Source organism: Bubalus kerabau, chromosome 2 (assembly GCF_029407905.1).
Source record: "Bubalus kerabau isolate K-KA32 ecotype Philippines breed swamp buffalo chromosome 2, PCC_UOA_SB_1v2, whole genome shotgun sequence".
NCBI lineage: Eukaryota > Metazoa > Chordata > Mammalia > Artiodactyla > Bovidae > Bubalus > Bubalus kerabau.
In genome coordinates this window covers 4546270-4618358 of record NC_073625.1, presented here as the reverse complement: position 1 = coordinate 4618358, position 72089 = coordinate 4546270, and the positions used below count along the sequence as shown (strand labels likewise).

Below are 72089 nucleotides of genomic sequence, written 5' to 3'. Positions count from 1 at the left end.
CTTCCATTTTTTTTCTTTTCTCTTTTTTATAATTTTAATTTTTTAAACCTATTATATTTTCTACATTTATTCCTTTGTTTGCCTTCCCTACTGTTCTTTTCCCCTTGCAGTTAATCTTTAATGTACATAAATCTTCATCTACCTCTATTTAACTTTGCATATCTATTCTTTCTTTCTTTCCTTTCTTCTCAACATATCTGTTAATTTTGTTTTCATTGCTTTATTCCCCACTTGGCACCTTGCTCTAGTTTTGTTTTCCAGTTTGTGCTTGAGTTAATTTTGTTTTCAACTGGTAAATATAATTTTTTTATTTCCTTTGTTTCCTGGGTCAATCTACTGTATTTTTGTTGGACTGTTTTGACTTTGTTCATGAGTGTGTGTGTGTGTGTGTGTGTGTGTGTGTAGATTCCATTATTTTACTCATTATTTGCCTGATTTTGTAACTGCCATTTGTCTGGGGTTCATCTTTGGCTTCTCATTTCTGAATATTTGTTTTAATCCCACTTAATGCCATAACAAGCCACTTGTGGAATCCTCATTCCTGACCAGAGATCAAGCCCTGAGCCTTTGGAGTGGGAGCACTGACTCCAAGACCCTAGACTACCATAGAACTAACCCTAGGGAGTATCAAATAGTGAGAACTCACACAAAGGAAACCACTGGAATACAAACACTGAATACCCAGCATCACCCAACCACAGTAGCACTCTGCAGGATGTCTCATCTAAACAGTAAACAAAACAAAAATACAAACCCAGTCATCAGCAGACAGGATTACCACCTCACTCAGCCTTGCCCAGCAGAGAAAAAACAAACAAACAAACAAAAACTCAGCACAAATCTCACCTTATATGAAGCTTACACAAACCAGTGGACCAACCTTAGGAGGGCAGCAACCAAAAGGAAGAAAGAATTCAACCTTGAAGCCTGGGAAAAGAAGACCTCAAACACAATAAGTTAAAAAAAAATAATAATGAGAAGGCAGAGAAATACTACACAAATGAAGGAACAAACTAGAAACACAGAAGTCCAAATAAATGAAGAGGAAATAGGCAAGCTACCTGAGGAAGAATTCAGAATAATGTAGTGAAGATAATCAGAAACCTTGAAAACAAAATGGAGAAAATGCAACAATTGATTAACAAAGACCTAGAAAAATTAGAGAATAAACGTACGGAGACAAACTAGAAGGAATCAATAGCAAACTATCTGAAGCAGAAGAACGAATCAGTGAGCTGGAAGATAAAGTGGTGGAAATAATTTCTGAAGAGCAGGATAAAGTAAAAAGAATGGAAAAAACTGGGGATAGTCTCAGAGACTTCTGGGGCAATATCAAATGGACCAACATTCAAATTATAGGGGTCCCAGAAGAAGAAGAGAAAAAGAAATAGTATGAGAAAATTTTGGAAGAGATTATAGTTGAAAATTTCCAATTTCCCTGATATGGAAAGGAAATAGTCAATGAAGTCCAAGAGGCACAAAGAGTCCCATACAGGATAAACCCAAGGAGAAACACATCAAGACATACTATTCAAATTAACAAAGACTAAACACAAAGAAAGAATATTAAAAACAGCAAGGGAGAAGCAACAAGAAACATACTAGGGAAACCCCATCTGCTTAACTGCTGATCTTTCAGCAGAAACTCCGCAGGCCAGAAGGGAACGGCAGGATATTTTTAAAGTACTGAAAGGGAAAAATCTACAACCAAGATTACTGTACCTGGCAAGGATCTCATTCAAAATTGATGGAGAAATAAACTTTTCAGAGAGGCAGAAGTTAAGAGAATTCATTACCACCAAACCAGCTTTACAACAAATGTTAAAGGGACTTATATAGTCAAGAAATACAAGAGAAGAAAAAAGATCTACAAAATCAACCCCAAACAAGAAAATGGCAACCAAAAGGAATATATATATATATATATATATATATATATATATATAAAATTACTTTAAATATAAATGGATTAAATGCTCCAACCAAAAGACACCGACTGGCTGAATGGATACAAAAACAAGACCCATATATACGCTGTCTATAAGAAACCCACTTCAGACCTAAAGACACATATAGACTGAAAGTGAGAGGATGGAAAAATATATTCCATGCAAATGGGAAGCAAAAGAAAGCTGGAGTAGCAATCCTCATATCAGACAAAATACATGTTAAGGCCTATAAATAGACTTTAATATAAATAAAGAAGATTACAAGAGATAATGAAGGACACTACATAATGATCAAGGGATCAATCCAAGAAGAAGACATAACAATTGTAAATATCTATGCACCCAACATAGGAGCATCTCAATACATAAGACAAACACTAACAGACGTAAAAGGAGAAATTGACAGTAACACAATAATAGTAGGAGACTTTAACACCCCATTCACATCAATGGACAGATCATCAATACAGAAAATTAATAAGGAAACACAAGTCTTAAATGATACATTACATGAGAAGGATCTCATTGCTCCTTCAGGACATTCCATCCAAATGCAGAATACACCTTCTTCTCAAGTGCATATGGAACATTCTCCAGGACAGGAACATTCTCCACTTTCCAACATACACCAAGCTCACATCTTGGGTCACAAATCAAACCTCAGTAAATTTAAGAAAATTGAAATTATATCAAGTATCTTCTCTGATCACAATACTATGAGACTAGATATCAATTACAAGGAAAAAAACCTGTAAGACACACAAACACATGGAGATTAAACAACACGTTTCCTAATAACCAACAGGTTACTGAAGATATCAAAAGGGAAATCAAACAATGTCTAGAAACAAATGACAATGAAAACATGACAACTCAAAACCTATGGGAATGCAGCAAAAGCAGGTCTAAGAGGGAAGTTTATAACAATACAATCCTACTCAAGAAACAAGAAAAACGTTAAATAGACAACCTAACTTTACACCTAACAAAACTGGAAAAAGAAGAAGAACAGCAACAACAAAAATTAGAAGAAGGAAAGAAATCATAAAGATTCGAGCAGAAATAAATGAAAAAGAAATGAACAAAACAATAATAAAGATTAATAAAACTAAAAGCTGGTTATTTGAGAAGATAAACAAAATTGACAAACCTTTAGCCAGACTCATAAAGAAAAAAAGAGAAGAATCAAATCAACAAAATTAGAAATGAAAAAGGAGAGGTTACAACAGACAATGCAGAAATACAAAGGATTATAAGAGACTATTATGAACAATTATATGGCAATAAAATGGATAACCTGGAAGAAATGGACGGATTCTTAGAAAAGTTCAATCTTCCAAGACTGAACCAGGAAGAAGTAGAAATTATGAACAACCCAATTACAAGCACTGAAATTGAAGCTGTGATCAAAATCTCCCAGAAAAATAAAAACCCATGGCCAGATGGCATCACAGGTGAAATCTATCAAACATTTAGAGACGATCTAATGCCTACCCTTCTAAAGCTCTTTCAAAAAATTGCAGAGCAAGGAACACTTCCAAACTCATTCTATGAGGCCACTGTCACCCTGATACCAAAACCACACAAACACAACACAAAAAAGGAAAACCACAGGCCAATATCACTGATGAACATAGATGCAAAAATTCTCAACAAAATTTTAGCAAACAGAATTCAGCAACACATCAAAAAGCTCATACACCGTGATCAAATTGGGTTTATTCCAGGGATACAAGGATTCTTCAATACATGGAAATCAATCAATGTGATATACCATGTTAACAAATTGAAATATAAAAACCATATGATAATCTCAATAGATTCAGAAAAAGCCTTTGACAAAATTCAGCCCCCATTTATGATTAAAACTCTCCAAAAAATGGGCATAGAAGGAACCTACCTCAACATAGTAAAGGTCATCTATGACAAGCCTACAGAAAACATTATTCTCAGTGGTGAAAAACTGAAAGCATTTCCCCAATAGATCAGGAACAAGACAAGGGTGTCCACTTTCACCAATATTATTCAACATAGTTCTGGAATCTACAGAATCCTAGCTACAGCAATTGGAGAAGAAGAAGAAATAAAAGGAATCCAGATCGGAGAAGTAAAGCTCCCTCTGTTTGCAGATGACATGATACTGTACACAGAAAACCCTAAAGATAGTATCAAAAAATTAGTAGAGCTAATCACTGGATTTAGCAAAGATGCAGGATACAAAATCAATACCCAGAAATTACTTGCATTTCTATATACTAACAATGAAAAATCAGAAAGAGAAATTAAGGAATCAGTCCCACTCACCAACAAAAAGAATAAAATATCTAGGAATAGACTTACCTAAGGAGACAAAAGAACCATACATAGAAAATTATAAGACACTGATGAAAGAAATCAAAGACAACATAAACAGATGGAGAGATATTACACTTCCTGGGTAGGAAGAATCAATATTGTGAAAGTGACTATACTACCAAATGCAGTCTACAGATTCAATGCGATCCCTATCAAACTACCAGCGGCACTTTCCACAGAACCAGAACAAAAAATTTCGCAATTCATATGGAAACACAAAAGACCCCAAATAGCCAGAGCAGTCTTGAGAAAGAAGAATGGAGCTGGAGGAATCCACCTTCCTGACTTCAGATTATACTACAAAGCCACAGTCATCAAGACAGTATGGTATGGCACAAAAACAGAAATGTAGATCAATGGAACAAGACAGAAAACCCAGAAATGAACCCATGCACCTATGGGTACCTTATTTTTGACAAAGGAGGCAAGAATAGACGATATACAAGAGGCAAAGACAGCCTCTTCAATAAGTGGTGGTGGGAAAGCTGGACAGATACATGTAGAAGAATGAAACGAGAACACTTCCTAACACAATACACAAAGATAAACTCAAAATGGATTAAAGATGAAATGTAAGACCAGAAACTATAAAACTCTCAGAGGAAAACATAGGCAGAACACTCGATGACATAAATCAAGGCAAGATCCTCTATGACCCACCTCCTACAGTAATGGAAATGACAAGTAAACAAGTGGGACCTGATTAAAATTAGACCCAGTGATTGAATCCAGGTCTCCTGCACTGCAGACATTCTTTATCATCTGAGCCTCCAGGGAAGCCTTTTATAATGGCAAAGAAGCAATAAAATAAGTACTTCCATTCACCAGTGAGAGCAATGCAAATTTATCTACCTTATCTGGGAAATATTTTATCAGTGTGAAAGAAGCTCCTTTTTTGACTTAGTGATCCAGTGGTTCCATTTCTATGAAGCCATCCTAAAGGAACCGTCAATATAAACACAACTATGATTATGTGTAATCAAAATATAAACAATTTTATGCCCACAAAAAGGAATGGTTAGAATATTATGCAGACATTTTTTTTTTAAAAATCAGAATTTCAAAGAATACTCAATGATGGGTAACATTCTTGCTTAGAGAATTGCTCATTTACGTATGATTCTAATTTAGAAGAAGGAATGCATTAACAAGTATGTGTACATTTTAGAGGAGAAGGCGATGGCACCCACTCCAGAACTCTGCCTGGAAAATCCCATGGATGAAGGAGCCTGGTAGGCTGCAGTCCATGGGGTCGCTAAGAGTCAGACACGACTGGGCGAATGTTTTGTGAGTGATTTGTCTTCTCCTTTATACTTTTTCTCTATCTTTCAAATTTTTAACAGTTGGACATGTTATAATTATTTAATCAAAAAGAAATAAAGGTTAAATTCAACTCTCTAAGGATCATGAAACATGATTTTAATTGGTTTAAGTAACTTTCATATTTGTGCAAAAGCCAAGTATTCTAAACCTGAAAGTTTCTGTACTTTGTGCCCCTATTAAGATCTTTCTCCAATATATCAAAATATTGCACAGAAATGATAAAATTTGTCAGACTTATAAAATAGCCTAGGAAGCAATACTGTATAAAAAAATCTCACATATGCAAATAATTGCTAAATTTTTCACTTTTTTACATTAAATGTAAAACATTTAAAATAATATCTACGTAAGTGAAAAAGGGGCCATACCTTATTTAAGAATCATTCAGTCTCTTGAAAAAACGGAAAAATATTATAGCATGGAGTGCTGAGTTCTTGCTTCATAGAAGTGAAAAGTAGCCACAATGGAGTTAACATAGCAAGTATTTTAATAATGATTGACTTGTTAAAAGCCTTATCAGTGTTGCTTAAAAATGGATTAAATTAAGTTTAGCATCATTTGTTATAGATGCATTTCTGAAGTGACTTCTATTCTTGTTGTGTATTAAATTAATTCTTTTGATCTCAAAGACCTAGATTTTCCACATCTAGACAGTATCATCTGGCTATCTCTTAGAAGAGGCTAATACCCACATGTCACACATGCATTTTATACTATTTCAGTGAATCACCATTGAAAAGACTGAATTTTGAGTGCTAACTCATTTCAACAAAATTATTGTGATCTGATAGTTCTTACAATACAGATATCTAGCCCCATTTTCTCTACAACCATCCAGAGATAGGGGATTGCATTTTCCTCAGTAGGAATGAATCGTCTCAAACACCAATCACTTTAACAGGCACCTGCATGTAATCTCACAGTTGAGTCCTCTGATCTCAGTGGGAATCATTATTTGACACTTGACCTGGAAATCTGCCTGGTCGTAGAGCTGACTTTAATGGCACTCAATGGAAATGTCCCAAGTCTCTGCTCATTCATCTGGTTTTTTGTAGATTTTCCTTGAGAGAATTCCCAAAGTTGATTTTTCAACTTAATGAATCATTAAAGACATAAGAGGACCTGTACACTGTGAGCAGACATCTGAAAAGGACCCTGAGGTCCAGTACTGAGTTGCAGGGACACTGAGCCAGCTCCCCAGATGCTAGGAAGGGGAGCACACCCCGAATCAGCTTCCAGTGGGACCACTGGCCTCACCTCATCACAACCCCTTCCCCACACACAGAGGGATACACAGCTTCCCTGGGGCTTTATGGTTTCCAGGCATTGGGAAGCTGGCTTTCCAAGACCACTCTGAACAGCTGCTACCCCCAAGTCAGGTCTTCCTGGTCAGCTTGTGCAATGACCCCCCGACTGAGAAGTCTGCTCATCAGCTTCCCCCAGGAAAGGAAGAACAATAGGGAAGAACATTCTGCATCTGGAGCAGAACTGTGACCCACAGCACCTCGGGGTGGGTGAGGGAGGTCAGGGTCCCGTGTGCCCCTCCTCTTGTTCTCCCTTTCACCACAAGGCAACATGGGGGACACGGTGGGATTCATCTTGAAACCCGGTGCAGCACAGGAGGCAGCTCACAAGGGCCTTGCCCGGCATTGCGGTGTGTCATGAGCTGCTTTCCACATACACTCGTCAGTTTGATGGTTTACGAGGTGGCCACACTGAAATGGGTTTTAAAGGATGAACAGGAGCTGGGGATAGAGCAGATGTGAGGCATGGATTTGAAAGTAGGAAGAGTAAGTCATTCAGAGGAAAATTTCATATAAAAGCCTAATGAACAAAACAGTTTGGTGAGTGCCTGGACTTACAGGCAACTGAGTATTGATGAAAGGTGAAATACGAGAAAGTAGCAGGAGATGACAACAGGAGAGGTGGGTGGGGATCCACTGGGAAGGGCCTTGAGCATCAGCACTGAAGTAAGGTTTCATCCTGGGAGACAGTGTTCTTCAGACTGGGGGCTACTAACCACCTAAGAACCCAGAATCCTTGTGGCACTTAGAACCAATATTTTCCTTTTGATTGTATTGGTGACAAATTAAACCCTCTAGAAAAAGTTTAAGGAGGGGGAAAGAGGCCAACTTAATACTTGTATGGCCCTTTCAGGCCCCAAATCGTCATATGATGGTATAAAAATGAGTGTTTCACAGGAGTTTGAAAAAGAGACGCATGCTAGAACCTGCCTCAGGCAACAGAATCAAGCCATGCTCACAAGAACCTCGCTAGAAGGCAAACCAACACCAATTTATGGAGCAAGAGACAATTCAATATTCAGTAAAAACCATGTGTCACGGCAATTTAATGTTAACTTAGATTTTATTGGAATTACAGTTCTGCATTCACTCTGGTTTGGTTTTAGAGTTTTGCACAGGAGAATACATCTGGGCTTACAATTGTATGTATTAAGGTAATATACTATAACATCCACCAGGGCAGAAGTAGCAGGGAGAGCCTCATGTAGCATCAAATTCTAATTCTACTACCTTCCTGCCGTATGGCGCTGCCACTGAAACTCGGTCTGCTCGTCCAAGTCCTTAACATGCCAGGTCACTGTGAGGACTGAAGGAGTTTGTGCTGAAGTGCTTGGCACAAAACAGAAATAGCTCACACGGATGCTGTGTGGCTGTTGTCATTTTCCTGGGACCCATAACTTACTCAAGCTGATGAAAGGCATCTGTAGGCAGGTGAACGACCCTAAGAAGTCGTCATGTTGCAGATAGATATAGGTATTACTGAAAAATCTTCCTGTCGAAACGATTTGATGAAATCTCTTTTCATGATTTTCAATGGAGAGGAGAGATTTACTATCTACGTAAGAGACGGAAGAGGGACCGGCAGTGACTGGCACAAAGGGCACTTCCTGGATCAGCACTGCTTGTGGACTTGTCAGAAACACCAATTCTCAGGTCCCTGAATCCAAAACTCTGGATGTAGGAGCCAGCACTGCGTTTTCACGAGCCCCTCAAATAATGCTGCGGCTACTGGACAAGAGTAGGTAAACGCTGGTAAAGCGTCAGATAGAAAATATTTTAGGTTTTGCAGGCTACACGCGCGTGTGCGCGATAAGTTCTCTCTTTCAGTCTCCTGGCGTTGGCAGGCGGGGTCTTCACCACTAACGCCACCTATGAAGCCCCTTGCAGGCTGCTGCTGCTAAATCACTTCAGTCGTGTCCGACTCTGTGCGACCCCATAGACGGCAGCCCACCAGGCTCCCCCGTCCCTGGGATTCTCCAGGCAAGAACACTGGAGTGGGTTGCCATTTCCTTCTCCAATGCATGCAAGTGAAAAATGAAAGTGAAGTTGCTCAGTCTTGTCTGACTCTTTGTGACCCCATGGACTACAGCCCACCAGGCTCCTCCATCCATGGGATTCTCCAGGCAAGAGTACTGGAGTGGGGTGCCATTGCCTTCTCCCCTTGCAGGCTACATGGTGCCTTTTAAAACACATCTCAAAAGAGCATGGGGGTATTCCATTAAACCTTCATTCCTAAAACCCTGTGCCGCTGAATTTGGCCAACTGGCCTTAGTTTGTGGACCCCCTTGCAAGACACTGAGGGCAGCGGCTGAGACAGTAAATGAGAAGGAACACTGCTGAAGGGTAAGCTAAGTCTGAGTTTGAGACGGTGAGTGGTGAGGAGTAACCAATGAGCAGCTGCATATCTGGTCTGGAGCTTGAAGGAAACAGCTTGAAGATACAGATTTAAAAGACAGGGGTGGGGTCTTCCCTGATGGTCCAGTGGGGAGGTGGCACCAGGAATCTGCCTTGCAATGCAAGGGACACAGGTGTGATTCCTGGTCCGGGAAGACCCCACATGTGGCAGGACAACGAAGCCCATGCGCTACCACTACTGAGGCCCTGAGGCACAACTACGGAAGCCTGTGCGCCTGGAGCCTGTGCAAGGAGAGAAGCCACCGCGAGGAGAGACCGGAACAGAGCACCAAGGAGCAGCCCCTTCTCAGCAACGAGAGAAAGCCCAGGTGCAGCCACGAAGATCTAGTGCAGCCAAAAATCTAATAAATAAACAGGTATTTTAAAAAAGAGATTGGGTGGGGGCACTTATTTAAAAGGTGGGTGCAAAGGACAACTGCCCCCGAGGCACATGGGCAGATGCCACGGACTGCCTCCAGAGGACCTCCATCCCCGACAGGAGGAAGAGAAAGCTCCAGGAAGGAGGGGGGCCTGATGTCAGAGGAGGTGGCGGTGCTGGGTGCTCCCAGCCTCCCCAGCAGCTCAAACATTGCAAAGAGGCCGTCGTGCCTGCAGGCATCGCCTGTGTGCTCACAGGGGCGTGCGGAGGATGGGGGAGCGGTGAATAACTGCAGAGTGACCGCGGTGAAAGGAGGAGAGGACAGCAAATGGATGGAATGTGCTCACCTTCCTAAGAGAGGGCAAAAAAATCCAGGAGCAGAGACGAACGGAAGAGACCAGGAGAGAGAGGAGCACTTGAAGGTCGAGGTCCCCGAGGAAGGGGGAGGGTGGCTCCAGGGACCTGGGGGAGGGGCTGCTGAAACAGGAAGGGGGCACCCCTCCCCCACACCTGCAGGGAGGACGGAGACAGAGGTCTCGGGATGGGCAAGACGTTCAGCATCTTTATTTTTGATAACTTCAATTTTATCAACAAGTTCAATTTGGTTCAGTCGCTCAGTCGTGTCAGACTCTCTGCAACCCCATGAACTGCAGCACACCAGGCCTCCCTGTCCATCACCAACTCCCGGAGTTTACTCAAACTCATGTCCATTGAGTCCGTGATGCCATCCAACCATCTTATCCTCTGTCGTCCCCTTTTCCTCCCGCCTTCAACCTTTCCCACCATCAGGGTCTTTTCAAATGAGTCAGGTCTTCGCATCAGGTGGATAAAGGATTGGAGCATCAGCTTCAGCATCAGCTCTTCCAATGAATATTCAGGACTGATTTCCTTTAGGATGGACTGGTTGGATCTCCTTGCAGTCCAAGGGACTCTCCAGAGTCTTCTCCAACACCACAATTCAAAAGCATCAATTCTAGTTTCATACATGATATTTTACATGTTTCAATGCCATTCTCCCAAATCTTCCCACCCTCTCCCTCTCCCAGAGTCCATAAGACTGTTCTATACATCAGTGTCTCTTTTGCTGTCTTGTACACAGGATTATTGTTACCATCTTTCTAAATTCCATATATATGCGTTAGTATACTGTATTGGTGTTTTTCTTTCTGGGACGACCCAGAGGGATGGTATGGGGAGGGAGGTGGGAGGAGGGTTCAGGTTGGGGAACACATGTATACCTGTGGCGGATTCATTTTGATGTTTGACAAAACTAATACAATTATGTAAAGTTTAAAAATAAAATAAAATAAAAAAAAAAAGCATCAATTCTTTGGCTTTCAACAAAGTGGGAAGTAAAGCTATCAAGTAGGATTAGAAAGGTATTCTATGTCTGTGGGTCTATCTCTGTTACCAAAGGGGAAAGGGGGGGGGAGGGATAAATTGAAAATTTGGAGTGAACAGATACACACTACAATGTATAGATAGATAAACAACAAGAACCTACTATATAGCACAGGGAACTATGCTCAATATTCCATAATAACCTATATGGGAAAAGAATATGAGAAAGAATATATGCATATACATATAGACACATGCATACATATATGTATGTGTAACTGAATCACTTTGATGTACACCTGAAACCTACACAGAATTGTAAATCAACTATACTTCCAAAAAAAAAGTATTAGGCTGGGGACATGAGGAAAGTGGGGAAGACAAAAAAGCTGCAGTTCTCTAAAAATGAATCAAACTTTTTGCCAATTCAGAGTGTTTCCCCATTAGTGCGAATTGGTGGTGCTCCCTAATGACACTGGATTCATGAACGGGTGAAGCGCAGGGAGATTCTGCCCCCTCATTTCTATTCCGGCTTTCACTTCTGAATGCTTTCTTTCACCTAACCCAAGTTATGCTGACATGATCTTTGACTTCCCACCAAGAAGCGTTCATTTTAACTGGCAGGCAAATCATATTACACTCTGAAGGCCCATCATGCTAAATGACCATTAAACCACTCCACTTAAGAACTGCCTCTCAAGACGGACGCCAAGCGCTTCACACAGTATCACTGCTTAATGCTCAGCATTTTATAGACAGGGAAATGTCATCAAAGATCTCAATGAGTTCCTCTGGTTGTAAACCAAACATCTGTGGCTGGTTAGCTGAGTCAGTTCATCTGTGAAGTGAAATGACCAAAGCCTTAGGTGGGAACCCTGTAAAGCTCTCTTCATATGGCTCTCTTGAGCATTTACTGCAGCCCCCTGAAATGAGACGACCCATGAAGGAGGCTCAGATTCGGAGAGGGTGTGGTGGCCACCGCCCCATCCACCAGCCTCCTCTCTCCTTATTCAGTGCGGCCCTTCCTGTGTGGGAGGCTCTTCTCCTTCCCAGACAGGCTGCCTCTGTTCCTTTCCCCAACTTCCTCCTCCCACCAGGGTTACTCTGTTGCCATGCGATCCCTCTCTGCTGCGTCCTTTGAACTCCAGTCTCACCTAGTAGCTTTCTCAGCTCATTCCAGCCTTTATGAGTCTCCCTAAAGTTCAATGCACACCCTTGGAAACTCTGTTCCATGGTTTGCGCTCACCCACTCAGTCGTGTCCGACTGCTCTTTGCTCATATGTGTGTACCCTGCAGTGCCCAGAGCCTGTCATGACCTGTGATATCACAGCTTCGAGGCAGAAGTAGACAAGGAAATCCAGATGCCTTTATTAAGCCAGACATTAAGGAGATTTGCAAAAATGTAGGAAAATGCTGTACTTCTCACTAGTCATTTTGCCTGTCATTTTTCATACAAAATTTTATTTGTGGTACCATATCACTATGAATAAAGCTAGTGGAGGTGATAGAATTCCAGTTGAGCTATTCCAAATCCTGAAAGATGATGCTGTGAAAGTGCTGCACTCAATAAGCCAGCAAATTTGGAAAACTCAGCAGTGGCCACAGGACTGCAAAAGGTCAGTTTTCATTCCAATCCCAAAGAAAGGCAATGCCAAAGAATGCTCCAACTACCGCACAATTGCACTCATCTCACACGCTAGTAAAGTAATGCTCAAAATTCTCCAAGCCAGGCTTCAGCAATACGTGAACCGTGGACTTCCTGATGTTCAAGCTGGTTTTAGAAAAGGCAGAGAAACCAGAGATCAAATTGCCAACATCTGCTGGATCATGGAAAAAGCAAGAGAGTTCCAGAAAAACATCTATTTCTGCTTTATTGACTATGCCAAAGCCTTTGACTGTGTGGATCACAATAAACTGTGGAAAATTCTGAAAGAGATGGGAATACCAGACCACCTGACCTGCCTCTTGAGAAATCTGTATGCAGGTCAGGAAGCAACAGTTAGAACTGGACATGGAACAACAGACTGGTTCCAAATAGGAAAAGGAGTACGTCAAGGCTGTATATTGTCACCCTGTTTATTTAACTTCTATGCAGAGTACGTCATGAGAAACGCTGGACTGGAAGAAGCACAAGCTGGAATCAAGATTGCTGGGAGAAATATTAATAACCTCAGATATGCAGATGACACCACCCTTATAGCAGAAAGTGAAGAGGAACTCAAAAGCCTCTTGATGAAAGTGAAAGTGGAGAGTGAAGAAGTTGGCTTAAAGCTCAACATTCAGAAAACGAAGATCATGGCATCCGGTCCCATCACTTCATGGGAAATAGATGGGGAAACAGTGGAAACAGTGTCAGACTTTATTTTTCTGAGCTCCAAAATCACTGCAGATGATGACTGCAGCCATGAAATTCAAAGACGCTTACTCCTTGGAAGGAAAGTTATGACCAACCAACCTAGATAGCATATTCAAAAGCAGAGACATTACTTTGCCAACAAAGGTCCGTCTAGTCAAGGCTATGGTTTTTCCTGTGGTCATGTATGGATGTGAGAGTTGGACTGTGAAGAAGGCTGAGTGCCGAGGAATTGATGCTTTTGAACTGTGGTGTTGGAGAAGACTCTTGAGAGTGCCTTGGACTGCAAGGAGATCCAGCCAGTCCATTCTGAAGGAGATCAGCCCTGGGATTTCTTTGGAAGGAATGATGCTAAAGCTGAAGCTCCAGTACTTTGGCCACCTCATGCGAAGAGTTGACTCATTGGAAAAGACTCTGATGCTGGGAGGGATTGGGGGCAGGAGGAGAAGGGGACGACAGAGGATGAGATGGCTGGATGGCATCACTGACTCGATGGACGTGAGTCTCGGTGAACTTCGGGAGTTGGTGATGGACAGGGAGGCCTGGTGTGCTGCGATTCATGGGGTTGCAAAGAGTCAGACATGACTGAGTGACTGATGTGTGTGTGTGTGTGTGTGTGTGTGTGTGAGATAATAGGCTTATATTCTAAATAAAGCAAAAATCACATGTCTCTAACATGTGCCTTTTGGTGTCTAATATGGTAAATATCAGTAGCTATAACTCTCATGCAAAAGAGGGCTTCTCTGATAGCTCAGTTGGTGAAGAATCCACCTGTAATGCAGACTCAATTCTGGAGGTGGGAAGATCCGCTGGAGAAGAGATAGGCTACCCACTCCAGTATTCTGGCCTGGAGAATTCCATGGACTGTATAGTCCATGGGGTCGCAAAGAGTCGGACATGACTGAGCGACTTTCACTTCTTCTTCATGCAAAAGAACTCTGTAATAACTTTTAAGAGTTCTTGGATGAAAACATTTGGGAATCACTGTGCTGTGCTTAGTCACTCAGTCGTGTCTGACCCCTTGTGACCCCATGAACTGTAGCCCACCAGGCTCCTCTGTCCATGGGATTCTCCAGGCAAGAGTACTGGAGTGGGGTGCCATTTCCTTCCCCATGGAAATCCCTTCTCTGTATCAATAAGGATATGAGATAAACATTTGTCAAAAGTAAGAAATAAATTTGACTGTGAAATCTGGATAAGACATAAAAAATACACCCACAGCAGAGTATGACTGTCTTTTATTGACATCTGGAACACTGAGCATTTTCCAAAGGATGGCTATAAGGTCCAGAGAACCCAACCCCTTTCTCATCCACCCCCACCACCTGTTCCTCCCCCAGGTTAGGGGTGGCAGGGACCAGGAAGGGGACCAGGGTCACATGGTGATCTCTGCTCCAGCAGCTCAGGTCAGGGGTGGAGACTCTACACAGCTCCCTTATAATCTCATGCAGATTACTTTCTAAGGCTGTAATAACAAAATAATAGAGAAGACTTGGAACAATTTTAAGGAAACATTATTTAAGTGTTGCTTGCAATTATTTCTTTCATAAAGAATTATCTTTCCAATAATCATGCCCCTGACTTATTTGTGTATTCATATAGGTGTGTGTAGAGAATAAGGGGTCGAGAGGCACATGGATTTGTTCGTATCTTACACTTGGGTTTGTCGACACCAGGGCATATCCATGTTCAAATGGTCCTCGCCAAATGTTTGCAATGAAACCCTTTAATCAAAGAAAAGTGGTAGAGGCAGAATATAAAGAACCTCCTGCCACATAACTTGCTGAAGAGCAGACACCAAGTTTACAACTTCCTCCCGTGTGTGTATTAGTCTCTCAGTCCTGTCCAACTCCTTGCGACCACATGGACTGTAGGCCACCAGGCTCCTCTGTCCATGGGATTCTTCAGGCAAGAACATGGCAGTGGGTTGCCATGCCCTCCTCCAGGGGATCTTCCCAATCCAGGGATCGAACCCACATCTCTTACCTCTCCTGCACTGACAGCCGGGTTTTTTTACCATTAGTGCCACCTGGGAAGCCCACAACTCCCTCGAGTCCTGCTAACTAGTTAACGAGCTCAAAAAGACTGCAAAAGGGTGGAAGTGGGTAAAAAGCCACTGGCTGCAAAGGAGAAGGCCCAGGTGCACATGATGGGTCCTGGACACACAGAACCAGCATGCCGGGGCACACGCTGGGCATCGGCAGTACCTGACACCCCTTCCTTCTGCAGGCGCAGTGACGATGTGTAGTGATGATGTGTAGACCTCGGAGGCACGCACTCCCCTGATGGGAGCCCAGCTGCCTTTGAGAGGCCATTGCTGTAACACGAGCAGCATAGGACGTCTCTGCCATGCTCCTGAGTGCAAGCTCAGTGGAGATTCTCAGGACAACTTGTCTGGGTTCTTATTCTAACTGTTACCACCCAGGCCAACTTCAGAGCTCTACGCATTTGTTTTTGTTTGCATTCCCAACCTTTGAGCTGGGAAAAAAGGAAAAAGAGAGAGAGACAGAGAAGGAAGGAAGACAAGAGGGAAGGAGGGAGGGAGAAGGGAAGGAGGCAGAAGTATTTTATGACAACAGAAAACACAGACTTCAGATTTCAGTGTCCATAAACAAAATGTCATTGGAACAGGACACATTCATTTGCATGTTGTCTTGCACTGATTTGCTTCTACAGCAGCAGACCTGAGCATGACAGAGATCACATGACCCGCACAGCCTGAAATATTTACTACCTAGTCCTTTACAGGCACAGCACTGGGGATGGCAAACACCCTCTTCCAACAACACAAGAGAGGACTTCACATGGACATCACCAGACGGCCAACACTGAAATCAGATTGATTGTATTCTTGCAGCCAAAGATGGAGAAGCTCTATACAGTCATGCAAAAACAAGACCAGGAGCTGACTGTGGCTCAGAGCATGAACTCCTTATTGCCAAATTCAGACTTAAATTGAAGAAAGTAGGGAAAACCACTAGACCATTCAGTTCAGTTCAGTTCAGTTGCTCAGTCATGTCCAACTCTTTGTGACCCAGTGAACCGCAGCACGCCAGGCCTCCCTGTTCATCACCAATTCCCAGAGTCCACCCAAACTCATGTCCATAGAGTCGGTGATGCCATCCAAGCATCTCATCCTCTGTCGTCCCCTTCTCCTCCCGCCTTCAATCTTTTCCAGCATCAGGGTCTTTTCAAATGAGTCAGCTCTTCACATAATGTGGCCAAAGTATTGGAGTTTCAGCCTCAACATCAGTCCTTCCAATGAATACCCAGGACTGATCTCCTTTAGGATGGACTGGCTGGATCTCCTTGCAGTCCACAGGAATCTCAAGAGTCTTCTCCAACACCACAGTTCAAAAGCACCAATTCTTCAGCGCTCAGCTTTCTTTATAGTCCAACTCTCACATCCATACATGACCACTGGAAAAATCATAGCCTTGACTAGACAGACCTTTGTTGGCAAAGTAATGTCTCTGCTTTTTAATATGCTGTCTAGCCTTCTAAGGAGTAAGCGTCTTTTAATTTCATTGCTGCAATCGCCATCTGCAGTGATTTTGGAGCCCAGAAAAATAAAGCCACCCACTGTTTCCACTGTTTCCCCATCTATCTGCCATGCAGTGATGGGACCGGATGCCATGATCTTCGTTTTCTGAATGTTGAGCTTTAAGCCAACTATTTCACTCTCCTCTTTCACTTTCATCAAGAGGCTCTTTAGTTCTTCTTCATTTTCTGCCATAAGGGTGGTGTCATTTGCATATCTAGACCATTCATTTATGACCCAAATCAAATCCCTTACAATTATAGAGTGGATGTGAGAAATAGATTCAAGGTACTCTGATAGAGTGCCTAAAGAATATGGACAGAGGTTTGTGACATTGTACAGGAGGCAGTGATCAAGACCATCCTCAAGAAAAAGAAATGCAAAAAGGCAAAATGGCTGTCTGAGGAGGCCTTACAAATAGCTGAGAAAAGAAGAGAAGTGAAAGGCAAAGGAGAAAAGGAAAGATATACCCATTGGAATGCAGAGTTCCAAAGAATAACAAGGAGAGATAAGAAAGCCTTCCTCAGTGATGAATGCAAAGAAATAGAGGGAAACATTAGAATGGGAAAGACTAGAGATCTCTTCAAGAAAATTAGAGATACCAAGGGAACATTTCATGCAAAGATGGGCACAATAAAGGCCAGAAATGGTATGGACCTAACAGAAGCAGAAGATATTAAGGAAAGGTGGCAAGAATACACAGAAGAACTGTAAAAAAAATATCTTAATGACCCAGATAACCATGATGGTGTGATTACCTGCCTAGAGCCAGAAATCCTGGAGTCTGAAGTCAAGTGGGCCTTAGAAAGCATCACTACCAAAAACCTAGTGGAGGTGATGGAATTCCAGCTGAGCTATTTCAAATCTTAAAAGATGATGCTGTGAAAGTGCTTCAGTTAATATGCAAGCAAATTTGGAAAACTCAGCAGTGGCCACAGGACTGGAAAAGATCAGTTTTCATTCCAATCCCAAAGAAAGGCAATGTCAAAGAATGCTCAAAGTACTGCACAATACACTCATCTTACATACCAGCAAAGTAATGCTCAGAATTCTCCAAATGAGGCTCCAACAGTATGTGAACTGAGAACTTCCAGATGTTCAAGCTGGATTTAGAAAAGGCAGAGGAATGAGAGATCAAATTGCCAACATCTGTTAGATCATAGAAAAAGCAAAAGAGTTCCGGAAAACATCGAATTTTGCTTTATTGACTACGCCAAAGCCTTTGAATGTGTGGATCACAACAAACTGTGGAAAATTTTTCAAGAGTTGGGGATCCCAGACCACCTTACCAGCCTCGTGAGAAATGTGTATGCAGGTCAAGAAGCAACAATTAGAACCAAAGAACAATGGACTGGTTCCAAATTGGGAAAAGAGTATGACAAGGCTGTCACCCTGCTTATTTAACTTCTATGCAGTGTACATCATGCAAAATGCTGGACTGGATGAAACAAAAGCTGGAATCAAGATTGCAGGGAGAAATATCAATAACCTCAGATACGCAGATGACACCACCCTTATGGCAGAAAGTGAAGAGGAACTGAAGAACCTCTTGATCAAAGTGAAAGAGGAGATTGAAAACGTTGGCTTAAAGCTCAACATTCAGAAAACACAGACCATGGCATCCAGTCCCATCACTTCATGGCAGATAGATGGGGAAACAATGCAGTGACAGACTTTATTTTCTTGGGCTCCAAAATCACTGAAAATGGTGACTTCGGCCATGAAATTAAAAGGCACTTGCTCCTTGCCAAACTATGACCAACCTAGACAGCATATGAAAAAGCAGAGGCATTACTTTGCTGACAAAAGTCCATCTAGTCAAGGCTATGGTGTTTCCAGTGGTCATGTACGAATGTGAGAATTGGGCCATAAAGAAAGCTGAGTGCTGAAGAAGTGATGCTTTTGAACCGTGGTGTTGGAGAAGACTCTTGAGAGTCCCTTGGACTGAAAGGAGATCCAACCAGTCCATCCTAAAGGAAATTAGTCTTGGGTGTTCATTGGAAGGACTGATGCTGAAGCAGAAACTGCAATACTCTGGCCACCTCATGCGAAGAGTTGACTCATTGGAAAAGACCCTGATGCTGGGAAAGATTGAAGGCAGGAGGAGAAGAGAACGACAGAGGATGAGATAGTTGGATGGCATCACCGACTCAATGGACAAGAGCAAGCTCCACAAGTTGGTGATGGACAGGGAAGCCTGGCATGCTGCAGTTCATGGGGTGGCAAAGAGTTGGACACGACTGAGTGACTGAACTGAAGCCCTTTACAGAAAAAGTCAGCAAACATCTGATCTAAGCACCTGAGGTCCCTATCCCTAGGACAAAACACATAAAATTCATGTTTTTGATTTTAATATCTGTACATTTTTCACCTTGGGAAAATTTAATGATATGGCAAAGCATGCTGATATTAGTTGAGTTTAAGATTTTGTAAACTTGAAAGATTCAGAATTCTGAATTCCACTTAGAATACCCAGAATACAGTGGTTAGGGACCAAATTCCTCTAACATGAGGACCTTCTAGAACCTTCTATTTACCTTCTGGGTGAAGAAATGACAGTATTCCTGAAGTCCTTCCAGTGTTTAACTACAGTAATTCCCCTACATACAAATGAGTTCCCTTCCAAGAGTGAGTTTGTAAGTCCAATTAGTTCATAAGTCCAACAAAGCTAGCCTAGGTACCCAGCTAACAAAGTGGCTATATACCACTGCTTTTATGCTTGCTTCTGGACATCCCGGGCTTGAAATAAAGACACTGGACTACTGTACTGTACATAGTAATGTAAAGTACACAAAAGCAGACCCACTTATCGAGGATGTGTGCACATGACAATGCACACCAGATCCGTGAACTAACTCATGTGATTGGGTGTGCAAATGAACATTTGCATCTTTGAAAGTTTGAAACTTTAAGGCTCATGTGTAGGGGACTTGAAGAGAAACTAAGTTTGTATTTATGATGCTATTGGGATCCTGCAATAACAAATAACTCCATGTAGTTAGTCTTAAGCAGCACCATGCAGATAAAGAAATTAAATTTGATTATTCAGAGTCTTTGCCTGCTTCTTCACAATACCTTCTTTCCATTCTTGTTGTTGTTCAGTCCCTATGCTATGCCCAACTCTTTGCAACCCCATATCCTGCAGCACGCCAGGCTTCCCTGTCCTTTACCATCTCCCAGAGTTTACTCAAACTCATGTCTATTGAGTTGGTGATGCCATCCAACCATCTCATCCTCTATCACCCCCTTCTCCTCCTGTCCTTAAACTTTCCTAGGATCTGGGCCTTTTACAATGAGTCGGCTCTTTGCATCAGGTGGCCCTAAGTACTGGAGCTTCAGTTTCAGCATCAGTCCTTCCAATGAATATTCAGGGTTGCTTTCCTCTAGGATTGACTGGTTTGACTCCTTGCTGCCCAAGAGGCTCTCAAGAGTCTTCTCCAGCACCACAGTTCAAAAGCATCAATTTTTCAGTGCTTGGCCTTCCTTATGGTCCAACTCTCACATCCTGGAAAAAACATAGCTTTGAATAGATGGACCTTTGTCAGCAAAGTGATGTCTCTGCTTTTTAATATGCTGTCTAGGTTTGTCATAGCTTTTCTTCCAAGGAGAAAGTGTCTTTCAGTTTCATGGTTGCATGATGTGGATGTTTACCCTTCTCACAATGAAGAGGAACAAACCAGTTCCTTTTCTAAATCTGAAACCTCATGGAAACAGCTCCACTAAGGCTGTGGCCATGAAGAGGCAGAAACAGGGTGATGGGCTGCATGTCTCCTGCACAAAGCTTTCCGTGAACTGGTGTGAGCAACGGCTCTCAGGCAGGCCAAAGGTCTCCCACTAGGACGGACCTTGACCCCAGAGCGCAGAAGTCCTGTGCAGAAGACTGGATGGAAGTCCTGCTATTATCCAGATCATAAAGATTCAAAAGAAGAAAAGGAGACATGTTGTGATCTTCTGGGGTTCTTTGCTTTTTTGCACAAGAAAAAAGTCCTAGGGTCTACTGAGAAATATCTGTAATCATTGCCTTGCCATCTTAGTTAGGGAACCTTGACAATGCCTTCCCATCCTAGCTTTACCTAAAAAAAAAAAAAAAAAAAATCCTAGGTTCCATATTGCCTTTCATTCTAAGAACAGAATTCAGTTTTCTTAATGTTCTTCTTGTAGAAAAGCCAAACAGCTTTCTCTCCGAGATACTGTCCATGTGAGGTTTAATGATCACAAGTGGACATTCCTGAAATCCAGTGGCATTAGTCCAGAGAAAAGCAATGAGGGCTGCCAGACTTAACAGATGGAAACACAGGACATGCAGTTAAATCTGGATCTCGGATAAATAAACAAAATATTTTCAGCATAACTATCTCCCCAAATATAAGTATATCTGAAATGAGGCATGGGCTATGTGGTGGTATGGTGCTCAGGCGTGTCCGACTCTCTGCGACCCCATGGACTGCAGCCCACCAGGCTCCTCAGTCCATGGACTTTTCTGGGCAAGAATACTGGAGTGGGTTGCCATTTCCTCCTCCAGGGGATCTTTCTGACCCAGGGATCGAACCTGTGTCTCCTGCATCTCCTGCATTGGTAGGCATGTTCTCTCCAGCTGAGCCACCAGGGAAGTCCATGCATGCACTATGTAAGACAAAAAGTATATTTGTTGATTATCTGAAATTCAAATTTAACTGGGCATTCTGTATTTTTCCTGACAATCCAAGGACAACTTTAATTGAAAATGCTTCTTGGTGGACAAGTAGTGGGGAAAGTTTGGTGACTATGTTGAGGTTACTCCTGGACGGTGACCAAGTTCGGTTCAGACCAGACCCAGACACCTTGAATCTTCATTCCTCCAATCTGCGAAGCATGAGGCGGCGTATGTAAACATTTCTTGGGTCTGCACTTAGAAGTAATTAAAAGTAATGACAGTCAGTTATAAGATAAACCTCCTTGATTTTTGACTACCTTAAATTGCTTGCATCCATATCTTACTGATTAATGTAACTAATTTGCAATACTTAGGTGAACCGAGTGGACAGAACTTTTTGGGCGCTTTGCGTTTCATTCTTGGCCATCATCATGAACTGTTATGATGAACGTCAGCAACTAAATAATGAGCAGGCATTTTCTCTTCGGGCATGATGTGTTTCCTCAACCTAATAAATCAGTATAAAACTTTACCTTGATACTCACCCACCTCATCATTTCAATGTCAGAAAAAAAAAAAAAAAAAGGGAAAGGGATTTACACCAACTAATCCAATTGCTTTCTCCAGACACAGGCTCCTAAGTGTTGCCCCAGACCATGTCTGACCTCTTGAACTCACAGAGGGGAAATTAAGGCAGACAAACCTAGCCGTGGTTTAAACCACGGTCATGTCACGATGTGCTAAGATTTAATCTCTGAGGTTCCCTAAGGCAAATAAGGTTGAGCAGAATAACCAAGTAAAGTAACATGTTGAAGAATGGTCTATTTTCAAAGGCTGAAAATGGCCCTAAACACTGAGCATTTAGAAAGAAGAAGCTACAGAAGCTCAGAGTTCCCATATTCCGTGACCAAGGCACAAGGACATTTGTCATCATCAGAGGGAGGCGAATTCAATGCAAAAACAAACCAAAAAACTTAGATAACTAAGTACAAGGAATATTTTGTCTTGGATGACTTTAAACAACTTCAAAAACACCACAGTGGACATAAAGCCTTATTTACCTCAGAGTTACTTTCACAGAATGGATAGAGAAGTGTTTCTTTTTCTTCATATTATTGATTGGCTTGAGCAAACCACAAAAGGAAAAGAAATTAGTTTCCTCTGAGTGGTCTCTGGAATGTTCAACCCAAAGAGCCCCACAGTGAAGTTAAAAGCCCCTCAATGTAATTCCTTGAGCATCCCATAGTAGGTCTAGCAGCTGGTCTCCCATTGGGAATACCTTTGGAACCTCATGTATTCATTTTCACACCTGGAAAATCCCACTGTTAGGGCATTTCAAGTAATTAAGTAGGGACCAGGATACAAATAAATATATGAAAAGAATGAACATTCTTAGTATATTGTATGTATTCAAGAATTATTTGATGAACAGAAGATCTAAATAGATATCTCTCCAAAGAAGACATAGAAATGACCAAAAAGCACATGAAAAAGTGCTCAGCATCGCTAATTATCAGAAAAATGCAAATCAAAGCTTTCTTGAGTTATTACCTCACATTGCTTAGAATGACCAACATCAAAATGTATACAAACAATAAATGCTGGAGAAGATGTAAGAAAAGGGAACCCCCCTACAGTGTTGGTGGGAATGTAAATTGGTGCAGCCTCTATGGAGAACAGTATGGAGGTTTTTAAAAAACTAAGCCTAGAGCTACAACATGGTCCAGCAATTCCACTCCTGGGCATACATCCAGAGAAAACCACAATCTGAAAGGATACATACACCCCAATATCCACTGAAGCAATAGTTACAACAGCCAAGACATGGAAGCAACCTAAATGTCCATCCACAGAGGAATGGACAAAGAAGATGTGGTACATATAACATACAATGGAATAGTACTCAGATATAAAGAGAACAAAATAATGCCATTTGCAGGAACAGGGGCACACCTAGACATCGTTACACTAAGTGAAGTAAGTTAGCCAGAAAATGACAAATGTAATATGTTATCACTCATGTGCAGAATCTAAAAAAAGATACAAATTACCTTATTTACAAATAGGAAGCAGAGTTACAGACATCAAAAAGAAACACGTGGTTACCAAAGGGAAAACGTGCTGGCCGGGACAGATTAAGGACACACACACTACTATATATAAAACAGAAACCCAACGAGGATCTACTGCACACCTCAGGGAAGTCTACGCAACAATCTGTTATACATTTATGAGAAAAGAGTCTACAAAAGAATAAATTTATGTATATGGTGTACGGGGGCTTCCCTGGTGGCTCAGCAGTAAAGCATCTGCCTGCCAATGCAGGAGATGCAGATTCAATCCCTGGGTCAGGAAGATCCCCTGGAGAAGGAAATGCAACTCACTCCAGTATTCTTGCCTGGGAAATCAAAGGACAGAGAAGCCTTACAGCAGACAGTCCACGGGGTCACAGTGAGTTGGACCCAACTTAGCAACTAAACAACAACAATATGTACATGGATAACTGAATCACTTGGCTGTACACTTGAAACTAATACAACATTGAAAATCAACTATACTTTAATAAAATTAAAATATTAAAAATAAAATCAAAATATTAACAAATAAAATAAATAAAAACCAAGAAAACACACACACACATACACAAGAATTGTTTGGGAGAAAACTGTTGGAAGTTCAGATTACCAGTCTCCAGAACAGAGATGCTCATATGATAGGTCTGAATTTCTCTGGGCTTAGTTTTGTTTTATTGACAATGCATGTTATATGTACTGATCATGTACTATGAGCAATGCGATGTGCTAAGCATGAAAAGTTCAACAATATAAGTGTACTCTATCCTTTCTTAAAGGTTTACCATCAGTTGACTATGTCATTTTTCAGAGCAGATCTATAAGGGACAAGTTCTCTTCCTGCTTTATAGAAGGGAAAGCTGAAGTCAAGACCACAGAATATGCTAAAAAAAAAAAAACCTAGCCAGTGTGCACAGAAATCAAGTCCAGAAACAGGTAAGTTCATTCATTCACTCATTTCTTATTACTCTCATATCTCCCCAACTACTTTCTTTCCTCTTTGACCCCACTACTCTAGGCTGCTTACTGTCCCCTGAGCCTCCCACACACACGTATCAGCTGCCCCGAGACCTTGGCTGTTTTCCTTTTGCCTGAAGGGTTTTTCCCATCATCGCTGGATGCACTTATTCACTTCCTTCAAGTATCACCTTCTCAGTGAGACCTTTCACAACCGTATTATTTTAAATGATACCCTTCCCCTCCCCCAGAACACCCTGGCTGCCTGCCTTCTTTCCTGTCCTTCCAAAGCATGGAATGGCATGGATAAAGTGAAGACACTCCATCTTCACAAGCGTTAGGTGCAACACACCAATCTCTCTGAGTGGTTCGGGTATGTGTATACATGTAATTATTTCCTGCCTGTGTCCCCAGGTAGTTCTCAAAATTAGCAGCATCAGAATCACCAGAAGGATTTTATTTTAAAAGAATTTTTAAAAAGTAATTGTTTTTCACAATTTTTGGCCATGTCACATGGCATGTGGGATCTCAGCTACCCGGCAAGGGACTGAACTCAAGCTCCCTGCACTGGAAGAATGAGTCTTCACCACTGGACCACCAGGGAAATCCAGAAGGATGCTATAGAATACAGACTCCTCATTCTCGCCCCAGACATCTGATAGAAGGGATGCCAACAGTTCAGGTCAGCCCACCATTTGAACAGCTTTGCCCTAACAACTGCTTCCCACCTGGGGTGCTCCTGGAACCAGGGAGACGTATCACCATCTAGAGACGTTTTTATAGTCAGAAGTGAGGTAAGGGAGCTACTTAGCATCTTGAATGCTAAAGAGCCTATCACTTACCAGACGGCCACCAAAACATAGAATTATCCAGCCCCAAGTATCAGAAAAAAAAAAAAAGAGAGAGACATCACTTTGCTGACAAAGGTTGGTATAGTTAAAGCTATGGTTTTTCCAGTAGTCAAGTACAGATGTGAGAGCTGGTCTATAAAGAAGGCTGAGCACCAAAGAATTGATGCTTTCAAACTGTGGTGTTAGAGAAGACTCTTGAGAGTCCCTTAGACAGCAAGGAGATCAAACCAGTCCATCCTAAAGGAAATCAACTCTGAATATTCACTGGAAGGACTGATGCTGAAGCTCCAATACTTTGGCCCCCTGATGTGAAGAACTGACTCATTGGAAAAGACCCTGATGCTGGCAAAGATTGAAGGCAGGAGGAGAAGGGAATGACAGAGGATGAGATGGTTGGATGGCATCACCGATTTGATGGACATAAGTTTGAGTAAACTCCAGGAGATAGTGAAGGACAGGGAAGCCTAGCGTGCTGCAGTCCATGGGGTCACAAAGAACTGGACACGACTGAGGGCCTGAACAGCAACAAAAAAACGTCAGTAGTGCCGAGACTGAGAAACCCTTCGCAAGATCAATATATCAGTACCTAGAAAGGTTGTTAAAATCTATACTGTGGGACTGCACCCCCAAAGTTTCTGACTTTTAAGTAGGTCCAGTGACTGAAAATGTTCTACTAATTACTCAAGTAATGGAGATGCCGTTGGCCTAGGGCCTGCTCTTGGAGAAGAATTTAGTGCAGGAAGGCTCCACCAAGCAGGGATCGTGGTCTCTTTCACTCACTGCTGTTACCCTAGCAACAGAGGGTGGCAGAGTGCAGTCACTCAAATTTCTCATTTTTTAGTAACAGAACTCTCTTATCCTAGCCCCCAACAAAGTGATTTTAATACCAGTGACCCTCATCATAGACACTGAGGAACCAGAGTTTTTTGTCTGTCATTGTTTTGGAAGCAACGTTGAGATCCCTTTTCTCCCCAGTGACTTCTCAGCTCTTCAAAGAAGCCTGGTGGGAGTGCCTGCGTGAGCCCAGGAGCCCCTAACTGTCCACTCAGAGGGTGTGCAGGTTACGTCTCCACAGCAAGAGCCTCCATAAAATCAGCCACGTGCAAGTCCTGATATTCGATATTTATTTATGTATGATGGAACAATACGGTCCTATGACCACTGTCAAGCAATTCCTGTGGTCAAAAAGTAAGGCCAGAGAATTCACACCCACCCACACATACACACACACACAGGACCTGCATAAACACACAGGGACTTCCCTGGTGGTTCAGCGGCTGTGACTCTGCACTCCCAACACAGGGGGCCTGGATAAGGAACTAGATCCCGCATGCCGCCACAAACGGGCCTGCGTGCTGCACTGAAGAGTAGGTGCAGCCTAAACAAGTAACTTTTTAAAAAACCCTACACATCCACTTAGTTCTCAAATCTGATGCTTGAGTGAGTTTCCCAGCATTTTAACATATGGGGTTTGGGGTGTCTTTTCGAATATACTTTGGCGTCTACAACCTCATCTGTGGCATTAGCTCTAAGAGAGTATCTTCCAGGCACTGGCTGCTATCTCTGCTTACATCATTTTCTGGGGGATACTACGTTCAGCTCCTTTTAACCTGTGCCCAGGACTACCAGTGGAGGCATCGATCTCCATAATTCAAACACGTCTGATATCTTAGATTCAATTGCCCCACTGAAGACAGGCGTTTGATGAAGACCTGGTGAATGCGAGGTTTAATGGCTAACGTGAAGACACTCCATCTTACAAATCTCTTTTCACTCACGTGGACTCATCAGCCAGTGCTATTGATTTGCATTTACCAACTGAATTTTCTATTGTTTTTGGATGTTAGTATCCTCAGCCAATGCCTGCAGGCTGTTAGTTTCAGGGTGAAGCTTGCCCACTGAATTGAGAAAGCGGAAACATCCATGATGGCTAAGAGAATCCAACATATATCAGAAAAGAGACAGTATTTCATTGACTGTCTTCATCTTACAGTGATGAGAATCAACACAGAAATAATAAAAATATTTTTTAAATGAACACAGTTCACTGTTTTGAAAAATAGCATTACTGAGTTGTCATTTACGTGCTGTATTCATGTGCCTGACGCACAGTGAGGCCAAACAAACGGAAACATCTGAGTCTGGAGCAGAGAAAGGTTTATTGTTGGGCAGAGCAAAGAATACTGGTGGCTCACGCTGAAAAGACCCAAACTCCCCAACGGTTATCAAGGAAGGGCAAATTTGGAGCGGAGGGCTGCAGAGTGTCTGACCTTCCTCTGATTGGTTGGTGGGGAGGTAACAGGGTGACGTTCCAGGATCTCAATCATCAGCCTTCTGGGTCCAGCCAGTGCTGAGTTCACATACTGTGTTCAGTCCCAAGTCTCCATCCTCTACCTGGGTGGGGGCCTTATTCCTCCAGAAGAACTCAGAGATCTGTGTGAGATTGTTAAGTGTACATCCCTTGAGGAGGAACTAGGACTCTGCCTTATCACTGCACTCAGTTCAGTTCAGTCGCTCAGTCGTGTCCGACTCTTTGTGACCCCATGGACTGCAGCACACTAGGCCTCCTTGTCCATCACCAACTACGGGAGATTACTCAAACTCATGTCCATCGAGTTGGTGATGCCATCCAACCATCTCGTCCTCTGCCTTCCCCTTCTCCTTCTGCCTTCAATCATTCCCAGCATCAGGGTTTTTTCCAATGAGTCGACTCTCAAAGTATTGCAGCTTCAGCTTCAGCATCAGTCTTTACAATGAATATTCAGGGTTGACTTCCTTTAGGATTGACTAGTTTGATCTTCTTTCAGTCCAAGGGACTCTCAAAAGTCTTCTCCAACACCACAGTTCAAAAGCATCAATTCTTCGGTGCTCAGCATTCTTTATGGTCCAACACTCACATCCATACATGACCACTGGAAAAACCATAGCTTTGACTAGACAGACCTTTGTCGGCAAAGTAATGTCTCTGCTTTTTAATATGCTGTCTAGGTTGGTCATAGCTTTTCTTCCAAGGAGCAAGCATCTTTTAATTTCATGGCCGCAGTCACCATCTGCAGTGATTTTGGAGCCCAAGAAAATAAAGTCTGTCACTGCTTCCATTGTTTCCCCATCTATTTGCCATGAAGTGATGGGACTGGATGCCATGATCTTAGTTTTTTGAATGCTGAGTTTTAAGCCAGCTTTTCCACTCTCCTCTTTCACTTTCAGCAAGAGGCTCTTTGGTTCTTCTTCACTTTCTGCCATAAGGGTGGTGTCATCTGCATATTGGAGGTTACTGATAATTTTCCCGACAATCTTGATTCCAGCTTGTGCTTCATCCAGCCCAGCATTTCGCATGATGTACTCTGCATAGAAGTTAAATAAGCCGGGTGACAATATACAGCCTTGATGTACTCCTTTCTCAATTTGGAACCAGTCCACTGTTCATTGTCTGGTTCTAACTGTTGCTTCTTGACCTGCACACAAATTTCTCAGGAGGCAGGTAAGGTGATCTGGTATTCCCATCTCTTGAAGAATGTTCCAGTTTGTTGTGATCCACACCATCAAAGGCTAGTGTAGTCAATAAAGCAGAAGTAGATGTTTTTCTGGAATTCTCTTGCTTTTTCTATGATCTAATGGATGTTGGCAATTTGCTTGCTGGTTCCTCTGCCTTTTCCAAATCCAGCTTGAACATCTGGAATTTTCAGTTCATGCACCATTGAAGCCTGGCTTGGAGAATTGTGAGCATTACTTTGCTAGCGTGTGAGATGAGTGCAAATGTGCAGAAGCTTGAGCACTCTTTGGCACTGCCTTTCTTTGGGGTTGGAATGGAAACTGACCTTTTCCCGTCCTGTGGCCACTGCTGAGTTTTCCAAATTTTCTGGCATATTGAGTGCAGCACTTTCACAGCAGCATCTTTTAGGATTTGAAATAGCTCAGCTGGAATATCACTGCACCATTGCTTCTTAATTCTCTTTCCTTTGTTTCTGCATTCCCTAATTAGCAGCTGTCTGAATCTGTCACTTGGAATTTACGGAAGGTCTCCAAACAAAAACCAGGGGACAGGGAAACACTTCTGTCACTGGGAGGGCCCTCTAGGGTCCAGCTCTGTTTCAATCCCTTCTTTTCTTTGAAACTCCTCCATCTTGAGGGGGAACAGATGTGTAACAAGAAAGGGAATAAAGTTTTAGATACAGGACACTCCATTTCAAATTCACCTGTAAAAGTGTACAAAGCAATGATTTGGGGTAAAACCATATAAATGGAAGGAAACTATTGTGGTCTTTTGTGCCTGGCTGCTTTTACCTAGAACAGTGTTTTTGAACTTCATCTGTGCTGTAGCATGTATCAGTACTTCATTCAATTTTGTTGCCAAACAATATTCAGTGTCTAGAATATATTGTGGCTGTTGTTTAGGTGCTCAGTCCTGGCCAGTTCTGTGATATCATGGTCTGTAGCCTGCTGGGCTCCTCTGGCCATGGAATTTCCCAAGCAAGAATGTTGGAGCGGGTTGCCATTTTCTTCTCCAGGGGATCTTCCTGACCCAGGGATGGAATCCATGCCTCCTACATCTGCAGGCGGATTCTTTACCACTGAGCCACCACGGAAGCCCCGTCTAGATATAGTGCAATTTGCTTATTCAGTCAGTAGTTGATGGACTTTTGTTTTGGCTGCTAGGAGTAATGCTTCTATGAATATCTGTGTACAAGTGTTTATGGGGACATATTTTCATTTCCCTTGGGCAGATCCCTATAAATAGAATTTCTGGGTCATATGGTATACCTATCTTTAACATTTTAAGAGAATGCCAAACTGGTTTTTAAAGTGCTTTCATATTAAAATCTCATGAGCAGTGTCTGTGGTTCCGCTTTTCCCACATGCTCTCTAATACTTGCCCAACTCCAGTTCACTCTAAATGCTGAAATAAGAGTGATTTTAAACGCACCTAACATTTTACCGAGCGACTAGTTTATGCAATGTTCTCTAAATAATTTGGGTTGACCAAAAAGTTCATTTGGTTAAGGAATACATTGTTCAAGAAAGGTCTTAGTGGAAATGAATAAGTGGTCTTTTATTTTTGCTTAAAACGGAATGAACTTTTTGGCCAATCCAACAATTATTGTTAAACTATCACTGACACAATGGGATATTAGCAAGGGTTTACAGGTAAAGAAAGGAGGCTCAGAAAAGTTCAACAGTTGCCCATGGCACCCCAGCAAGCAGGTGGCAGGATCTGAATTCAGTGACAGATGCATATGACACAAAACTCAACTATAAAAGTTATTCACACAGAAGTTAAGACATGTTTGAAATATAATGTGGCCAAGACACTGCTGTTAACGTCACTAAAGAGAGGACTCAACAATGTTAAACTCTTCCTAATAACTATGGATTTTCCTTCTTTCTACATTTTTATCAGAGTAGAGTTGACTTACATGTTGTGTTAGTTTCAGGTGTACAGCAAAGTAACTCAGTTACATACACAGGCATGTATGTTACTGTTGCATACATGCATACATAATAACTACAGATTTTCTTTTGAAGGAATTATGCTGAAATTCTAGAGAACAATTTCACCTCAAAATTCTCTCTTCACATGTCAAATCCCACAGCTGTAGTTTTGATTCAGGATTTAACTAGCAAGTTATTTATGACAATCAAAACTCAGATGAAACACACTTCATAGCAATGAAATTGCTGAATGGTTTTTATCAACTGTGCTGAATCATTTGCCACTATCTACAGATGGGGATTCCGACAACTGCTGTCCATGCGTGAGTGCTCAAAAACACTGACTGCAGCTTCCGAAGTCCTGCCTGCGATGGCGGAGCGCTGCCGTCCCGGCCGACTCCCACAGCGTCCCAGACAGGCTGCCCCGGCCGACTCCCACAGCGTCCCAGACAGGCTGCCGGCAGAGGGTGAGCCCCAAAGCCGCGGGGCGGAACTGCTCCCGTTCAACGCCCCCCACCCTTCTGCAGCCAGCCCACGCGACCTACCCACTCAGCTGTCGCCAATCACGAATCCATCTGATCTGTTCACTGTCATTCAAAGGGCCTTTTTGTTGTCTCAAAGCCTAGCTCATCTATGCCTTGGAGATGCTCTGAACTAGAAATGTCCAACATTTCAGAACAGGTACTTTTATTCCCCTGGGATTTACTATTTGGTCTGTTTGACCCACGTGGTTTGCAAATGAATGCCTGTTTCCCTCTTTTGTGTCAGAATATCTGATGATGTACATCATTGCTACTCAAAGTATGGCCCCTAGATCGACAACATCAGCATCCCTGGGGAACTTGTTAGAAATGCAGAGTTTCAAGCTTCATCCCTAATTGATCAGATTCTGCCATTCACCCATCCACCCAGGTTGATTCCTATTTGCTAGATCTTTTCTTGTAGCTAGTGTGGACTTTCAGGTCTAACCCGCAGACCCAGAACCTCACCTGACCCTGAAAGTCTGCCCCTAGCAGGAGTAACAGCAGAAGCTTTTCCTCCTCTCCACACAGGTTTCTGCCCTCTGCCTGGAAACATATTAAAGTCATTCTATTTTAAACAACACAAATCTCTTGACCCCGCTGCCTCTGTGAGGAAGAGTGCATTACTGCTCACATTGACGTGCTTCCTCTCTTTGCAGCAGTGCTAAACAACCCCATCCCAGGTTTGCCTCTATGACTTCTTCTGGCCAAGGAAATGGAAGCAAAGGCAATGCGTGTCGTTTCTAGGCCGAAGCTCTCAAAGTCAGCTGTGCCCTGCCCTCCCCATCCTCACTACCACAAGACCGACAACGGCCCAGATGAAAGGGATTCTGTCGACCTGAGTCCAGAGAAAAGACAGTGCAGAGCAAACCGAGGGTGACCTGCGGAGGGCAAGTAGATGAGCTGCTGAAAGCCACAGGGACGCGGGCTCCGTCTGTTACAGTGGCCCTTAGCATACGCTGACTGACATGCACTGAGCCCCTATTTTGTTTCTCCTTTTTACATTTAAAGAAAAAATAGGAAAGAGTATATCTAAAGACATAAATACTATTGAAAGGCACACTTATATCTCAATTCTCTAGTGTTTACAGTGTCCCCTCGTCCACCTCTGCCAAGTTTTTTTTAGAGTTATCATTATTCTAATTTCCAGATTCCTCCCAGGCTACACAATAATTTTTATTTTTTTCTTTACAACAGGGATCAGTAAATTAATTCTGTACATGTAGACAGAAAGCATTTGGGGCTATATAGACCAAATAGTCTCCTTCAGAATTAATCAACTTTACCATGGTAGCATGAATGCACTCTTAGAAACTATATAAATGAAAGGATGCAGTTCTGTTCCAATAAAACTTTCCTGATCCAAGTTTCAAAACTTAGGGGAAAACTTCCTTGTTCCACACTTTAACCCCTCTAAACCAAGCCAGGCACTAAGTACTCACAGAACCACCTGAAAGGGGAGTAGGTATCTTTCAGCATAAACCTATAATTTTATAGATAAAGAAATTATTACCAAAATAAATTAAAAAGTCATGTCAAAAACAAAACTCTAGTTAATGCTATGCACACTGAAATATTAAGGGAGAAATGTACTTATGTCTTCAATTTACTTTGTTTTTAAAAAAAATATTTATTTATTGTGGTTGTACCATGTCTTAGGTATGGCAGGAGGGACCTTAGAGCTTTGCTGAGGAATGCAAACTCTTAGTTGTGGCATGAGGGATTTAATTCCCTGACTCGGGATTGAACCTGGGCCCCCTGTAATGCGAGTGCAGAGTCTTAGCCACTAGACCATCAGGAAAGTCACTCTTCAATATACTTTGAAACACATAAAACAATAAGATGGATTGATGAATGGGTAAAGGGATAGATGGATACACAGATCTGTGAAAAATCAAGGATAGTAAAATGTTAGGATATGGATGGTGGATATATGGATAGTCACTGTGAAAATCCTTTAACCTTTCTGTCTGTTTGAATTTTTTTTTGTAATAAAATACTGGAGGGGTGAGAATGCTGAAGCTAAAGTTTACAGGCCTCAGGTAGAATCAATTGATTTGTGAAATATAATTCTACTTGATAAATATCCCATGGAGAGTTATCAAACAGTTTAAAAAACTGATATAAGTTAGGCCTTGAGACATCAGCTCAAATACTTCCACGTTTATTCAAAAAATACCTGAGCTCTCAATATATGGCAGGTAGTGGGACACAACGGTGAAAAGACAGAGGTGGAATCTGCAGTTTAACAGGAAAGAAAAGGGCTTCCCCGGGGGTGCAGTGACAAAGAATCTGCCTGCCAAGGCAGGAGACACAAGCGATGTGGGCTCAGTCTCTGGTTGGGAAGATCCCCTGGAGCTGGAAATAGCAACCCACTCCAGTATTCTTGCCTGGAAAATTCCGTGGACAGAGGAAGCTATAGTCCACAGAGTCAGAAAGAGTTGGATACAACTGAGCCCACATGCATAGGAATGCAGGAAAGAAAAACTAGCCCATCCCTGGTGGGTCTGAAACTCTCTACCACCATCGTCTGTACTTTCCATTAAGTGCTTCGTGTTTATCATGTTGTGATAAAGAGCCTCCTTTCTCTGGGAGCCCACAAGATCCCTGAAACACAGGGATTTGTGCATGGAGGTTAGTCCCTTCTACATGGTATCCAACAAAGCTCGCTCTCGTGTTTGTTCATAAAGAGGGCTCTGGATACTGGTAATAAGAAGGTGTTGCCAAGGAGATGATGTGTCTTTATTTATATGAAAGGCGGACCTCTACCATCACATCTCCAGCAGTTGTGCAATGGCTGAAGTTGTGCAATGGCTTTTACCCCTCTGGAGGGCAGAGTCAATGAATTCTTGTCCTTTCATAGACTAAGAAAAGCCAGCAATCAAGAGAATGGTCATATACAAATACCTTATGATAATCACATATGTGGAATTTAAAATACAACAGAAATGAACTTATCTATGAAAGAGAAACAGACTCACAAACATAGAGAACAAACTTGTGGGAGCCGAGGGGGAGGGGTGCGGGGAGGGGTGGATTAGGAGTCTGGGGTCACTGGATGCAGACTAACACATATAGGGTGGATAAACAAGGCTCTACTCTTCAGCACAGGGACCTATACTCAGTGTCCTGTGATAAACATTATGTAAAAGAATATGAAAGAGAATACATATATATATATATGTGTGTGTATAATTGAACCACTTTGCTATACAGCAGAAATTAACGCAACATTATAAATCAACTGGAGAAGGCAATGGCACCCCACTCCAGTACTCTTGCCTGGCAAAGCCCATGGACAGAGGAGCCTGGTGGGCTGCAGTCCATGGGGTCGCTAAGAGTCGGACATGACTGAGCATCTTCACTTTCACTTTTCACTTTCATGCATTGGAGAAGGAAATGGCAACCCACTCCAGTGTTCTTGCCTGGAGAATCCCAGGGACGGCGGAGCCTGGTGGGCTGCCACAGAGTCGGACACGACTGGAGCGACTTAGCAGCAGCAGCATAAATCAACTATACTTCAATAAAATGTTTTAAAAGAAACAAGAGCACGGTCCTATAACGACCCATTAGTCATACAGTTAACCATTATTCATACGGTTCATATTTGTGAACTTGTAAAAGAAACTACACTCTGTAGCCCCCGAACCAACACTGACGGCCCGTGTGCAGTTACTGGTGAGCGTGCCCAAAGCCGCGAAACGTGCGAGCCGCCCTGTGCACCTATCAGTGCAGGCTGAGCAAGGCAACGCTCTGCGTCTCATTTCAGCTCTCATGTGGTAAACGGATGTCTCTTTGTGGCTTTTTTTAGTGCCGCAATTTTCACATTTATTGTGTGTGCTTTTTGTCGATGAGGCTGTTTAAAATGGCTCCCAAGCATAGCACCGCCGTGCTGTCTAGGGGTCTGAAATGCAAGCAGGCTGTGCTCACCTTGTGGAGCAAACACGAATGTTAGACAAGCTGCCTCCAGGCCCGGGGTGGGGGCTGCAGGCCCTGAAGCCGCTGTTAGTGAGTCAAGGACATGAATTAAATAAGGTCTCTTTAAACAGAAACGCACACAACACAAGGTCATGCGTTAATCACTTGAGAAAAACGTTGTGACCATCAGACCAGGAACCTGACCCTAGACATCCCCTAGGGCCAACTGTTCAGTTTTTGCTAACTCCAGAGCTGGAGGTGTCTTTATAGACAATAACTATGGCAACCCACTCTGGTACTCTTGCCTGGAAAATCCCATGGACGGAGAAGCCTGGCAGCCTGAAGTCCATGGGGTCGCTAAGAGTCCAGCACGACTGAGCAACTTCACTTTCACTTTTCACTTTCATGCACTGAAGAAGGAAATGGCAACCCACTCCAGTGTTCTTGCCTGGAGACTCCCAGGGACAGAGGAGCCTAGTGGACTGCCGTCTGTGGGGTCGCACAGAGTCGGACACAACTGAAGCGACTTAGCAGCAGCAGCAGCAGCACAAACAGTGAGGATTAGCTCTGCATGCAGACAACTTCATACACCATCAGAAAATCCTACGACCGGCAGCCTCTTGAGAGAGATAAGTAAGCCCGGCCACAGACAGAACAACCCTCTCTCTGTCCATGAGCAGCAAAGGCACGCAGCCTGGAAGACTGACCACGGTGGGGTGTCAGCAGGATGAGGTCACAAGGCAACAGAGCTCAGGGCATGACTGTGTCGTGTGGGAAGTAAGGAGAAACCAGCTCCTCAACACCAAATAAATTGCTTCTTGTGCTTTGGGTGGTCACAACATGCAAACTCAATTTATGATGATCTTAAAGGTCACACTAAAGCTTGACTTTTTTTTTAAGTAACTCATTAGGACACCCTGAAGTAAAAGACAATCAATCATGGAAACAGATGGGCTACAGAACGTGCTGCTGTGTTGCAATTAGTAAAGGAGGATGTGGATAAAGCAAACTCATTAGGCTGAAAAGCAGAAACACTGCAAAAAGCAAAAGACCCTGTGGTCGACCACAGCTGTAAACTCAAGGACAAATGTACCATTTGCCAGGAGAAGACAAGACTGAAAATGACAGATACACCATCCCGGGTCATTTGCAGATGCTCAGCCCAAACAAGGAAAAGTATTAAGTTGTACTCAAACATGAACCAAGATCAACAGACTTGAGAGTATTCTTTTCATGGGTCAACAGCAGTCACCTGTCCTTGTAAATAATAATTTTTTAAAAGATGTATTTGGATTCGATGGGGGAAAGATGTACACCCCAGAATTGTATGATTTGTTAACATTCTGTGTGTGCGTGAGTGCTCAGTTCAAAGTCGTGTCCAACTCTTTGCAACCCCATAGACTAGGGCCCGCCAGGCTCCTCTGTCTATGGGATTCTCCAGGCAAGAATAATGGAGTGGGTTGCCATTTCTTTCTCCAGGGCATCTTCCCAACCCGGGGATTGAACCCAGGTCTCCTGCATTAGCAGGCGGACTCTTTACACTGAGTCACCAGGGAAGCCCACAATATTCTATAATTGTAGGCCAAACACACAATCCTATAGCCTTTGTGGTTGTTTAGTTGCTAAGTCATGTGTGACTCTTTGCAACCCCATGGACTGTAGCCTGCCGGGTTCCTCTGTCCATGGGATTTCTGAGACAAGAATACTGGAATTTCTCCTCCAGGGGATCTTCCTGACCCAGGAACCAAACCCAGGTCTCACGTGTCTCCTACATTCCCAGGTGGGTTTTTTTTGTTTTTTGTTTTTTTTTCACCACTGAGCCACCATGGAAGCCCCTAATGCCTTGGAGATGGCTCTAAAATTCTCTCTGAATTTGTTAAGGTCAAGCAGCCCACCTGCAGTGTGCGTGGCTATGGGACACCCTGATTGATCTGCACATAGGCCAGCTCAGAACCCCAAGGCTGACACACTGCCTTGCTACCCAAGTGTGGTTCAAAGATCAGCAGCGGAATGTCATCTGAGGACTTGTTGGAAATGCAGATTCCCTGGCTCCAACCTAGGAGTACCAAATCAGAGCTTGCATTTTCACAAGACCCCCTAGTGATTCACACTTTGCAGCTGTACCCGCAATAGCCTGCAATTAGGGTGACGGGCTGTCCTTGGTGACACCAGATCTTGGTATCAGCACTGCAAGTCCCGTGCTGTGAAAAACCGCTCCGGCTCAGGCAAACCTGGACATCCTATGTATCCCAACACCACAACCAAAGAAAGTTCTCGACGGGAATATCTGAGCCTCACAGCCACTCAGGAATTGTTGTACCATGAAACAATTTCCCAGGCTTTATTTTGGACACACATTTGGTTTTGCATGGTCCTCATATAAGGAAAGGGCCTCCCTGATGGCTAAGCGGTAAAGAATCTTCTGCTAGTCCAGGAGACACAGGTTTGATCCCTGGGTTGGGAAGATCCCCTAGAGAAGGGTGTGGCAACCCACTCCAGTATTCTTGCCTGGAGAATCCCATGGACAGAGGAGTCTGGTGGGCTACAGTCCAAGGGATTGCAAAGAGTCAGACATGACTGAGCGACTCTGCATGCACATAAGGAACGCAGAACAGTCACTGGAGGACGCACACGTAAAGCTAAGCCCTTGAAGAGCCATCTTCCTCCATCCCATCCTTTCATGCCAGGACATAACAGCCCAGGGAATCCAGTTTGAGCAGAAAGAGACCAGGAGATGTGCTCTGGGAGCCCAGAACCATTCTTTATGTTGGTTACATCCTCCGCAGAACTTTCAAACCCAGTCCGCTACTCTAGTGCAATGATTCTCAAACTTCAGCCCTGTCAGAGTTACTTCCAGGAGTCTTACACAGAAACTGCTGGGTTCTGGCCTCCAACTCCCAGACTGAGGAGGTCTGGTGTGTGTGTCAGGGTTGGGGGTAGGGAGAGTGGGGTGATATTCTGCATTCCTAGCATCTCCCCAGGTGGTGCAGAGGCTGAATTGCTGAGATCACATCTAGTGAATCACTCATCTAGAATCCCAGCTTCTCCATTCTGGGGCAAACAGCTGCCTTTAACCCAGGTTCAGTTCTTGGGTTGGGAAGATCAGCTGGGGAAGGGAATGGCTATCCACTCCAGTATTCTTGCCTGGAGAATTCCAAGGGCAGAGGAGCCTGGTAGGCTACAGTCCATGGGGTTGCAGAGTTGGACACAACTGAGCGACTCACACACATACACACACACATTTTCTCCAGAATACAAAACAAAACAGCAACAATGAAGCAATGCATTATTTTGCTGCTCAAAGTGTCATCCCAGCCCAGCAGCACCCAAATCACAAGGGAGCCTGTTAGCCATGCAGAATCTCCGGCCCCACCGGGACCTGCTGAGTCAGGATCTGTATTTCACCAAGGTCCCCAGGCGACTGGCTTACAAAGAGAATGGCACATCCGCATCCTGTGTATAGCTGCAACTGCTTTATCTCCTCAGAACCAGTACTGCTGTGCTTCTCTTCCATTTATGTGTATATGTATGTATGTATGTATGCATATTTTAACCATAGCAGAAGAAAGCTTGTTTTCTTACACCCACACAGACTCATTGCTCAGAATGGATAAAACACATTACCTCCAACACTAAGAGAGCTGTATGGAGGCTGGTAGAGGAGCATTTGCTCTGACTTGGGGCACATAAAGTCTCTGGTGTCTCCAGGGAAGCAGTCACCCAAAGGAAGCCCCCCACCACCCATCAAGGACAGCTGGGCAGAGCCAGTGTGCATAGCCAGACCTCAGAATCCCTGCCCTTTGAAGGAGCCCCTGTACCTTCTGAATGAGAGGCGGCATTTATCAGCTGTGCTCCTGGGAAAGTTAGATTCCAACCTATTGAACCTACTGAAATCATCATTTCCCTTCTGCAGAGAGATAACACTGCCCTCAGATTTTCTACCTTCACTCCACTCTTCCAGTAACAGAAGGCCACCCGCTTTGTAATTTCTTCTTTGGAGCCCCTGAACTAAATACCAATCCTCCTGGCATTAAAGAAAAGTAATAGTCAATATCTATGAAGCATAGGTGTTATGTTCCAGATATTATACTAGATACTTAACATCCATTATCTTATGTACTGCATACATCAACCCTGGAGGTAGCTACAATGATTAGTCCCATTTTACAGATTAGGGAATTTGAGACACGGAGTGGCTGATTCGCTTGTCCAAAGTCATCCAGCAGATTCCAGAGCCAGCATACCAATTAAAAAAAAAGTTAAACCATCGCTTTTGTCCTATATGTTCAGGCTAGCTCTTTAAAAACTGTAATCACAGAAAGGATACGGCAGGCAGAACCCTGTTGTGCCAGTGTATCTTTTAACCTGTGTGTGTCTCAGGTTCTGTCTGCGGTGGGCAGGGTAAGAAGAAGCACTATGTCTCTCGCTGAGGAATTGTATGAGTCTCTGCTTCCACCAAGGAAACTGCAAAAGCACAGGACGAAGATGATGACCTCAAATAATTTACTGTCTAAACATCCTTCTGAAATACAGGAAACTGAGACTGGCTTAATTGTTGGCAACCGTCAAAGTGAGGCACGCCAAGGTTCTATTCTTGTTCTTCAGGTGGGTGGAGGGGGGCTGTTCCCTGAAAAGAGCTGCCTCTCAAGAGGAGGAGGGAAGGTCGAGCCTCTCCAAGGAGTTGCAGGAGAAAAAGGAACAGGGTGGCTCCCACGCGGACAGCAGCAAGGATGGGTCCCCAGGCCCCGCACTCAGCCGGGCTGCAGCTCCCAGCTCCTTTGTGGTTAAACTTGACCACGCGATTCAGCTTTGGACAGTGGAAGGGGAGCAGAAAGCATGTGTGCCTCCTCCGGCTTCACCCCACAAACACCTCCCCGCCTCGATGGGCTCTCTTCTGTCAGGAGTAACCTAGGAAAGCACGAGTGGAAAACAGCAGATGGCAGCGTCCCGGGGCTCTGAGGGACGGGCTGGAGTGATCCTTCCCACTGCCGCTCGCCCAGTTCAAGCCTGTCCTCCATACAGTGCCATCTACATTTTACACCAAGTTTAACTTCATGGAAGTCACTGAAGTCACTGAAATGGGGGCATTTGTCTGCTACCGCAGCTGGTATTAGGCAAACTATCTTACAGACGGATCAATGTCCCCTTTACCCCCCAAATCTGCCGCGTGCTAATGTCGCTCAGCTTGTTGCAAGTTCCCGTGAATAATGGAGAAGGAAATGGCAACCCACTCCAGTATTCTGGCCTGGAGAATCCCATGGACAGAGGAGCCTGGCAGGCCATGGTCCATAGGGCTGCAGAGAGTCGGTCATGACTGAAGCGACTAAGCATGCCTGTAAATACAGATTCCATCCAGAAAGAAGAAGCATCCTTCGAAGAACTAGGGGAGATTCTACTTTGTGTGTTCATCTGGCTGTTTTCTTCTAAGTCCCATCCAGAGATTGGCCAATGATAAATGAGAGTTTTGACTGAAGGATAGAAGACCAGGAAGAGATCGTACAGCAAGGATGAGAAGAAGTCTGCTGAAGAGGAAGACGCTGGTCATCGTGAGTTCAGCAGATTCCCAAGGCTACAGCTGCAGCAGGAAGTGAGGTGGAGTGGTTCCAAAAGCAAGTACCTTGACCTGACGGAGTCGCCAAGACTGGCCTAGGGAGCTGGGGAAAGGGGAGTGCTAAGAACGCTAACCCGCTGAGGAGGCAGATTATGGACCACCGCGGTACAGGGGCCTTGGAGTAAACCTCACTGAAATACGCTCTGGTATAGACTGATGAGGGCTTCCCAGGTGGCACTGGTAGTAAAGAACCTGCCTGCCAACGCAGGAGGCAAAACAGACTCGGGTTCCATCCTGGATTGGGAAGATCCCCTGGAGGAAGAAATGGCAACCCACTCCAGTATCGGTGCATAGAGAACTGCATGGACAGAGGAGCCTGCAGGGCTGCCGTCCGTGGAGTCCCAGAGAGTCACACAGCTGAGTGACTAACACACGCAAACACACACATGGACTGAGAAAGCTTGGCTTAGGCATGTTTATACAGATTAGGAAAGTGACAGATCTGATCTGCCCTAGATCATGCAACACAACTCACTGCCCAGACCTTCAGGAGCCCAGTTTCCTGCTTCTCCCAGCACTCAAGGCAGCCAGCTCTGTCCCCGACCTCATCAGCCTTGGGGCACCATCAGCTCTCCAGTCCCCTTGTCGCAACCATGCCCTGTGCCAGCCTGTGAACCAGCAACTTGGAAATTTAACACCAGTAGAGAAGAGAGTTGAGATGCAGGCCAGCCGGTCGCAGATGTGCAAAAATGTGACGCCGGTACGCTGGACCGAGCACATTCCTCTGTCCCCTCTGAACCAGAAAGACAATCACCGAAAGAAAACTGCTCCCCAAGCACGGACGCACCCGCCTCTGCCAGGCAGGGCCCGGGAGGAAGCGAGGGCTCTCCCCGGCAGTGGTGCCGGCTGCGCGCAGCTGACAGGCTCCCCCAAGCTCCACACACTTCCAGACAGGCTCCCCCAAGCTCCACACACTTCCAGGCAGGAGCAGCCTGGGCAAGGCCCTGCCCCCGGCAGGCCCGTCCGCGCCTCGCGCAGTGACCTCCCGCGCAGGGATCGCTCTCCAGGCCCCTGGAGGGCTGCTGTGAGTCCGCGGAACGCACGGGCGAGTCGGCCTGTTGGCTGCTCAGTTTCACTCAATAAACATTTATTGAGGGTCCCCTCGAGCCAGGCCCAAAGCTGGGGGCTGTTCCCTGGACGAGCAGGGTGACGGGCTGTAGCCCTCACCCCCAAGCTCAGCTCAGCTGTCCATCCCCCCAACACCACCCCAGCAAGCGGCAAAGAGACACGGAAGAGACCCCCACAACGCAGAGCACAAGGAACCGACAAGGTCGGGAGAGAACCCACAACGCCCTTCAAACTCGATGCGCGCACACGGTCACCTGGCCCAGAGGCAGCTTCTGACTGCGCAGGTCTGGGGTGGGGCCCAACACTGCATTTCTCACCAACTCCCAGGAGAGGCTGCTGCCGCCCACTGAGGACCCGACCTGGAGGAGCGCAGGGCTTACCTGGTCTTCAGGCTGATCTGACGCGAGTGGGCTACTGTGTGGGCAGGTAGGAGGGACACATTTGATTTGAATCTGAGCACCCATCAGAAGTGAGTGCATGGAGCTCACGCTACATGATGAGTCTGTAACATGCCAGCTGCTTGGCCGACGTAAGTTCAACACATCCTTGTGGGTGGGCACCAAGTGAGGACGCATAAACCCAGAGTAACGCAGTCACCTGTCTGCGGCCCACAGCGAGCTGGTAGTAAGGGTAAGGTGGGAAACGAAGTCTTGACATCTTTTAAAATCTACCTCTCACCAAATACCAACTCCCCACACTGCCCCCTCATCCATTTAGGCTGACCTCTGTCTGGAAATAGATTGTTTGAAGTCCACAGATTCTGAAATGGAGTTGCCTTTCAGGTGGCCCTCTGCTCGCCAGCACCGCCCAACTAATCCAACTCTGTTTTTAAACCACGACTATCATTGAAACCTTGAGGCGGGTGTTCAAGAACACCATCACCACATTAGTAGACTTCCTCCGTCTGGCAACAACCTGACCGCACCGAACAGGTATCAGTATCTGGAAGGGAATGGACTTTTTGTCACGTCAGAGCAAAATGATAACAATAAAGGCCAAGGGTGAAATTCCTTCCAGCATAAAAAGAAACACCGTGAGGACTGTTTACCAGGCCCCCTTCGGCACAGCCCAGCGGTCTCTAGAGAACGGACACTCGAGGATTGCTATGGCAGCCCAGGCAAGAATTCAAAATATATTGGGTTTCATGCTTAAAGAATTATGTTTATTGTTTTCCCTAATCAATTTTACCTCACAAAATAAAGAGTGATGGATCACTCTTAAATTCTTGGAAGAAAGGAATGTCAGAAACCTTACAAATCAAGCGTGTGTTAAAGCAAATGGGCATAGCGTGGCTTCCTAACTGGAAAGAGGATGTATAGCCCTCTGTGTAAGCTCTCTGGAGATCGTGACCTCAGAAAGCACCCATGATTTCTCAAGAGAACTATTACTTAACAAAATCTCCACAATGGCCATGAATAAGAGCCTGCCAAAGAATATAAATAGAAAAGGATTTAATATAGATCCCATAGTCGGGAGATTATTAGCCAAGGGAGTCTGGTGCTAATAAGATCACTCTCAACTCCCAAATCTCATTCCTCACAAAACAATATTCATGTTGCTAACTCTTCTAGGGAGAGACGATCGTCCTCTATAATCTGCAGCCCAACTGGCATTTCTTCTTCTATAAGGGAAATAACTCAAAATGATAAAATAATTCCACTTTGAAGTGGTTCTTAATATGCTGATCTAACTATAGCTTTGAATTTATAATGGAATAATTTCTGTGTTTTATATATAAGTACAATGAATCTCTGATAAGAACTAAAAATGAAAATGACCTGAATTATTTCCCATCATAAGCTTATTTCCATAACTGTAGTCAGTCTTGGGAGGTTTTCAATCTTTTCCCTCCCAACTTCATTCTATCACTTTCAGGAATGTTCCTCAATAGAAAATCGAACCAACAAAAATGGAAAACTCTTAATGCATCATTAGGCCCTTGGAGCATGAAAATAGACAACATCAATTAAAAACTAGAGTCCAGGATTATATTTTCTGTCTCCTGATTATTAAAACTCAAAAAAGCGATTTTTCAATAAGCTCCTTCATGTTTAATTGTAGTAGGTCCATATAATAATAGAAAAGGCAATGGATAGAAAGCTAAAAAAATGTGCATTAATAAATAAAAGTTAAATAATTTCTAAAATGTTGATATTTCAATTGTTTCTAAACCCATTGCAATCCATTATCATTAATAGCTATAAAATTCCTATTTATAATTATAAAATGTCTGCTAATGATCTCATTGAGAGTAAGTTATTTTATTAGTTGTTCTTCATTATATTATAAAAGATTATTAGTAATAGAACCATGTAATTAACTTGCCTGCTGTTGGTCTGATTTTTCTACTCATCTAAAAAGTGAGTATGCAATAGCATTCAATTTTGATTTAAGGGGTTACTATAAATTTAACTTGTTTTCTTTGAAATCTAGTTCTAAGCTTGACCTTACTAAAATACTTTATGTTATTTCATAAGTCATCAAAACTGAAACACACCTTCTGGAATATCTTTAAGTAAGGATTTTCTGACTCACAATAGCAGTTTTAACCCTAACCCTAACCCTGACCTAAGCAACAGCTCTGACCAATTACAAACTCAAGGCCATGTGCTTTGGCATCTAGGGCTATGGCAGGTAAATTTCGTCTTTTTTTTTTTATAATTGTATTTTAAATCTTATTAATATTTTTAGAAAGATGACCTTAGGTAGGGAAACTGGGGAAATACCCATGGAATTACCCCATTGAATATATAACTTAAAGTTCAAGAAAGCAAATAGACAAACATTTGGTTTTAGTTGTTTTTCATCTTTGAGAGCATCTCCTGGATACTAACCTCCAGCAAAAACACCGTATCATATTTCATTCTAAGTGTCTTCCTAGAATCTGCCCCACTGCTCTCCAAAATACTTTGCGAGAATTTGAATCACCCCGTGTATCACAAGGCATCACAATGTTTATCTTCGGAGTTAGAGCCTGGCTCCCCAGGGGTCAGGCACTGTGTCATTGGTTTCTGTGTGTTTTTATCCTGGACGCCTAGTGTAGCTGAAACGGGACAGACGCTCAGTAAGTGTTCATTGAGTGATTCAGTAGTGACTGCAGCGACTGGGTGTCACCTTCACATGTGTGCTTCAAGTCGTTTTCAAATTTTGCTTTTCTCTTACTCACGCCAGCCCAGCAGGTATACTAGCAAATGGTAACCATTTGGATTCCTAATCCATAAATGGTATTTATATATGTTGCCTCCAGCAATCCCTTCAAGCCCACCATGAGTAAGATATCTTAATTTTCTATTTCATACAAAAGGCTCAGATAGTGTGTGTCTTTACCATGTTCCTATGGAGAGGCTGGTGTACTGTAAAAGCAGTGCGTGGATCCAGGTCTTTGGGCACAAATTTGAAAATGTTGCTATGAAACCACAGCAATATTCCATGCTGGGAATTTCTAGGAAAGAGGAAAGCCTCAACTAAGCCAGCAACAGGCTCAGAAGAGATGATGCTTCCACCCAGGGTCTGAATTCTACCTATACCACCCCTTCATGTCCTCACTGCTTCATTTAGCATGGGGCAGATAAACCCTGGGCCCTTATGGGCAGTTACACCTTCCGTCATTTTTAAATCCACAGCATGAGAATTGATAGTGGTTGATAAAATCCTGGGTGTTCCAATCTAGAATCATGTAAGAAGAACCCAGCTGCTTTAAGCCCATCAGTCCACTTAATCTTCACAACCACCTCTGAGTTAGGTTTTAATGATCCCATTTTACAGCTGAGAAAACAGTCTCAGAGAAGAGAAATAACCTTGCCAATGGTCACACAGCTGGCGGGTGACAGAGCCTTAATTCAGAGCTCTATTTGTTTGACTCAGAGCTGTTCTGTCAACTATCCCACCATCCTTTTACCCATTTCTACCCAATAGGAGACAATTATTAGAAACCTTATGAAGCTCAAACTCAACCAGTAGAAGGGAATTTCTGTGCCTTCTCACGCACTTCGTTGTAAAATAAACTGTCCCTTTAAATCGGTGTTTTTAAAGAACATTCTCCCAATTTCTGAAAACAAAAGTCATTTTCTGCAAATTGGGACCCACGCTTGGATTATCCCAACTGTTTTTCACATTCTTTCAAATTCAGTGTATAATTCATTACACTTTTTCCTGGTCCCTTTTGCTTGTGGAAACCTGAGGAGTATCACCCAAGAAAATGTGGCATTCTAAACATTTCTGTAAGGTTAAACTTCAGGAAATAGCATTAGAGCTATACTTCCTTCATTTTACAAACAAAACAAAAGTGGACAACCAAGGCTCACTCTCGCATCTGGAAGCCAAAGACAGACACTTCTTAGTTCTGTACTGGAGTATCTGACATCTTTGTCCACACCAATTCCTAAATTGAGTATTTTGTATCACATTGAAAACCTTTTCTTGCTCAAACAAGCACCTTACTCACTATGAGTAAAACTATACCTTGCGAACTGGCAGCAGAAAGCCAAGTTTAGGCAGCCGATATGTTAGTTTTGGTCTGTTATTTTAAATTTTGATTTAGTTGGCATTGAAAAAAAAAAAAAAAACAACTCTGGAGATTTTACACAGATTTCCAGACTCCCTGAAAAATTCAGGTTTCTAAGCCATCATTTCATGTCTTACATTTGTCATTAAGAGGCTGAAATTGCTCCAGAGCACAGCAAGTACCTGGAGCTGGGTGGCCATCTCTGAGTTCTCAGCCATGTGTCCTGCTAATCCCCTTCTAATCCAGGTGTATTCCACCACAGGACAAAAGTGTTTCCTTTATTTACTTAAGCTTGCTTTTCAGAGTTCATGTCTCAATACTAAAAAAGCAAGGTTTGTTTTGTTGTTTGAACACCAAGAGTGCCTTTAATCTGCAGTGGTTTGGGTACAAGATATACTAAAAGAACACCACTTCCTCCTTCACCAAAAGGGTATAGGTTTCAAATCCATCTACTTGTCAGGTCATCTGGTCTGTCTCAGTTGACAAGGATATTCCTGAGAGAGACAAAATTTTAGGCCTCCATATCGTCCGCTCTCTGATATCTCTTCTGTGAATGTGTTACCTTACTAGGGAAAAGGAACTTTGCAGAAATTTAGATTACTGTATAGCACAGGGAACTATATTCAATTTCTTGTAATAACCTATAATGGAAAAGTGAAAGAGTTGCTCAGTGGTGTCCAACTCTGTGTGACCCCATGGACAGTAGCCCACCAGGCTCCTCTGTCCATGGAATTCTCCAGGCAAGAATATAGGAACAGGTTGCCATTCTCTTCTCCAGGGGATAGTCCCAACCCAGGGACTGAACCCAGGTCTCCCTCATTGCAGGCAGATTCTTCACCATCTGAGCTACCAGGGAAGCCCAAGAATACTGGAGTGGGTAGCCTATCCCTTCTCCAGGGGATCTTCCCAACCCAGGGGTTGAACCCAAGTCTCCTGTATCATAGGCAGATTCTTTATGGTCTGAGCAACCAGGGGAACCCATAATGGAAAAGAATCTGAAAAATAATATACATACATATATATATATATATATATGCATGTATAACTAAATCACTTTGGTATATTCTGAAACTAACACAACATTGTAAACTAACTAAACTTCAATTTTCAAAAATTGAAAAGGAAAAAAAGATTACTCATCAGCTGACCTTAAAATAGTGAGATTATCCTGGATTACCTGGGTGGGCCCAGTCACAGGAGCCCTTAGGGAGCAGGAGGGAGGAGCTGCGTGGGCAAAGGACGTCAGAGAGATTTGATAAATGAGGAGGACTGAGCTCACTGGTGCTGGTTTGGAAGATGGAAGGGTCCCTGGGCCAAGAAATGCCTCTGGAAGTTGAGAGCGATCCCCAGCTGACAGCCAATGAGGAGGTGAGGACCTCAGTTCCACAACTATATGGAACTGAATTCTCCCATCAGTGTCAATGAGCCTGGAAGCAAATTCTTTCCCAGAACTTCCAGATAAATCTCAGGCTGGCCATCCCTTGATTCTGGCCTTGGGAGAAACCCTAAGCAGAGTACCCAACCAGGTCTGCCTGGACTCCTCACCTACAGAAGCTATGAGATAATAAATGTGTAATGTTTTAAGCCACTAAGTTTGTGTCACCTTATTAAAGGTGGTGACTGAAAATGAATCCAGGCCCCACGGTCACCTGTGACCCCACCTGGTCGTATCAGAAATGCTCTGAATGCTTCATCCATAGCAATCATCATTTCTCTGATGTTAATCGTTCACTTTGTCATTAATTATGCATGTTTCTAAGCCAATCCTATTGATTCAGAACCTGTATTTGTGTTCTATCACTGCCATAATGAATTAACACCAACAAGAAAATAAAGGGGCTAAAAGTGGTGCTGAGAAAATTAAGTAATGAAAAATCACATGGAAATTGAACCTCTTTCAATTTAAATTTTTCAGAATGATCTATTTTAACTATAATGTATTGATGTGTGAAGGCAAGAAAAAGCTCTTTACTCCATGTTTGACTTCTTTATTAAATTCTTTTTCAAAACTGCCATTGTACCCATGAAACACTGGCTACGGTTTTAAAATTAAGTGCAGAGTAGATTCACAGAAACCACCACTCTGGGACCTTCTTTTGTCAAACTCTTTGTTTTTCAAATAATATTTATAAAGTCTTAATAACTAGTGGGAAAATCTTAAGGAAGACAAGGCAATACAGTCAGACTGTATGAGACGGTTTAAACTGTACTCATCTTTGCATTCAGTACCATTTTCAGCACAGGAGAGAGGGGGACAGAGTGTAAAACCAGGAAGGTGTGGGATTTACAATTAAACCTCTCCTCTCACACCTCCAAGCTGAAGTTTTCTTCATAGGATGGATTGTTCCCTGACATTATCATTTTGTCTACTGAGTTGTAATATATTTCTCCTAATAGATGTCAGCCACAAGAAGCCAGTGACTGCTCATTCACTGAAGGACAGACACCCTTTAGACTGGTGCCTGGTACACAGCCAATTCTCCGTAAATACTTGTTAAATGAATGAACAAATTGATGATGCAAACTCTCGATTACCAACCAGCTGTTCTGACAGTGCTGAAGAAGACTCTTGGGAGTCCCTTGGACTGCAAGGAGATCCAACCAGTCCATCCTAAAGGAAATCAGTCCTGAATAGTCATTGGAAGGACTGATGCTGAAGCTGAAGCTCCACTACTTTGGCCATGTGGTGCAAAGAACCGACTTGTTGGAAAAGACCCTGATGCTGGGAAAGACTGAAGGCAGGAGGAGAAGGGGACGACAGAGGATGAGATGGTTGGATGGCATCACTGATTCGATGGACATGAATTTGAGTAAGCTCCGGGAGTTGGTGAAGACAGGGAAGCCTGGCGTGCTGCAGTCCATGGTGTCGCAGAGTCAGACACGACTGAGCGACTGAACAAGAAGTTCTAACAGCCCACCTTTACCTTCCTTCCTCCACTCACTAAGCTGTTCCCACGCCTTTTGTTTCTAACATTAGCTTTGCTACAGTCACCACTGAAACAGCAAGTCTCTTCTTTTTTATTTGTCCAAAAGACATTATTGAGCACCTTCAGTATCCCCTGTTCCCTCAAAAGTCATTCATTTATTCAACAAGGAGTCCCGTGGATGAGGTCACAGGGTAACCAAGGGCAGAGCATGCACACAGAGCCTCCTAGGCCCCTGCAAGGTCTTGGGTTTTTAGTAAGAGCGAGAAGTCGGACGCTGTGGGCAACCCTCACCAAGTGTCTTATTCTGATTACAGGAAGTCCCCTACATAGGAACCTTCAAGTTGGGAACTTTCAAAGACATGAAGGCGTGTGCCATCAGCATCAGGCACGAGTGAGCCTGCAGCCTGCCCTCCATCTCCTGTTGCTGGTGGTCCTTCAGCCTACCATCTCCCACCTCCCCTTCCTCCTGCCGTCAGTATCTCTTCTTGCCTGTCCACTCGATGCCAGCCCCTGGATGCCAGCTGTTGTACTCTACCACTCTACCTTTCAAGGTACTCCACTGTAAGATTTAAAATGTTTCATTTTTTGTGTTTGTTTTTTATATATGTATTATTTATGGAAAAGTATTATAAACCTATTACAGCACAGTACTATATAGCTGATGATGTTAGTTGGTACCTTTGTCAGACTTACTAACAAATTGGATTTACAAACGCTTTCTCAGAATGGAACACGTTTGTATGTAGGAGGCTCAGTGTAATATTTGAATAAGGCCTATCTTATGAGGCCGAGGGCTTCCCTGGTGGCTCAGCTGGTAAAGAATCTGCCTGCAGTGCGGGAGACCTGGGTTCGATCCCTGGGTTGGGAAGATCCCCTGGAGAAGGGAATGGCAACCCACTCCAGTATTCTGGCCTGGAGAATTCTATGGACTGTATGGTCCATCGGGTCGCAAAGAGTCGGACATGACTGAGCCACTTTCCCTTATGAGGCAAAGGTAGAAACAAGGTCACCAGTCAGGGAGCTCTAGAAAGACTCCTGTGTTTTGACTGCCCACTTCCTCAGATACTTCAAGCTAGGCTCTGGAACGGACTCTATCAGAGCACAAGGCTCATCTTGGAAGTCCTTATAAGGCACTGACTGCCCACTACTGCCTCCTTCATGCTCAGCCCTCCTCTCACACAGCAGTCACGGCCTTCTGGGCGCTGACTCTGCAAAGGATCAGAGCGATCACCTCCGCTTGTGGAAGGCGGGGCTCCCATCGCACTGGTTCCTCGGCCAAGGCTCACTTCACCCACACGAGGCTGTGGTGCTCCTTCTCTGCTCAAACCCAGGTTTATACCATTCATTCTCACTGAAGACAAACTATAGCATGTCTTTTTCGAAAGTTAAAAAGTGCATTGATTTAGAGAGGCCAACGATCAAGAAGGCCCTTATGTCCCTCAAGGCTTTCCCAAAGCTGTAAGGCTTGGCTCAGTCCCACCTGAAAGCCCCTCTAGTTTTCAGGCTTCCCAGGAGCCACTCCAGAAAGAGAGGACCATGATGAGCAGTCCTCAGCAGGCTTTCCTGTAAGGCTCTCGCCCTAAGCTGGACCCAGTTGACCTCTTCTACAAGCTGAGCCCACAGGTCAAAATGAATGCCATTCTGTGCCCCCCCACCCCACCCCTGCCCCCCATCATTTCTCTGAAGTGTTATCAGAGCAGATACTGCGGCTTCAGGGCATTCCTGCAGCTAGTCATCAGTAGGATGTCATCAGAGACACAGCATATGGGTGTCCCGGCAGGATGGAGGGGCACCGCAGCTAAGAAGACATGAGCTGCCACTCCCGAACTTTGAGTCCTGCAACCTCTCCTCAAGTAATGTAACCTTGCTTGGGCTGTTTCCTCACCTCTAATATGGGCTCACTGGGAGTGAAGAATAACTAACACACGTATCAAGCATTTAGCGCACTCTGTCACACAGCAAGGACTCCATACATTATTAGTTATCATCATTTAAACCATTATTCAAGTTGTCATCATCACTGCGAAGATGGACACAAACAGAGCCTGAGCTCAAGAAGCAGGGAGGGGCCCTTTATGTCACCTGGTGGCAAAGACTCCTTCTTGGAAAAAGGTCATTTTACAGCATGGTAGTATGGATCCAGCTTCTTCCACTTCTTCTATGTTTCTTAGCTGATATAGGGAAAACTGAGGCAAGAATTTTAAGGTTCTTGAGACAAGCTCCAAGTGATGGATGCAAAGACCAGCAAACACAAAGGGCAGGAGCCGTGTTGTAGGTTCAGTCCTACGACGGTGGAACAACCGGGCAGAAGCTCACGTAGCTATTTCCGTTTTGTTTCTGCTGTATTCCCTGGTGGCTCAGGTGGTAAAGAATCTGCCTGGAATGTAGGAGACCTGGGTTTGATCCCTGGGTCGAGAAGATCCCCTGGAGCAGGAAATGGCAACCCACTCCAGTATCCTTGCCTGGAGAATTCCATAAACAGAGAAGCCTGGCGGGCACAGTCCATGGGGTTGCAAAGAGTCAGACACAACTGAGTGACTAAGCACACACAAGAAAGATGAAGGAAGACAGTAAGAATAATGAGGGACAGAAGAAAGGGAAAAAGACACTGATGCTGAAAGCCTAGCTTCTCTGTGCACTGGTGCCGGACTGAATGTTGGAGACTAAGTTTTGGGTGAAGTAGAAAAGGATAGCCTTATTACTCTGCCAGGCAAAGGGGGACATAGAAGGGTCATGTCCTCCAAGACATGCATCCCAGCTTAGGGAAGATACTGAGACGTCTTATAGTAATGGTTCAAAGAGGACACGATCAGCTCGGTGACGTTCTTCTGATGGGTTGGTGGTAAGCAGGGGTCAGCATCATCGACTTTCAGGTCCGACTGGTCTGGAATCTACATGCTTGTGGCCAGAACAACATCATTAATCATAAACTTCTCCCACCTGGAGGGGATTTCAGTATCTGCAAAATAACTCAAAGATATTGCTGTGTGTGTCCTGTGGGGAAACAGGACCCTGTTGCAAGGCTGCATGACTGTCTCTTGGCTGTTCCTCCCTTGTCTCTGCGTCCCCCTCCCTCCCCTAATTAACAACTGCTTGAATCTGCCCATTGGAACTCAGGGAAGGTCATGGAGGATGAATGAAGGCTGTTTACTGTGATCAAAGAGATGGGGGACAAAGAGAGGCCTTGTGCCCAGGAGGCCCACGGGGCCCTCCTCGGTATCAAAAGGAAAGGAATAAGAGAAGCTGAAGAAACAAAAAGGAAGCCCTGAAGAAAGCAGAGAAAGGAACTAAACAGTGGAAGAGCAGGAAGAGGAAGAAAGAACAAGACAGGGAGAAAGGAGGATCACCAAGAGGCTGGGCCTACGACCTCTGTCACCCAAGGGAAAGGCTGGGACCAGACCAGCAGATTCCAGGGAACACTCACAATGCAACCAGCTCTAGTGTCTCTGCCTCTTTTGTGAATGAAAATGCCTCTGTCTTTAGAAGTGAAGCTTAGACTATTCTTGATCTTTGCGTTCCAATTACGTCACCAAGACTTGTTTACACGGTTATCGACTTCATTGCTACCTCCTGGAAGTAAAACCTTGTTAACTCTCAAATGCGGTGACTGCAAAGTAATGTGGATTCAAGGATGCTCGTTTGGCTAAGAATGCAACTTCCCAACCGAAAGAGGGGGCAACTGGAGAGCCAAAGGTTTGGGAGTTGGCCCCAATGGTTCACTTACTCCAGTTATTTTGCTTTCAGTTTCTAGCATTTATCAAAAATTCTGTATGTCAACATTTACATGCTTGATACTCATTCTCCTAATTATACTCCTGTATTAGCCTTTGTATTCTGTTGGCCATGAGAAAAAACAGACCATTCAAAAGGACAACTACTTAAACTTCCTTTCGTTGTGGAACTTCATCTGGATATGGGATGGAGACATAAGAAGGGGGCCCAGGATGTAGCCACAGGTTGGAAAAATGATCCAACCTGCATTTAGAGACAAGGCAGGAAGAGCCAGCTGAGAAATAAGAAGTCTAATGAGGAAAATTGGAGACGGACAGTGTCACAGAAGCCACTAAAATCACTGATGCCAAGAGAAAATAGCTTATGAATTAGGAGGGACCAGTCAACTCTTTCAAATGTGCTGAGAAGTTGAAGAAGTATGTGGCTCCCTGGATCTGACCACACAGAGGTCACTGCTAATCTCACAGATGTTGTTTCCATAGATAGTGGGGGCAAAAGCCACGTGGGTGTAGGGTGAACAACACGAAGAGAGGGCGTGAAGACTTGGCATCGCCAGGAACACAGCAGCAGCTGGAGCAGAGAAATGATGTGAGAGATGCCGAGAAGTACAGGCTCCAAGGTTGTTTTCTGTTTTTAAGACGGAAAACATTAAAATATGTTGACATGTCATCTTCAGGACTCTGTGATTCAGAGATGTATTATTATTTCCCCCATTGACCAGATAAGAAAACTGATGCTGAGAAAGGTTAAAAATTGGATCAAGGTCTCACAGCCGGCAAGAGGCAGAACTAAAAGTTGAACCCAACTGTCTTCTTCCAAAGTCCTAGACAAACTTCCACGGATGACATTTTATTACATTTATTGCATAACTGTCTTCCTCACCTTCTAAGTACAGGGACTGAATCTACGTCATCTTTGAATTCCTAGCACCAAGCACAGTCTCTCATAGCTAATAATGGGTACTTAGTAAATGTATGTCACAGCAGTGAATGCATTAACCAGAAGTCAGATTTTAGCCTTTAAAACAAAGAAAAATAGAGAACTTCCATATAGAACAATGACATAAAAAACAATACAGAGAAATTGGCCAGTGTTTCAAATATTTGGAATATGAAAGTGATAACAGGAATAGTGACCTTCTTTAAGGACGAGCATAATAATTAACCTGTATTGAAAATGTACTTGTTCACACAGCTGTGTTTCCCACATTTGTAACCAGCAACCCTATGAGAACACACCCTGGTCTTATACAGTCACCAGCCTCCACTATAATGCACAGCTTACTCGTCACTTATTCCTTCATCCCCCCTGCACTTAAAATACATACAAGGCTCCTATTTCCATACAGAATCCATTCTCAGGTAATACTGATTTCATCGTGCCGTTCCACATGAGACTATGTATTTGTATAGGAAGGAAAAGGTGCATTCAATCATCATGATGATATTTTGTGTGCTGGCAAGAATAAATGGATTTTTTTAAAACATTCATGGGATCAACTGATTTCCCCAACCACACACGTTCTGCTCAGCTGTTCGGCTGGCATGTTACTTCACAACCCTCTTAATACAGTTATTAGTTGTTCCCTTTGCCATATGAATAAGACAATTTTAGCAAAGATCCTAAGGTTAAAGTAATTAGTAGTTCTAAAATCTGTGACTTCTGATGTTTGTCTTAAAATGTTATTAACTTAAAATTCTGCTGAAAGGATTTTGTTTTGAGCTTCCTCCAAAAAAACTCTTCCTTCATTTCAGAAAATTTACCCTTTGAAAGTTTGAATAGCAAAAAAAAAAGTTTTTTAGGTTAACAAAAATTGCTTCATGATGTAAGATAGAATACTTCAATTTGGTTTGTTAAGAATAGTTAGGAAAGAAGTTTAGGATTTGCCCATAGACTAATTACTTATATAGTTAAAAAGTACTTGAACCAAGTTAAATAAATTACGAATGCCTAAAGTAGGCTAAATTTCATTCTGATTATTTCCAGAAGGCTTCTAATCCCACAAAGTTTTTAAAAAATCTTTTTTGTGCTTAATGTAAGAATTACCTACCATCCCCTTCCCTCCTCTCCCTCCCGGTCTATCTAAAAGCATCAAGTATTTTTTTTCCTAAAAGGGATATACTATACAATTTAGCTATTCATTTATGCAAATGATGGTAAACAGAATTATAAAGACAGATAATAAACAGCAAATGAGGTTATTTTGTTTCACGCTTTATGTTGTCAGAGTTCTGAGCATGGTTTAGTGTTTTCTATTCATGACTTTATATTACCAAATTACTCCCTGATGGTGTCTCAGATGTGCTTTTGTCTGCAAATGAGAAGGAATAAAATACCAGGACATTAACGTTAAATTACAATCGTTAATGGCGTAAATACGAAAATAATTACTGCATCATACCATCAATTGTTATGTGTTCATTACTGAAGTTCTTGTAAAGCCTTCATTTTCTTGTTACAATTATTTTTTCCTTTATTTTTGTCTGGCTATTTTATAGTCCTGACAGTACTTTAGCAACATTCAGCAGTTACACAAGCCATTTAATCCTGCTCAAAGCTTCATTTAAACTTAATTTTAGCTGCATTTTATTTGTGTATATATGCCTTTTACTTCTTTCTGACAGTGAAAAGGTACTTCTGCAGTAGATATTGGAAAGACTTGTCAAAGACGATTATCTAAAACAAGCAATAAACTTAGGAGGTCTCAAACTCACTTGAACACCGGTCGCTGAAATACCTTTATTAATCAAACTTAACTGCGTCCCCATCCTCTAAAATTTTAGTTCAACAGCCCGCCTCGCTTCTCTCCTTAAAATGAACCTGTTTTACAGCTAATCACGCGAAGTGGTTTTAAACCTCTGCTCTCCTTCCCCCTGAGGGGTTCTGTCTCCTCCGCCCCACCTCACCTTTTCTCCGCACCTCATCCCTCTGCTACCAATGCTGTCTCTCTAGCTGGCAGGAAAGGGGGCCCACACACACACTCACACGCTCACACATACACACCCCTCCCCGCCCAGGCGCCTCGCCCTTGGAGGGTCGTCCGAGTGCACTCTTTGTCTGCTCCACTCTGTGACCGTCACCTCGCCTGTCACCCGCCAGCCTCAGGCGAGGAGTGGCAGGAAAACTCGCACCGTGGTCTGGAGCTGGAAGGCGGACGAGGGGCGCGGGGCGGGGGGAGGAGGGTCCGAGGGCGGTCCAGCATCCCTGGCCGCTGCACGTGCGCGCGCGCGGTGGAGCACAGACACACGCGCGCGGGCGCGCGAGCACACACCCCCAAGAAGTCTTCCGTCACCTGTTCGCTTTCCAAACCAGCTCTAGCACCGGGTAAAACTTACCCGTTTCCCGTCTCCACCCCCACCTCTGGGAGTTCCAGTCCGAGGAGGCATCCTTACAATTTTCCAAACTATGTTCAAAAAGAAAAGTGTACACTGGGTACTATATATATATATAATATGTATTTATACCTCCGTCTTCCTCTCGTTCGCCCTTTCTGCACTCACACCAGCCTTGCCCTGCCTCTGAGCGCACACACAAGTCTCCCACCTCCGCCGGCAGTCCAGGCTTAGAGCCTCTGCCCTTCACTCGGGAAGGGTCTCTTCACCCGGGACCTCAGTCCCCAGAGACCCTCTGCCCGACGCCAAGCCCCGAGCACTGTCTCCACCTCGTGCCGTGTGCAGCCGGGCGCTCCCAGCTCCCGAGCACTAGCCGAGCCTTCAAACTTTTTCTCGCCTTCCCTCCGGCCTCAAAACACGCGCATCCGGGGGGAGGGGGGGTGTGTCTAAGGCCCGTGATCCCAGAGCCCAGGGGGACCCGCGAAAACCGCCGGCCGCGGTGTCGAGGTGACCAGCCCTAGGGACCCTGCCAGACCCGGCAGGGACGAGAAGGGAGCCAGCAGGTGCAACCTGCCAGCGGACCCCGGGTTCACGCCCTGGGGGAACGGGGGTCCGGCCTGGTGAGAACAAAGCTGGAGTCTGGGGAGACCGTCGGACGGGAAGCGACGAGACAATAGCAATACGGAGAACTTAAAGAGTAGGACCGCTGGGTAAAGTTGTCTCCGAGTCTGGACGTCTCGGGCTGGCCGCAGGCTCGCGCCGCAGACCCCGAGCCCCCCGCCCCTCCCCGGCGCGGAACAAGCAAACCCCCGGCTCCGCCGCGAGTCCCTGGATGCTCCGCAAACGCCCTGGGCGCCCAGACCCAGTCTGAGGGCCGGACGCTCCGGGGCTGAGCACTGCAGGGCAGGAAGACCTGCCAACGCGCTCTCCCGGCTTTACCTGTCGGCGGGCTGCCCGGGAGCCCGCGGCGCGCCACCCGCCGGCCGTGCCCTCGGCCCCTGCAGCCGCCGCGGAGCGCAGACAGCGCGAGCCCCGCGCGCCGCGCCCCGCCCCCGGCGCCAGGCTCCGCCCCGACCACGCCCCCGACCACGCCCCGGGCGCCGGACCACCCCCCACCCCACCCCAACCCTGACCCCCTAGGAGCCAGGCCCCGCCCCCGGCCACGCCCGGACTCCAGGCCCCGCCCCGACCCCAACCCCGTCCCCCGAGCACCAGGCCCCACCCTCGATCGTGGCCCAGGCGCTAGGCCCCGCCCCGGCTCTGGCCCCGCCCCTCCACGCCGGCGGACCCCCGCGCTGAGCCACGCGAGCCCAGCGCAGGTTTGCACGTGAGCAGTTGCGACCCCTGCGGCTGCTCTCTAGCTGCAGAGCCTGCTGCCTCCACCGCCGCGTGGCCGCTGCTGCTGCTGCTGCTGCTGCATGCCTTAGGCCAGGACGCCCCGAATTGTCAAGGGGTACCCCCGACAAAGGGAATGATGGCAGATCACCCTTAGAACACGGTGGAAGGGCCACGCACTTGAGGAGCATCTGAGGAGCTTGGTGGAAATGCACGTTTCTGAGCCCCACCCCAGATCTACTGAGGCAGAATCTCTGAGGACAAGACCTGGCCCTGTTTGACCAGCTCTCGGTGATCCCAAGCCCTTAAAGGTGGAGAAGCACTAAGAACTAAGCGGCTGCTCAGATGGAGGCCTAAGACCCCGAAGCCCACCCGTACGGAGGGTCTAACTTGTCAGTGTTAGCAAAGCCAGGGAGAGTACGTCGTCTGTGCCCTGGATGCCATTCATCTTGCTTTATTGACTGCGAAGTCTTTAAAGATAAACCGAGGAGGGAGCACATTTACTTGGGATCTGACAGCTCTAATGAGCTCAAGGAAGAATTATGTAAACATTATTAAGTGTAATAAACACGTGTCGGCATCAGGCAATCTTCTCCAGAGAAGAGTTGGCAAAAGCCTGCCAGAGCCAACGTTTTATTCATAATGTCTTTTTAACTTTATGTTGCCTGTGTAATAGGCCTTGGGCTTTGCTGTTGCCCAGACGGAAAATCATTACCCCAGTAATGGATGAGCCAGTTCAAAAGGAGAGCCACTGGGACGCTGAGCACTTCCAGTCCTGAGCGCTGTGTATCAGAGATGGGAGACCATCCCCTACCCACGTAGCCATTTCACCTAAACAGCCCTAGTCCAGTCTTTTTGTTTCAACTTCCCCAGACATTTCTTGCCTCAAACTCTAAGCACCAAATGGAAGTCACCTCACTGTTTTATTGGAAGTGAGCACCCCCCACCCCTTTTCTGTTCTTTCCAGCACCAGGTATCATGAAACACCAGAGGAACTGGTGATTGTTTGCCAGAGGAGAACGTGAGGGGCTGCCTCAGCGGCCACTGCTCCAGAAATTGAATCTGGCTTTGCGTCCTTATTTTGGGTAGATTTGGAATCTGGAAGTCTGGTCCTCAAGGAAGCCTTGTCAGCGGTATCCAGAGCAAAGGGACCTTTAAGAGCCTTTTACTCTGCCCCCTTCATGTTCTTTTATCCAAAAACAACCAACCAAACAAAAGACAGCCTGTGCTCAGCACTAATAACATTACCACTTTAAGCAATGAAAGGGGAGTGCATTATTAAAAGAATTATTAATAGTCCATTAAAGAATCCAAGGCTTCCCTGGTGGATCGGTGGTAAAGAATCCTCCTGCCAACGCAGCAGTTGCGGCTTTGATTCCTTGTCCAGGAAGATGTCACCTGCCCTGGAGCAACTAAGCCCGCATGCCCAATCACTGAGCCTGTGCCCTAGGTCCCAGAAACCACAGCAATTGAGCCCACGTGCCTCATCTCCTGACGGCCATGTGCCCTAAAGCCCGTGCTCCGCAACAAGAGAAGCCCCTGCGATGAGAAACCTGCGCACTGCGACAAAAAGTAGTTCTCACTTGCGGCAACTAGAGGAAAGCCCGCGCAGCAATGAAGACCCAGCACAGTCAAACATGCATAAGTCAATAAAAGGATCCAAAACAGTTTCGCTTTCCCCCCCAAATTCTAAGAGTGATATGAGAGAAAGGATTCGAAGTCTGGCGTCACAGGGCTTGTTCTAGATGAAAGATGGAAGGAAAAAGGAAGAAAGGAGAGAGGAGGAAAAGAAGAGAGGGAGGGAGGGAAGGAACTTTGCTCCTCAGGCCTTAGAAACTAATGGGAAAGAAAACTGGAAAGAGATGACAGGGTAAAGATGGGGGGAACTCTAAGTCCGAGTCTCCAGAGAAACAAATCCAGGAGGTGCATAAGGCACAGAGACAGAGATACATATGAATGTACAGAATAACGTGGACCTCAGGTACTGGTCCACACCATTCGGAAGCCGAGAAGCGCCGCCGTCTCCTGTCTGCCAGCCAGTGGCCAAGGAGAGCAGGTGCTGTAGTTCAAAGGCCTGGGGGCTGGACCACTGATGGCGTGAATTCTACCCAGAGTCTGGAGGCCTGAGCACTAGGAGCCTGGGGTTAGGAAAACACAGAAGTCGCAGCTCAAGCACTCAGGCAAAGAGAGAAAAAATTCTTCATTCTTCCCCGTTTTTATTCTACTCAGGCTCTCAAAGGCTTGGCTGATTGCTACTCACGTTGCACAGGGCTATGGACTTTACTCAGTTCTCCAATTCAAATGCTACCTTCTTCTAGAAACACAGACACACCCAGAAGTCATGTCTAATCAGAAATCTGGGCAACGGGTGAGCTGGTGAAATTGACTCATGAAACTGTCACAAGGACAACGATGGCAGAGCTCCATTCTTACCCAAGACCACATCAGGTTCCCCACGAGCAGGCCCTGAGTGAGGAGTTATGGGCCAGCGATTTATTAAGAAAGTGCTCCCAATAGAAACCACTAAGGGAACTGGGGTGAGAAGGACAGGGAAGAGGAGAAAGCCCCACAGGTCCAGAAGTCCCACAGTGAGTTGGGATTGGCCTAATCCTGCAGGGAAGCTCACTGCAGAACTTCCCTCAGTTCACTCAGGAAGCAAACTGAGTTGAGAAAGCTGGACATTCATATTCCTTTGCTGGACAGTTTACTGGTTAACAAACTCCTAAGGGGAGTAAACTCCTTGGCCCTTGGGTGGGCTCCAGTAGTTTGAGGGCAGTCTTTCAAAGAGAAGTCAAGAGTACTAGCTCTTGAAACCAATGGAACTAAGAACTTTGGAGGAGGCAGGACGTCCCACAAAAAACAGTAGGAAAGATTTGAGAGTGTCTGAGCTGAGGACTGACTTTGTTCAATACGTGAGTTTTCACCAGTCATGAGCTGAGTGGCTGAACCACCCCCCTCACTCCCCACCAGGGGTCCACACTAAGAACAGGAGGCTCACTGGTGAGCCCCCATGAGCTGTGCTATGGGGCTGCGTGGTAGGGACCTGGAGGCTGTGGAATCACATCTGGGAGCTGAGCTGAGGGTGGCTTGGCAGCGTCCTCATGACGGTGTCGCCTGGGAGGACAATGAGTGACGACTAGCTCGCACTGGCCAGAGAAGCAGGGCAACCCACCTGAGGCAGTGACATAGCCAGAGTCTGCCCTTCCTCCTTGCCTCCCCGCCCACCCCCTAAGAGCAGAGAAAAGTAAAAGAGATATCCCCCAAACCAAACATTGATTCCCATCGAATTCTGGAAGCTGCTTTGAAAAAAGAAATAGGCACAAGCTACAGCCTCTCGCAATTAAGACTCCTTTGGTCGCAAGACAGGCCTGGGATCAGAGAGAGAGCTCTGAATTGGAGAAGAGACTGGAAGTTGAAACTGGATGGGTTTCTAAGAAGTGAAAGCGAAGAACTGAACTGACCCAGAAGATCTGGAATCTGCCCAGGGTCTTATAAAGGGTTCTTCTTCCTGGTCAGAAGAGGGGTTTGACATACACATATGGGGCCAGTGGTTTGAGAAAAATATAATAATTTCTTGTGTATGCTTCAGTTTGTACAATAAATTGGTTATATTTGGAATTGTTTACATCTCCTGGCTGCCTCCTGAGATGTGTCCTCAAGTAACTTCCTCTACCTTAGGGGAGCTTCCACACCAGTGTTTATGGGGATGGCCGTGGCCTGGCAAGGCTAGTGCACTGCCTGAGGACACGTCCTGCCCGCTTACCATGTGCCCTGAAATGCTGGGAACATTTGCAGGGCAAGGTGCAAAGGGAAAGCAACAATAGACGTAAGCATGGCCCGACACCATGTACTAGCCCAGTTCTTTGGCTTTCTCTTAAGGAAAATTACTCGTTAGAAATATGCGGAGGACAGGCTCCTCTCCTTTCCATTTTTCACTAAAATATCTGTATAAATACTTCGATTTATTTTGGTTGGAATATTTGGCTCTGGTTGTGCGCCCTTGGGGAAACTGTTCTGTGTATCAAGTGGAAATTGATTTGGATGAGAATCTGATAGGCAGGAAGTTAGCTGAGAGCAACAAGAGGCGGCCCTTTCAGCTCACTCTCCAATAGCCGCCTAATCCTACCAAGCAGTTTACCAGTCCCACCTCTAAAGCCCCCATCACTCCTCCAAAAATAGTCAGGGGCCGGAAAAACCCCCAGCCGCCTGGTGTGGCTTTCTTACTCCAGCACACGTGTGCACCTCACACCATCCTGTACTAAAGTGACCGTTGCCACTGGACTCATTCACTGCTCCTAAGTGTTCCATGAATACACACATCTAATTACAACAGACCAAATGATGGGAAAGACATGCATGGCAGAGCATCTTGTTCTATAACCTGCAGCTGTCAATCAACGAAGCCCCTGGATCATCCAAATGATGCCACCTTAAAACTTCTGCATCCCGGTCCTCCAGGGCCATTTGCCTCTCGTGGCATGGCCCACCTCTGCCTTGAGGTGTTCTCTCTGCTCTTTATATGTGCTCACTCAGCTGTGTCCAGTGACCTGTTCTTTCCTTTTTTCCTTATTGTTAATAAACCTCCTTGCCATGGGTAAGACCTTAGATTCTTCTTTGCGTCCTCACCAAGAGCAGAGGCCCACAGGAGGAAGAGTCTCTAGACTCTCCTTCCACTAACAAATGCCATTTTTTCCATCATGCAAATGGCAAGAGCCCACTGTGGATTTTCACCCGTGTTTGGAATGCTCTGTGTAGTCCCAACTAAAAAGCCCAGCTCAAGTTTTCTTTCCCTTCCCCCTTCCTCTCTTGAGTTCCCTGACCTGCCTTCTCATCCAACTCTATTCCCACTCCTCACTTGCTCTGTTTCCCACTTGGACCACGTCTCTAAGATATGATGATACACAGTACTTTCTGTGCTGTAACAGAGTGTGATAAATATGATTCATTAAACACGGCGTACATCAATATCAGGTCAGGGTAGAAAATATAGAGTATAATGAATGGTCTACAGTTTGAGATTCAAGAAAGTGCAGTGGTCCCATGGAGGTTTTTAGTGGCATCATCAATCATGGATGTAAAAGCAGAGTGGTGTGTGGTGTTACTAGAATGCCATGGAGACAGGCTTTCTCCACTCCCCCTTGGTCCCTCACTAACCCTCACCTGTTCAACTTAACGATGCTAAGAGCAATCCACTACCTGTGAGTAACTTACAAATTATGCTTACCCCCCATTGGTATAACTTTTTAGGGCATAGGTTAGCTAAATAAAGCTTTCCAAGAACAAATTAATAAGCTCCCAAAGTTTATTCACGAACCACAACCTTAGACTCTAACAACTCAGAAGGGAGTTGAGTTACTAATCTCCCAAAGATTAGAATTATTTTGGAAAATATCACAAGATCTATTAACAGCTCACACTGCCCACTTGAAAGAAAAAATTTCTTTCCTGATAGTTCAAATTATTTCTTAAAGACTCCATTTTTAGGGAACTAATAATAGTGGTTGGGAAGACCTGTGAATTTTTAGAGAAAAATAAGAAATTATGAATAGTCAACTAGGTCTCTAACACAACCAATTTAAGGAAATTTGTATGCATAAAGTTTCTTGTTGAAATTAGCTCAATTGAATCGTTTTTAAAGAGTAACCGTGAGCTGCCTGCAATGCAATTAACTTTTTTTTCAGTCTGCAAATGAGCAATATAAAATTCATTCCAAGAAATATTTGCTGAGTGCCTACTATGTGCAGTGCAATATGCCAGGTATTTTAAGGAGTTTAGAAATAAATCCTTCTCTCAAAAACTTAATGCCTATTTTCCTTCTTATAAAATAGTATTACAATAAAAAATTATGAAAGGAAAAGGAAGGCAATGCATGATCCCATCTTCCTAATAACAATCACTTTACTTTAACTTTTACTTCATACCTACACATACCAGAGTCTAACATCATCTTATATTCATGGCCCAAGTCACACTGTGACAGAGGATGAGATGGTTGGTTGGCATCACCGACAAGACAGACATGAGTTTGAGTAGGCTCTGGGAGCTGGTGATGGACAGGGAAGGCTGGTCCGTGGGGTCACAGAGAGTCGGACCTGACTGACCAACTGAACTTGAAATGAACCGAGTCACACTGGAGGCAGTTTTCTGTGGTACTGAACAGTCTTCAATAATGGTTCAGTAGTTTAGAGTGCATATTCTGCCAGTTGCCTTTTTTTTTTTTTTTTTGCCAAAATTGACAAGCTGACCCTAAAATTAATAGAAAAATGCAAAGGACCCAGAATAATTAACACAATTTAAACAAGAAAAAAAATGTGAATTATACCAAAACTTACTACAAATCTACAATAATTAAGAGTATGTAGTACTAGCAGAAGGATGTACATATATATTAATGGTTCAGAAAAAAATAGTCCAGTAATAAATTCATACATTCATGTTCAACTGATTTTTGACAAGAGTTCTAAGGCCATTCTGGAGAAGGAAATGGCAACCCGCTCCAGTGTTCTTGCCTGGAGAATCCCAGGGACGGAGGAGCCTTGTGGGCTGCCGTCTATGGGGTCGCACAGAGTTGGACACGACTGAAGCGACTTAGCAGCAGCAGCAGCAGCTAAGGTCATTCAATGGGGGAAAAAATATAACTCACTTTCAACAAATGATATTCTGACAACTAGATAGCCATATGCAAAAGAATGAAGTTGGAGTCCTACCACATTCTACATACAAAATTAACTCAAAATGGATCAAAGATTTCAATACCAGAGCAAAAGCAATAGAACTGTTAGATAAAACACAGAAGTAACTGTTTTTGACTTTGGATTAGGCAGTGGTTTCCTAACGTGACACGAAAAGCACAAGTGACAAAAGAACGACGAAGTAAATTGGACGTCGTCAAATGGAATCCTTTTGCGGTGTATTTACTGATTGAGGACAGCCAGTTCTCAACAGGTCAGAATTTCATTGACCTGGACAACCAGAAACACTTGGGCTGTTCTTTACTCAGTCTATATATTGTGGCCAATTCTTTGCTTTGTTTATTTTTTATTAAACTTTATTGTTCTTGATGAAGGTGAAAGGGGAGAGTGAAAAAGCTGGCTTAAAGCTCAACGTTCAAAAAACAAAGATCATGGCATCCAGTCCCTTCACTTCATGCCAGATAGATGGGGAAGCAATGGAGACAGTGACAGACTATTTTCTTGTGCTTCAAAATCACTGTAAATGGTGATTGCAGCTATGAAATTAAAAGACGCTTGCTTGCTCCTTGGAAGAAAAAGCTATAACAAACCTAGACAGCATATTAAAAAGCAGAGACATTACTTTGCCAACAGAGTCCATATATTCAAAGCTTTAGTTTTCCCAGTAGTCATGTATGGATGTGAGAGTTGGACTATAAAGAAAGCTGAGTGCCAAAGAATTGATGTTTTCTAATTGTGTGTTGGAGAAGACTCTTAAGAGTCTCTTGGACAGCAAGGAGGTCAAACCAGTCCATCCTAAAGGAAATCAACCCTTAATATTCATTGGAAGGAATGATGCTGAAATTCCAATACTTTGGCCACCTGATGCAAAGAACTGACTCATTAGAAAAGACCCTGATGTTAGGAAAGGTTGAAGACAGGAGGAGAAGGGGATGACAGAAGATGAGATGGTTGGATGGCATCACCGACTCATGATGGACATGAGTTTGAGCAAGCTCCAGGAGTTGATGATGGACAGGGAAGCCTGGTGTGCTGCAGTCCATGATGTCACAAAGAGCTGGACATGACTGGGCGACTGAACTGAACTGATGGTTACTTCACCACACTGTTTTAGTCTCTTGTTGTGCAGCAAAGTGAATCAGTCACTCTTCCTTGATTCCCTTCTCACTGAGGTCACCACTGAACACTGACTAGCACACCTTCCCTGTGCTATACAGCAGGCTCTCATCAGCTGTCTATTTTATACATACTCATGTGCATTTGTCAATCCCAATTCCCCAATTCATCCCACCCCCTTTCCTCACTTGGTAACCACAAGTTGTTCTCTGTCTCTGTGACTCTGTTTCTGAACACGAATATGTTCATCTGTACTGTTTTTCTAGATTCAACATATAATCAATATGCAATATTTGCTTTTCTCTTTTTGATTATTTCACTCTGCATGACAATCTCTAGATCCATCCACATCTCTGTAAATGGCACATTTCATTCTTTTTTATAGCTGAGTAATACACACACACACACATATTCACACCATATCTTCTCTATTCATTCTCTGTCAATGGATATTTAGGTTGCTTCTGTGTCCTGGCTATTGTAAATGATGCTATAGTAAACATCAGCGTGCGTACATCCTTTTGAATTATTATTTTCCCTTGATATGTAACTAGGAGTGGGATTCCTGGGTCATATGGTAGCTCTATTTGTAGTTTTTCAAGAAACCTCCATACTGTTCTCCATAGTGGCTGAATCAATTTACATTCCCACCAATAGTGTAAGAGGATTCCCTTTTGTCTATACCCTCTCCAGCATCAATGGTTTGTAAATTTTTGATGACAGCCATTCTGACTGGCACAGGGTGATATTTCATTGCACTTTTGATTTGCATTTCTTTAATTAGTGATGCTGAGCTTTTTTTCATGTGTTTTTTGGCCATCTCTATATCTTTGGAGAAATGTCTATTTAGTTCTCCTTTCCATTTTTTTGATTAGGTTGCCTTTTTTTTTTTATATTGAGCTACAAGAGCTGCTTGTATGTTTTGGAGATTAATCCCTTGTTGGTTGCTTCATTTGCGAATATTTTCTCCCATTCTGAGAGCTGTCTTTTCATTTTGATTACAGTTTCCTTTGATCAAAACTGCATCAGAGTATCAAAACTGTGGTGTTTTATTTTTGTTTCTATCTTCATTGCTGTAGGTGGTGAATTGAAAAAGATCTTGCTGTGATTTATGTCAGAGAGTATTCTGCCTATATTTTCCTCTAAGAGTTTTATGGTATCCAGCCTTACATTTAGATCTTCAGTCCATTTTGAGTTTATTTTTATGTATAGTGTTAGGGAGTGTTCCAATTTCATTTTTTTTACATATAGCTGTCCACTTTTCCTAGTGTCACTTTCTGAAGAGCCTGTCCATTCTGCACTGAATATTCTTGCACCCTTTCTCACAGATTAGGTGACAATAGGTTCACAGGGGTATCTCTGGACTTTCAACCTGTTCTGTTGATCCATATTGCTGTTTTTGTGCCAGTACCATACCGTTTTGATGGCTGTAGCTTTGCAGTACAGTCTGAAGCCAGGGAGCCTGGTTCCTCCAGCTCCATTTTTCTTTCTCAAGATTGTTTCCCCTATTTGGGGTCTTTTGTGTTTCCATACAAAGTATAACATTTGGCTATGTGAAAAAACGCCCTTGATATGGATTGCATTGAATATGTACATTGCTTTTGATAATGTAGTCACTTTCACAATATTGCTTCTATTCTTTCAATACAAGGACATGGTATATCTCTCCATCGTTAGTGCCATCGCTGATTTTTTCAACAGTATCTTATAGTTTTCTGAGTATGTCTTTTGCCTCCTTCAGTAGATTTATCCCTAGGTATTTTATTCCTTTTGATGCGATGGTCAGTGGGATCTCCGTAATCTCTCTTTCTGCTCTTTCCTTGTTAGTGCATAGGAATGCAAGAGACTTCTGTGTATTCACTTTGCATCCTGCAACTTTAGCAAACTCACTGATGACCTCTAGCAGTTTTCTGTAGCATGCTTGGGATTTTGTATATATAGCCTTGTGTAATCAGCAAACAGTGACAGTTTTACTTCTTTTCCAATTTGAACATTTTTATCTCTTTTTATTCTCTGATAGCATGGCTAGGACTTCCAAACCTATGCTGAATAAACGTGGTGAAAGTGGACATCTTTGTCTTGTTTCTGATCTTAGAGGAGATGCTTTCAGCTTTTCACCATTGAGCATGATGTTAGCTGTAGAATTGTTTTATATGGGCTCTATTATATTGAGGCGTGTGTGTGTTAGTTGCTCAGTCATGTCTGACTCTTTGCGACCCCATGGATTGTAGCTCACCAGGCTCCTCCATCCATGGGATTGTCCAGGCAAGCGTACTGGAGTGGACTGCCATTCCCTTCTCCATTTATTGAGGTACATTGTTTTAAAATAGGCTGTTAGAGCAGTTTTACGTTCACAGTGTAACTGAGCAAAGGCATGGAGGTTTCCCATATACTTTTGCCCCCACATATGCACGGCCTCCCCCACTATCAAAATCCCCACTAATGTGGTACGTTTGTTACAACTGATGAACCTATGTTGAGACCTCATAATTACCCAAGTACATACTTGATGTTAGGGTTTACACTGGCTGCCATACATTCAATGGGTTTGGACAAATGTATAATAATACATATTCGCCATTATAATAGGTTCACTGTCCTGAAAAATCTTTGTGCTCCCTCCTGCCCCTGTAACCCTTGGAAACCATTGATCCTTTCATTGTCTCTACAGTTGTGCCTTTTCCAGAATGTCATAGAGTTAGGATCATACAATCTGTAGCATTTTCAGATTGGTTTCTTTCACTTAGTGATATGCTTTAAGTTTCTTCCATGACTTTTTATGACTTGGTCGCTCATTCTTTTAGCACTAAATGCTATTTTATTGTCTGAATGAACCATGGAATATTTACCCATTCACCTACTGACAGACATCTTGGTTGCTTCCAAGTTTTGGCAGTTTTGAAAAATAACTGCTCTAAATGACCCTGTGCAGGTTTTTGTGTGGACTAAATTTTCAACTTTTTAAGGTAAATACCAAGCAGCAGGGCTTCCCTAGTGGCTGTCGGTAAAGAATTTGCCTGCAATGCAGGAGATCTGGATTCCATCCCTGGGTTGGGAAGACCTTCTGGAGGAGGGCATGGCAATCCACTCCAGTATGCCTGGAGAATCCCCATGGACAGAGGAGCTTGGTGGGCTTCAGTCCATGAGGTCACAAACAGTTGGACACGACTGAGCGACTAAGCACAGAACAGCCCCAAGAAGCAAGATTGCTGGGTCATATCTTATGAGTGTGCTTTGTTTTGTAAGAAACCTCCAAACTATCTCCTAAAGTGGCTGCATCACCTTGTATTCCCACCAGCAATAAAGGAATGTTCTGTGTGCACCACGTCCTTGCCAGGATTTGGTATTGTCAATGTTTCAGACTTGGGGAATTCTAACAGGTGTGTAGAGGTATCCTGTCATTGCATTAATTTGCATTTCCCTGATGCCGTGAGATGTGGAGAATCTTTTCATATGCTCATTTGCCATCTGTATATCTTCTTTGGTGAGGTATCTGCTCAGATCTTTTGCTCATTCTTAATTAGGTCTTTCATTTTCTTCTTATTGAGTTTTAAGTGTTCTTTTCTGTATATCAGATGTGTCTCTTGAAAATGTTTCTTTTGGTCTGTGCCTTATCTGTTGATTCTCTGGACAGTGTATTTTGCAGAGCAAAGTTTTTCAGCATTTCTTTTTTGGGTGATGAAAATGTTCTTAAATTAGGTAGTGATGATAGTTGACATACAATATGTCACTTCCGTGATGAGGTTTCTATCTTGAGCTCGCTTTCTTTTTTTTTGTGCTGGAAGTAGTTGCCCTGTCATGAGCAGCCTGTGGTGAGGAGCTGAGGCCAGCCTATACTACCTGAGTACACTTGGGAAAGGACTCTCTGGTCCCGGGACTCTTGAGATCACTGAGGCTTTGGCTGCAACCTGAACCAGAACCACCCATCTTCCCTGGATTCTTGACCCTCCGAAATTATAAGAGATAATAAATATTCATTATTTTCAGCTGTTAAGTTTTGCAGTAATTTCTTAATTTTGGAGCCATCCTGCAGTTGATAAATAATATAGTCCACTTATTGAACTAAGTTTGACCACTTTCCATAAGTTCACTTTTAAGTGACTTTAATACTAATTTCAAATCCTGATAAATATTTAAGAAAGATCTTTACAATGCAAAAATATCTTCGGAATCTGGTATTTCTCTAATTTGAAGAACAAGCTTTCCTGGTGGCTCAGACCTTAAAGAATCTGTCTGCAATGCAGGAGACCCAGGTTCGATCCCTGAGTGGGGAAGATCCCCTGGAAAAGGAAATGGCAACCCACTCCAGTGTTCTTGCCTGGAGAATTCCATGGTCAGAGGAGCCTGGCGGCCTGCAGTCCATGGGGTCTCAAAGAGTCAGACATGACTGAGCAACTAACACTTTCACTTTTCGAGAATATATAAAATTATGATGATTTTTATATTCATCATATTCGTTATTGTTTTTATACATTATTATTTGTTATATCTGTCCCTATTTGCATTGGAGAGAGCTTACAGCAGAATGCATAGAGATAAATAGACAAAGAATTACTGTTAAAATAGAAATATAATATCAAAATTAGGTGAAAGCAGAGAAAGCTAATATTGTTGTGGTTATTAAGCCACAAAGTTAGTTTTGAGATTTTGAGAGGACCTAAAGGGCTCCAAAATCACTGCAGATGGTGACTGCAGCCATGAAATTAAAAGACGCTTACTCCTTGGAAGGAAAGTTATGACCAACCTAGATAGCACATTGAAAAGCAGAGACATTGCCAACAAAGGTCCGTCTAGTCAAGGCTATGGTTTTTCCAATGGTCATGTATGGATGTGAGATTTGGGACTGTGAAGAAAGCTGAGCACTGAAGAATTGATGCTTTTGAACTGTGGTGTTGGAGAAGACTCTTGAGAGTCCCTTGGACTGCAAGGAGATCCAACCAGTCCATTCTGAAGGAGATCAGCCCTGGGATTTCTTTGGAAGGAATGATGCTAAAGCTGAAACTCCAGTACTTTGGCCACCTCATGTGAAGAGTTGACTCATTGGAAAAGATTCTGATGCTGGGAGGGATTGGGGGCAGGAGGAGAAGGGGACGACAGAGGATGAGATGGCTGGATGGCATCACTGACTCGATGGACGTGAGTCTGAGTGAACTCCGGGAGTTGGTGATAGACAGGGAGGCCTGGCGTGCTGCGATTCATTGGGGTTGCAAAGAGTCGGACACAACTGAGCGACTGAACTGAACTAAAAGGGAGAGATCCCTATAAGCTGAATAAAGCATACACTTCCTAAGCAATATTAGTTTGGTGCAAAAGTAACTGTGGTTTTGCATTGTTGAAATTTTCTGTTTGATATTGGAATACATTCTGAATATATGTGGTTATGTTATACATCATTTTAATGCACATTTCCCACTTTATGTTTTTTTTGCTTATGATTTATTACTTGTTTATTTTATATTTATTTTAGACTATGGAAATTATGTTAGACAAAAAGCAAATTCTTATTTTCTTATTTGAGTTCAAAATGGGTTGCAAAGCAGCAGAGACAAGTGCAATGTCAACAACGCATCTGGCCCAGGAATAGCTAATGAGTGTATAGAGTGCAGTGGTGGTTCAAGAAGTTTTGCCAAGGAGGCGAGCGTCTTCAAGATGAGGAGCGTGGTGGCCGGCCATCGGAAGGCCACAACGACCAGTTGAGAGGATCACTGAAGCTGATCCTCTTACAACTACATGAGAAGTTGCCAAAGAACTCAGCATCCACTATTCTGTGGATGTTTGGCATTTGAAGCAAATCAGAAAGGTGAACAAACCTTGATAAGTGGGTGCCTCATGAGCTGACTGAAAATCAAAAAATCGTCGTGTTGAAGTGTCATCTTCTCTTATTTTATACAACAATGAACCATTTTTCATTCAGGTTGTGATCAGCAACAGAAAGTAGATTGAATATGGCAACTGGTGGTGACCAGCTCAGTGGATGGGCTAAGAGGCTCCAGCGCACTTCCAAAGCCAGTCAGTTCAGTCAGTCAGTTCAGTTGCTCAGTCGTGTCTGAATCTTTGCCACCCCATGAATTGCAGCACACCAGGCCTCCCTGTCCATCACCAACTCCCAGAGTTCACTCAGACTCACATCCATCGAGTCGGTGATGCCATCCAGACATCTCATCCTCTGTCGTCCCCTTCTCCTCCTGTCCCCAATCCCTCCCAGCATCAGAGTCTTTTCCAATGAGTCAGCTCTTCGCATGAGGTGGCCAAAGCATTGGAGTTTCAGCTTTAGCATCATTCCTTCCAAAGAAATCCCAGGGCTGATCTCCTTCAGAATGGACTGGTTGGATCTCCTTGCAGTCCAAGGGACTCTCAAGAGTCTTCTCCAACACCACAGCTCAAAAGCATCAATTCTTCAGTGCTCAGCTTTCTTCACAGTCCAACTCTCACATCCATACATGACCATAGG

At 43.9% G+C, this 72089-nt stretch overlaps 2 long non-coding RNA genes across 4 annotated transcripts; one reads left to right on the top strand and one right to left on the bottom strand.

Annotated features, from left to right (window-relative positions):
- Positions 1-14627: 14627 nt before the first annotated feature.
- Positions 14628-57485, bottom strand: LOC129644582 (uncharacterized). Of its 3 annotated transcripts, XR_008710845.1 has the most exons (4): positions 57435-57454; positions 21489-21562; positions 17969-18042; positions 14628-14863 (listed from the first exon to the last, which is right to left on the bottom strand). It is a non-coding gene; the product is annotated as an uncharacterized LOC129644582 (long non-coding RNA). The 3 variants fall into 3 exon arrangements; XR_008710847.1 differs by lacking the exon at positions 17969-18042 and having other exon boundaries at positions 57435-57485; XR_008710846.1 differs by lacking the exons at positions 17969-18042; positions 57435-57454 and adding an exon at positions 42724-42818.
- On the top strand, positions 47735-50081 carry LOC129644581 (uncharacterized). The gene is made up of 3 exons (XR_008710844.1): positions 47735-47872; positions 48902-49314; positions 49746-50081. It is a non-coding gene; the product is annotated as an uncharacterized LOC129644581 (long non-coding RNA).
- Positions 57486-72089: the final 14604 nt, after the last annotated feature.